This window comes from Engystomops pustulosus, chromosome 7 (genome assembly GCF_040894005.1).
Source record: "Engystomops pustulosus chromosome 7, aEngPut4.maternal, whole genome shotgun sequence".
NCBI classification, from domain to species: Eukaryota; Metazoa; Chordata; class Amphibia; order Anura; family Leptodactylidae; genus Engystomops; species Engystomops pustulosus.
Window position 1 is genome coordinate 149,672,424 of NC_092417.1, and position 72,089 is coordinate 149,744,512.

At 43.2% G+C, this 72,089-nt stretch overlaps 1 protein-coding gene across 3 annotated transcripts; it reads right to left on the minus strand.

The window, feature by feature from the left end:
* Positions 1–13,863: 13,863 nt before the first annotated feature.
* Positions 13,864–53,435, minus strand: LOC140071017 (3-galactosyl-N-acetylglucosaminide 4-alpha-L-fucosyltransferase FUT3-like). 3 transcript variants are annotated; one of them, XM_072118221.1, is made up of 2 exons: positions 53,332–53,435; positions 13,864–17,518 (listed from the first exon to the last, which is right to left on the minus strand). In XM_072118221.1, the coding sequence occupies exons 1-2, from the start codon at positions 53,430–53,432 to the stop codon at positions 16,444–16,446; spliced, it is 1,176 nt and encodes a 391-aa protein (XP_071974322.1). In that variant the 5' UTR covers positions 53,433–53,435; the 3' UTR covers positions 13,864–16,443. The 3 variants fall into 3 exon arrangements, with proteins under 3 accessions (XP_071974322.1, XP_071974324.1, XP_071974323.1); XM_072118223.1 differs by lacking the exon at positions 53,332–53,435 and adding an exon at positions 40,285–40,527 and having other exon boundaries at positions 13,865–17,518; XM_072118222.1 differs by lacking the exon at positions 53,332–53,435 and adding an exon at positions 25,964–26,123 and having other exon boundaries at positions 13,866–17,518.
* Positions 53,436–72,089: the final 18,654 nt, after the last annotated feature.

The window sequence follows — 72,089 nt, forward strand, 5'->3', positions numbered from 1 at the left end:
TGGTAGATGGGGGACATTAATCATGGCTACTGGTAGATGGGGGACATTAATTATGGCTACCGGTGAGGAGGTGTTCAATGTTTTTATGCATACCAATGGTAATGTTGTTGTTGTATGCCTTATGTTTATGAGCGACAGTTTTCCTGCTATATAGCTGCATGTCATAAGATTTTAAATTAAAAAAAGGACCATGTTAAATTCAAATCTGTTTTTTTTTTACATTTTTACCGCTGTTTGGTATGCGTTGGAAAAGGGGTAGTCTTATACGGCGAATATATCTTAAACTCTATATTTTAAACAGGAAAGTAGGGGGGTTGTCTTATACACCAGGTCGTCTTATAAGCCGGAATATACGGTATATAGTATTAGCAATCAGATCCTGCAGGGTTAACTTTTTTTTTTACTTTTTTTTAATTAAAAAAATTTTTTTTAAAAGTTTAAAATCACTCCCCTTTCCCTTAATCACATATGAAAGTAAACAAACAGTAAGAATTAAACATGTTTGGTATCACCGGGTCCCAAAATGTCTGATCTATCAAAATATAATAATAATTATCCCCAGAGTTTAACCCCGTAACAGAAAAATGTCACTTTTTGCCATTTTGAAAAATACAAATAATTCTATAAAAAGACATGAAAAGGTCATACAGTCTTCAAAATGGTAACATTAAAAATGTCATCAAAAGTCGCAAAAAAATGACACCACACACAGATTCGTACACTGATGTATGAAAAAGTTATTAGAGCCAGCACATGGCCAAATAAAGAATTTTTGTAAATATATGAAAACTTTATAAAACCTATAAAAATTTGATATCCTCGTGATCGTACCAACCCAAAGAATAAAGTAGACATGTCATTTGGGGTGCACAGTGAAAGCCGCAATATCCAAGCCCACAAAAAAAAGCGCAAGTGCAATTTTTCACCAATTTCCCTGCAATTGGATTTTTTTTCCTGCTTTCCAGTACATGGCATGGGATATTAAATACCATCACTCTAAAGTGCAATTTTGTTACACAAAAAACAAGGCCTCACACAGCTCTTTACATGGAAATCTAAAAAATGTGTAGATTTTTGTATGTGAGGAGTGAAAAATGAAAACACAAAAACCAAAAAGGGCTTGGTCGTGAAGGGGTTAATGATCTCCTCTGTGATTATTAACAATTCCATTCACTTCTGTGGGACTGACGATCCACTACGGCTATAAACCTTTCTCTGCTCAAGTCACTGGTTCTGGTCCAGGAATTAATTTCTGGACACAAGGGTCCTGGTGGCCGGACCCCAAGCCATCAGATACTTGTATCCAATCCTTGTCTTTCTTTGATACATCCTAGTCCATCTCCAAACAGAGAAATTATTAGAAGAGGTGGCCGGGGTTTCTAACCAGGAGAAAAGAATACATAGAGGAACATGAATTCAGCGACAGAATAATTCTCCAAGCACTGCTGAAAACCAGGCGAGTATGTCCTCCCCGTGCATCAATTGCGACTGGAAATCCAGGTGGATGGACATGGAATAGCCAGAGGTGGCATTATTCTGGATGCTATTTTCATTACATATACATTTGTCTATCATTGTCATAATTGCTATGGTAAGCAGTAGTGTATTATAATAAAGGTGGTTTGGGCGGTAGCCCGGGGCCCAAGCCTTCTAGGGGGCCCAATGGCCACCCAAACCACTTACCAAATTTTATACTGAGAAGGACCTTCACTAGAGATGAGCGAACATACTCGTCCGCCCGCTCGAGAAAATGGCAGCTCCCGCCGTTTTACTTTTGGCGGCCAGAAACAGAGCCAATCACAAGCCAGGAGACTCTGCACTCCACCCAGCATGACGTGGTACCCTTACACGTCGATAGCAGTGGTTGGCTGGCCAGATCAGGTGACCCTGGGATAGACTAGCCGCTGCCCGCGCTGCTCGGATCATTCTGTGTCTGGATGCCGCTAGGGAGAGAGCTGCTGCTGCTCAGGGAAAGCGTTAGGGTGTTCTATTAGCTTACTGTTAGGCAGGAGTGATTCTCCAAGAACCCAACAGCCCTTCTTAGGGCTACAATAACGTTATACTTTTTTTTTTTATTTGCTTGTGGCTGGGCTTGCTGGCACTAGTAGTGCAGCTAGTACCATATTGTGAGGAATTTGCAGGGGGACTTGCTACCGTTGTGTTTAGCTCTAAGTGACACACATATCCACCTCAAACACCAAAGTGGGAAAATTTATTAGGGGTTTGATTTCAATTAGGCACAGTCTGCCAGTTTCTTTTTATTTTACGTTTATTTTTTTAATAACTCAGTGTCATCTCATCTTGCATAGTAGTGTGCTTTAATACTTGGCTAGAAAATAGCCATAGGAGAATCCAAACGGCTTACTTACGCCTACAGTAGCGTTATATATATTTGATTTCTGGTTGATCTGCTGGTGGCTGTAGTTGCTGCAGTGCATCTACTAGCAAATTGTGAGCAATTTGGAGTGAGACTTGCGACCACTGTGTTTTGCGCTTAGTGACGCACATATCCATCGCAAAGACCGAAGTGGGAAAATTTATTAGGGCCTGGGGTTGGATTTCAATTAGGCACAGTCTGCCATTTCCTTTTTTATTTTACGTTTATTTTTTTCATAACTCAGTGTCATCTCATCTGGCATAGCAGTGTGCTTTCATACTTGGCTAGAAAATAGCCATAGCAATAGGATAGCATCGTTTGGTTTTAAAAACTAAAAAACACACCAAAAAAAAAAAAACACAAAAAAAAGTTAAAAAAAAAATTAAAGTTATAACTCTCATTTTCAAAATGTTTAACCCGAGGGCTAGGGGTAGAGGACGAGGGCGGGGACGTGGGCGTCCAACTACTGCAGGGGTCAGAGGCCGTGGTCCTGGGCGGGGTGAGACACCACCTGCTTATGAGGGAGCAGGGGAACGCCGCAGAGCTACACTCCCTAGGTTCATCATGTCTGAAGTTACTGGGACTCGTGGTAGAGCACTGTTGAGGCCAGAACAGTGCGAAGAGGTGATGTCGTGGATTGCGGACAATGCTTCTAGCCATTTGTCCACCAGTCAGTCTTCCACGCAGTCCACCCATGTCACCGAAATCAGCACTCCTCCGGCAACTCCACCTCAGCCTCCTTCCCCCCAGTCTGCCCCCTCCCAGCAAAATTTGGCATTTGAAGCGGCATACTCTGAGGAACTGTTTTCTGGACCCTTCCCACAGTCACAAACCACTTGTCCGGTTGCTGATGAGCAATTTTCCGATGCCCAGGTTTTCCACCAGTCGCAGTCTGTGGGTGATGATGACCTTGTTGACGTACTGGAAAAAGTGTGTAAAGAGGTGTCCGACGATGAGGAGACACGGTTGTCAGACAGTGGGGAAGTTGTTGTCAGGGCAGGAAGTCCGAGGGGGGAGCAGACTGAGGGATCGGAGGATGATGAGGTGACAGACCCAAGCTGGGTTGAGAGGCCGGGTGAACACAGTGCTTCTGAGACGGAGGAGAGTCCTCGACCAGAACAGGTTGGAAGAGGCAGTGGTGGGGCCAGACGGAGAGGCAGGGCCAGAGCTGGTGCATCAGCGCCAAATGTGTCAACTAGTGAAGCTCCCGTGGCGAGGGCTCCTGCGGCGAGGGCTAGATTTTCAGAAGTCTGGAGGTTCTTTAAGGAAACACCGGATGACCGACGGACTGTGGTGTGCCACATTTGCCAAACCAGGATCAGCAGGGGTTCCACCACTAATAGCTTAACTACCACCAGTATGCGCAGGCATATGAATGCTAAACACCCCACTCAGTGGCAACAAGCGCGTTCACCTCCGGCCGTGCACACCACTGCTCCTTCCCCTGTGTCAGCTGATAGTCAGCCCCCTGCCCAGGACCCTGCCACAAAAACCCCATCGTCGCCTCCACGATCCTCCACAGCATCCACCAGCGTTCAGCTCTCCATACCCCAGACGCTGGAGCGGAAACGCAAATATAGTGCAACCCACCCGCACGCCCAAGCCCTTAATGTGCACATCTCCAGATTGCTAAGCCTGGAGATGCTGCCCTATAGGCTAGTAGAGACCGAGGCCTTTCGCAGCCTCATGGCGGCGGCCGCCCCTCGGAATTCGGTCCCCAGCCGCCACTACTTTTCCCGATGTGCCGTCCCAGCCCTGCACCAGCACGTGTCAGACAACATAATCCGTGCCCTGACCAACGCCGTTTCTGACAAGGTCCACCTGACCACGGACACGTGGACGAGTGCTGCCGGGCAGGGCCACTATATATCGCTGACGGCACATTGGGTTAACTTGGTGGAGGCTGGGACCGAGTCTGACCCTGCGGCTGGTCATATACTGCCGACGCCGAGGATTGCGGGGCCTACCTCGGTCCAGGTGTTTCAGGCCTACTATGCCTCCTCCTCCTCCCACCCCTCCTCCACCTCCTCCTCCGAACGACCATCCGTGGGCATGGCGCCATCAGTCGGTAGCTCTAGGCACAGCAGCAGTGCCGTCGCTAAGCGACAGCAGGCGGTGCTCAAACTGCTGAGCCTAGGTGATAAAAGGCACACTGCCCAAGAACTATTACAGGGCATCACGGTGCAGACTGATCTGTGGCTGGCACCGCTGAACCTGAAGCCAGGCATGGTTGTGTGTGACAACGGCCGTAACCTGGTGGCGGCTCTGCAATTCGGCAGACTGACACATGTGCCATGCCTGGCCCATGTGTTAAATCTGATAGTTCAGCGTTTCCTCAAGACATACCCCAATCTGTCTGATTTGCTCACGAAGGTGCGCCGCATCTGTGCGCATTTCAGGAAGTCCAGCACAGATGCTGCCACTCTCAGGGCAGCGCAGCGCCGCCTCCAACTGCCCGCTCACCGACTGTTGTGCGACGTGCCCACGAGGTGGAATTCAACACTGACCATGTTATCCAGAGTTTACCAGCAGCGCCGAGCGATTGTAGACTGCCAGATGTCAACTTCCACCAGAACTGGTAGTCAGGTCAGTCAGCTTCCTCAAGTCTACAATGAGGAGTGGACGTGGATGTCTGATATCTGTCAGGTGCTGAGTAACTTTGAGGAGTCAACACAGATGGTCAGTGGCGATGCCGCCATCATCAGCCTCACCATCCCGCTGCTTGGCCTGTTGAAAAACTCTCTGGTCAGCATGAAGTCGGAAGCTTTGCGCTCCTCACAAGAGACGGGGGAAGAAGATTCCCTTGTTGATAGCCAAAGCACCCTTAGGTCTGTTTCTCAGCGCATATCGGAGGAGGTGGAGGAGGATGAGGAGGAAGAGGAGGAGAATGTTGGCGAGACACAAGAGGGGACCATTGTTGAGTCCTTCACTGTTGAGCGTGTATGGGCAGAAGAAGAGGAGTTGGAGGAGTTGGAGGAGGAGGAAATGGACAGTCAGGCCAGTGAGGGGAGTGAATTCTTACGCGTTGGTACTCTGGCGCATATGGCAGATTTCATGCTAGGCTGCCTATCCCGTGACCCTCGCGTTCAAAGAATTTATTCCAGCACCGATTACTGGGTGTTCACTCTCCTGGACCCACGGTACAAGCAAAATCTTTCCACTCTCATCCCTGGAGAGGAAAGGAGTGTGAGAATGCATGAATACCAGCAGGCCCTGGTGCACAAGCTGAAACAGTATTTCCCTTCTGACAGCGCTAGCGGCAGAGTGCGTAGTTCTGCGGGACAAGTAGCGAGGGAGAGTAGGCGAGCAGGCAGCTTGTCCAGCACTGGCAAGGGTACGCTTTACAAGGCTTTTGCCAGCTTTATGTCACCCCAGCAAGACACTGTCACCTGTCCCCAGTCTCGGCAGAGTAGGGCTGATCTTTACAGAAAGATGGTGAGGGAGTACGTAGCTGACCATACCATCGTCCTAAATGATCACACAGCTCCCTACAACTACTGGGTTTCAAAGCAGGACATGTGGCACGAACTGGCGCTGTACGCCTTGGAGGTTCTTGCCTGCCCTGCCGCTAGCGTCTTGTCCGAGCGGGTTTTCAGTGCAGCTGGTGGCATCATCACCGATAAGCGTACACGCCTGTCGACTGACAGCGCTGACAGGCTGACGCTTATCAAGATGAATAAAGCCTGGATTTCTCCTAATTTCCAATCTCCACCAGGTGAAGGAAGCTCAACCTGAATAATTTATCCACTCCTCCTCCTCCTCATTTTCCTCCTTCTCCTCCTCTTTGTACAGTAAAGCAGAGGAAACTGGCTATTTTTTGACAGGGCCCACTGGCTCTAGCTATAGTACTTTATGCATTTAATTTTTATGGAGGGCCACCGACCCGGTCCTCTGTTTTAAACAATTTTTGGGAGTGCCACATACAGGCACTCAATCTATTCAATTTTTCTGGAGGGCCACCTACCTGCTCCTCTGGTTTGAAAACTTTTTTGGACTGCCACATACAGGCACTCATTCTATTCCTTTTTTATGGAGGGCCACCTACCTGCTCCTCTGGTTTGAAAACTTTTTTGGACTGCCACATACAGGCACTCAATCTATTCCATTTTTCTGGAGGGCCACCTACCTGCTCCTCTGGTTTGAAAACTTTTTTGGACTGCCACATACAGGCACTCAATCTATTAAATTTTTCTGGAGGGCCACCTACCTGCTCCTCTGGTTTGAAAACTTTTTTGGACTGCCACATACAGGCACTCAATCTATTCCATTTTTCTGGAGGGCCACCTACCTGCTCCTCTGGTTTGAAAACTTTTTTGGACTGCCACATACAGGCACTCAATCTATTCCATTTTTCTGGAGGGCCACCTACCTGCTCCTCTGGTTTGAAAACTTTTTTGGACTGCCACATACAGGCACTCAATCTATTCCATTTTTATGGAGGGCCACCTACCTGCTCCTCTGGTTTGAAAACTTTTTTGGACTGCCACATACAGGCACTCAATCTATTCCATTTTTCTGGAGGGCCACCTACCTGCTCCTCTGGTTGGAAAACTTTTTTGGACTGCCACATACAGGCACTCAATCTATTCCATTTTTATGGAGGGCCACCTACCTGCTCCTCTGGTTTGAAAACTTTTTTGGACTGCCACATACAGGCACTATCCAAATTGAATTGTCTCCATAGCAGCCTCCACACGTTGTCTCCATTGCTACCTCCAAAAGTCGTCCATATAGCTGCCTCCATACATCGTCCCTTTATCAAACGAGGTGTGTCAGGCCGAAATTTGGGTTGTTTTCATGGATTCCACATCAAAGTTGTTAACTTTGTCGCCACCCTGCTGTGTTATCCACAAAATACACTGGCAAACTTTTACCATTTACGGATATTATTTCAGCGCTTCTTGCGCATCTGTTTACATTCCCCTCACCCGCCATATCCTAAACTTATAAGAACGCTACTACACTTGCTCTTATACAAAAGGTTCTTAGAAGTGCTATTTGGGGAGTAGCCTAGAGATAGGGGCTTGGATTGGCGAAAGCTCGCCTGGCAGCGGAGCGCCAGCTCCATGCCAAGAACCAACTAACATAGTTTTAACTGCAGCACCTTTAATCTACTACTAGTTCACTGCCTCCATACATGGCCGCCTTATCAAACGTGCTGTGTCAGGCAGAATTTTGGGTTGTTTTCATGGCTTCCACAACAAACTTGTTAACTTTGTCGCCACCCTGCTGTGTAATCCTCAAAATATACTGGCAAACTTTTACCATTTACGGATATTATTTCAGCGCTTCTTGCGCATCTGTTTACATTCCCCTCACCCGCCATATTCCAAACTTATAAGAACGCTACTACACTTAACTTGGTGCAGGCTGGGACCGAGTCTGACCCTGGGGCTGGTCATATACTGCCGACGCAGAGGATTGCGGGGCCTACCTCGGTCCAGGTGTTTCAGGCCTACTATGCCTCCTCCTCCTCCCACCCCTCCTCCACCTCCTCCTCCTCCGAATTACCATCCGTGGGCATGGCGCCATCAGTCGGTAGCTCTAGGCACAGCAGCAGTGCCGTCGCTAAGCGACAGCAGGCGGTGCTCAAACTGCTGAGCCTAGGTGATAAAAGGCACACCGCCCAAGAGCTATTACAGGGCATTCCACATCAAACTTGTTAACTTTGTCGCCACCGTGCTGTGTAAGCCACAAAATATACTGGAAAACTTTTTTCATTTACGGATATTATTTCAGCGCTTCTTGCGCAGATGTTTACATTCCCCTCACCCGCCATAGCCCAAACTTATAAGAACGCTACTACACTTGATCTTATACAAAAGGTTCTTAGAAGTGCTGTTTGGGGAGTAGCCTAGAGACAGGGGCTTGGATTGGCGAAAGCTCGCCTGGCAGCGGAGCGCCAGCTCCATGCCAAGATCCAACTAACATAGTTTTAACTGCAGCACCTTTAATCTACTACTAGTTCACTGCCTCCATACATGGTCCCCTTATCAAACGAGCTGTGTCAGGCAGAATTTTGGATTGTTTTCATGGCTTCCATGTTAACTTTGTCGCCACCCTGCTGTGTAATCCACAAAATATACTGGCAAACTTTTATCATGTACCGATATTATTTGAGCGCTTCTTGCTCACCTCCTTTGGTTCCTCTCTGCCACCCATTGGTTTGAAGCCTGAGTCCATTTAGGGTATGTCGCCATGCCACTCTCTAGCCTGCCGCTGCTGCCGCTGCCTCTGCATGCCGTCCCCTATAGTGTCAGGGTCAATTATTGCATGTTTTAGATGCTATCTAGCCTCATTCTGTCACTCTGTCATGGTCATGCTGTTGCCCATACTTTTGGCATAATGGTGCGATTAAGCAGCCTCAGAGGCATCCATGCATGCTGCCCCTGCTGTTTCCTGTCCATTTCCGTGGTGTTTCCATCCTTTTCTGAGGTTCCCAGGTGTTTGGCCAAGCTTCCCTGTGCAGAGCCTTGGTCCCCTTGAAAAATGCTCGAGTCTCCCATTGACTTCAATGGGGCTCGTTACTCGAAACGAGCACTCGAGCATCGGGAAAAGTTTGTCTCGAATAACGAGCATTTTAGTGCTCGCTCATCTCTAACCTTCACCCATGAAATCCTCATAAATCTGTTACTGCTCTCAATACATAAGAGCCATTTCATGACCTTTGAAGGTCCTCCAAAGGTCATGAAACAGCATATTGAAAGAAGGCACATCCTCCATTCTTCAAGAAGCTTGATCCTAGTACCATATGTAGGAAGTGATTCCAGACTTGTAGGGGCTATAATATTCATACAGCCCAGGGCCCATGGCAGTCTTAATCTGCCCCTTATGGTAAGTATTTTCATGTTTGGTTGATAGGTAACATAGATGAAAGGAAACAAAGACATGTCAAGAGATGGGACATGTTACATGCAGGTAAAGGATCCTGCCTTGTAATAGTATCTTCTTTGAGTGAATCTGTGTCTTATTTATACTTCTGTGTAAATGAGGAGCTTAGTGTACAGTGGAGCTTATTTACTAAAGGTCTGCGGAACGCACTTTCGCTGGATATTCCAACGTTTTCGGGTTTCGCACAGGTATTTTAAAGGGGATTGTGTTGCACGCAATCGGGTTTTCATGTAACAGAAATTGGGAGGTGTGCCGTTGGACAATAGGACAGATTCAGACTGAGCGCAGGATTTAACTTTAAAATTGTGTCGCAAGACATTCACTTACACGCACCAGGAAGAAGAAGGTGAACTCTGTCGGACCTGAGCGGGGAAGTGACACATGCAGGATATCGGCGCACAATCTTAATGAATCGCGGCAGAGTTCATTAGCGTCAGACATTCTAGATCGGGGATCGTGCTAGGGATGGGTAAGTAAATGTGCCCCAATGTGTGTGATCATAAGGTGAAGTGTTCATACAGTGCGCATGGAATACGTTTCTAAAAAACAATGCGAACACTCCGGAAAAATCCATACACAACGCATAATCATTTCTGCTAAGATAAACTGGTAAATAGGAAGAAGTTTTCTGACTTTTTGATAATTCTGATTATCTTTAAAAGGCAAAGCGCACTTTTCATTTACAATACACATGTCTCTCCCATTGTATTTGCACCTATTCTACCCTAAAGGTCGGACCCGAGAACTGGTCAATAATAATGCATGGTACACTAGCAGAAGAGGAAGTAAAAACATAAGTTGCTTTACTTCTTCATAGAAGTTTTAGGCACGGCTGGTATTGGATCTAGTCGTCTATGTGATGCCATACTGAGGCATCATTGAACTTAGTGCAGTGTACAAAGAAAGAGACATATACAGTTATAATTTAGATGGTGTCAGAGACAAAAAACAAAACATAAAAAATAATACTTTGTTTAAATTTGTTTTTACAGGTCCATGTAAAAACCTTAATGACTGTACAAACGTTAAGTCATAAAGTCACATTCACTTAGTCCTGTTGAATGATTTCAATAATACTTTTATCACATAACAAATAGTAAAACTTACACAAGCCAATATAAAGTTCCTAGACTTAAAATAATGAATCACTAGATAAACATTTACATTGCAGCTGGCATTAGTGCTGGTCCCCGTGAAGCGCTGGATACAGATTATGGTCAAGGAATATCACACAACAAAGGGATCCGGCTGAAGGAGCACAAAGCTTTAATTTAGATGAAGAGAAGACTATATTTAAGGCAATTGTCTCTTTAATTCCACAGGATTTAGAACAATTTTGTGTGATCCTTTGATGATTATACAAATCATTACAGGTATCATGTCTGTGTCCCCAGGGTTGTTGTAACTATAAGGTAAAGTATGCATGTACACCTGACACCACAAGAAGGGGTATCTTGTCAGTCCCAACTTCATCTCTTTCTGCAGACCTCCGGACAGCGATAGCAGTCTGTCTGTGTATGTGTTGTGTGTGTCTTCTTATTCTTATCCAGTGTAAAGAGTATGGGGACATCACGGTAATACTACTTTTTTCCTGCATATATGGCCACACCACAGTAATACTACTCTTGTCCTGTATATATGGCAACATCACAGTAATACTACTCTTATCCTGCATATATGGCCACATCACAGTAATACTACTCTTGTCCTGCATATATGGCCACATCACAGTAATACTACTCTTGTCCTGTATATATGGCAACATCACAGTAATACTACTCTTATCCTGCATATATGGCCACATCACAGTAATACTACTCTTGTCCTGCATATATGGCCACACCATAGTAATACTACTCTTATCCTGCATGTATAGACACATCACAGTACTCTTATCCTGCATGTATAGACACATCACAGTAATACTACTCTTATCCTGCATATATGGTGACATCACAGTAATACTACTCTCATCCTGCATATATGGCCACATCACAGTAATACAACTCTTGTCCTGCATATATGGCCACACCATAGTAATACTACTCTTATCCTGCATGTATAGACACATCACAGTAATACTACTCTTATCCTGCATATATGGTGACATCACAGTAATACTACTCTCATCCTGCATATATGGCCACATCACAATACTCTTATCCAGCATACATGGTCACATGACAGTAATACTACTCTTATCCTGCATATATGGTCACATCACAGTAATACTACTCTTATCCTGCATATATGGTGACATCACAGTAATACTACTCTCATCCTGCATATATGGCCACATCACAATACTCTTATCCAGCATACATGGTCACATCACAGTAATACTACTCTTATCCTGCATGTATAGACACATCACAGTAATACTACTCTTGTCCTGCATATATGGCCACACCACAGTAATACTACTCTTATCCTGCATGTATAGACACATCACAGTACTCTTATCCTGCATATATGGTCACATCACAGTAATACTACTCTTATCCTGCATATATGGTCACATCACAGTAATACTACTCTTATCCTGCACATATGTGTCAGGATTCAGGGGTAGTGGACCCACTGGACCACTGTGAGTGATGACGTAAGCCAACACCGGGGAGTGGAGTCTAAGTGGCACCGGGTTTTCACCAGAGCCCGCCGCAAAGCGTGTTGGACTTGCTGCGGCGTGGTATCACCAGGTCGCTCCACAGGTCTGACTTTGCTTGCGGTGGTGGCCAAGGTGAGGTGCAGAATTGTAAGGCAGAAACTGAGTTGTGGACAGGCAGGGGATCCAGACAGGCAGCACGGGATCAGAGTCAGGGACGTATACCACCCTGATACTCTCTCTTCTTTCCCTGGATCTTTTATAACTATTTCTGTCCATGATGAGGTAAGTGAATGGAGTCACCCTTTTTGTAGAAGTTTCCTCATATTTGTTAGGCAAAGAATGTAATACTCTTACCTCTTATCTTTAACCTGTAAATAGAGCTGACTGTGACCACTCAATGATAATCACAATCAGGGCCGGATTATAGGCGGGTCTCGAGCCTAGGGGCCCCCACCAGATAGCACCCCCGCGCCACCCCTTATGAGCCGCCCGCCGCCTCCAGGCACAGGTGAGCCCCTCCCCACCCATATCCATGCAAGACCGAGCCGCTTCCCAGCTCATCCACCCCCCTGCATGGACTCCCCTCCCACCCATCCTGCTGCATGGCGAGCCGCCCGCACTTCGGCACAGGTGACTCCGCCTCCGTGCCCGCCTTCGCCCCCTCCTGCATATATGTGTGTACATTTTTATATATATATATATATATATATATATATATATATATGTATATATATATATATATATATATATATATATATATATATATATGTATATATATATATATATATATATATATATATATGTATATGTGTGTGTGAATGATGTGGTTTTTGTATATGCTGTGTATATGGTATGTATGTATATGCTCTGTATACTAAATGTGTGTGTATTTCCCGTATGTGTGTGTATATGCTGTAGATACTGAATGTGTGTGTATTTGCTGTATGTGTGTATATACTCTGTGTATTAGTTTATAAATGTATATGAGTGCATAAATGTGTGTGTATAAGTGTATACTTGTGTGTATATATGGGTGCAAGTATACGAGTGTAGAACTTTATGTGTGTGTATATAAATGTGTGTAATTATATAAACATGTCTGTATAAGGGTACATTCACAAGAACGTATGGAGGATGTATATCTGGCCGCAAATTTGCTACCAGATATACTTCCCTCAAAGGCGTCTGTGCTCGATACTGTGAGCACCACGAGTACTCACTGTTTTGTGCTGTATGTAGCTGTGTTACTGGGTGTGAGGCGGCTGTATGTAGCTGTGTTACTGGGTGTGAGGCGGCTGTATGTAGCTGTGTTACTGGGGGCCAGGCGGCTGTATGTAGCTGTGTTACTGGGGGCCAGGCGGCTGTATGTAGCTGTGTTACTAGGGGCGAGGTGGCTGTATGTAGCTGTGTTACTGGGGGCCAGGCGGCTGTATGTAGCTGTGTTACTGGGGGCCAGGCGGCTGTATGTAGCTGTGTTACTGGGTGTGAGGCGGCTGTATGTAGCTGTGTTACTGTGGGTGAGGCGGCTGTATGTAGCTGTGTTACTGGGGGCCAGGCGGCTGTATGTAGCTGTGTTACTAGGGGCGAGGTGGCTGTATGTAGCTGTGTTACTGGGGGCCAGGCGGCTGTATGTAGCTGTGTTACTGGGGGCCAGGCGGCTGTATGTAGCTGTGTTACTGGGGGCCAGGCGGCTGTATGTAGCTGTGTTACTGGGGGCCAGGCGGCTGTATGTAGCTGTGTTACTGGGGGCCAGGCGGCTGTATGTAGCTGTGTTACTGGGGGCCAGGCGGCTGTATGTAGCTGTGTTACTGGGGGCCAGGCGGCTGTATGTAGCTGTGTTACTGGGGGCCAGGCGGCTGTATGTAGCTGTGTTACTGGGGGCCAGGCGGCTGTATGTAGCTGTGTTACTGGGGGCCAGGCGGCTGTATGTAGCTGTGTTACTGGGGGCCAGGCGGCTGTATGTAGCTGTGTTACTGGGGGCCAGGCGGCTGTATGTAGCTGTGTTACTGGGGGCCAGGCGGCTGTATGTAGCTGTGTTACTGGGGGCCAGGCGGCTGTATGTAGCTGTGTTACTGGGGGCCAGGCGGCTGTATGTAGCTGTGTTACTGCTGGGATAGTGGAAAGGAAGCAGGAGGACGTGTGTACGCTACACTTAGTAGGGGCCTCCACCAGATTTTGCGCCCAGGGGCCCCCACCAACCTTAATCCGGCCCTGATCACAATGGTCGCAGAGTTCTCTAATAGTCAAGAAGATTTTCATACCCTTTACTGTACCATCTACTGTACATGTTCCATCCCTTTTTGCATTCCCTTCTTACGTATTTTGGTATTTATTACAAAAATACAGAGTAAAAACATAAAAAAAATATATACATTTTATTTATTTACAAGGAATAGCATTTACATATACATATACAGGGTGTAACAAAAAGGCCAGGGCTGTGGAACATCTAGCGAAATACACATTGGGGCACATTTACTAAGGGTCCGAATCGTGCATTTTCGTCAGGTTTTCCGATTTGCGCCGAATTGCCCCAGGATTTTGGCGCACGCGATCGTATTGTGGCGCATCGGCGCCGGCTTTCACGCAACAGAAATGGGGGGGGGGGGCGTGGCCGCTGGAAAACCCAACGGATTCTGCAAAAAACACGGAATTTAAAAAAGAATTTGTGTTGCAAGAATAGCACTCACATACACCAAGACGGAGGAGGTGAACTCCGGTGGACTTCAGCACAGCAGCGGCACCTAGTGGATATCGGGTGCATGACCTTAGTGAATACCGGTAGAACCCGAATCAGCGTTGGAAAACACGCCGCTGGATCGCGACTGGACCGGGTAAGTAAATCTGCCCCATTGGATAAAAAAATGAAATATTTATGTATATAAATATATATCATCTCACTGATTATACCAAACTTGCCCCCCTACCCCCTGGGGAGGGCACTTAAAAATCTTAATGGGCACCTTCATTTTTCATTGCAGATTAGGATTCACCAGAAAAAAATTACTTGATTTGACCTTGGTCTTTTTTCAATTTTGGCAACAGATGGCGCTGTAATTGCCAAAAATCAAAATGTGTGAAAAAACATTTAAAAAAGGGGATATTTTGATAAATACACAAAATCTGAAAATAGATGTATGCAATATTTTTTTAAAAGCTGTTGCGAGACAGTGACTGGTAAAGTGTGAGGAGATCGCTATGTTTTTCCAAGGTTTCTTGCATCTGCCTTTTAAAGAACAGGAAGCGTACATCTGACCCAGGGAAAGCTGAGTGAGATGTCAAAAAAGTTGAGGAGAGCTGGGTGACATACCTTGCTAAGGGATTTTGGATTTTTGGAATGACTGGCAGGTTGGTAGTGGGGCTGATCATTCCCTTCCTTCCCAACACCTTGTAGCTCACAGGAAACACAGGTCTTGGAGTCAGGGTCGGCGCCAGCACTGGGCAAGTGCCCAGGACTGCTGGAGGGGCTTACATAAGGCTGTACATAAGGAATCCATGGGGGTTAGGGCAACTGTATATAAATAACCGTGAAGGGTTGTTTGGGATGATAAACAATGGAATATTTTAAGGAACAAATTCGGGGGGCGTGGCCGAACGAAAACCCGACGGATTCGGAAAAACCGCCGCATTTAAAAAACAAAATGCGTCGCGGAGCTTGCACTTACCTTCACTAGGAATAGGCCGGTGAACTTGAGTGCGTTCCGATGCTCTTCAGTGCAGCAGCGCCACCTGGTGGACGTCGGAGGAACTACCTTAATGAATTCCGGCCGGCCCCGAATCCACTACAGAGAACGCGCCGCTGGATAGCGAATGGACCAGGTAAGTAAACCTGCCCCAATAAATTGGATTCTAGAATCTCATATTATGTGAAATCTCACCCATTTACTAATGTCCTATTAGGATTTGCCTGGGATGAGTCACTTTAAGAGGCTGCGGGAACAGTGTTATGTGAGACCTTCCTATGTTCTGTTCAGCAGTGCCTAGAATAAAGTTTTGTTCCCGCATCAGGCTTGTGGTTCTGTGATCTATACAACTGGACATACAGATAGTTGAAGGCTTATTGGAAATTAAACACATTGGAAATGTGGACTGCAAATAAGGATCCAAACATGGCAATAAGGGTAAGAATGAAAGGAAGGCAACCAAGGTCACCTTAAGTCCTGTCCCCCTATTATTTACCTGCCTGTATCTCTGGCTCTGTAGCTAATAGAACCACAGGGCTGATGCAATTTGAAAGATGAGATTCTTATCTGTAATATGATAGACTATGGTTCCAGAAGTGACTTTCTGCATGCAGTATGTAAAAGTGACTCGTCTCAGGCAAATATGACTTATCTATGCTGATTTTTACATGACTTTGGAGACCTTTTTTATAGGTAAATCAGTATTTCCCATGGAACTTCAGAGAGAACTGTACAAAGGACATGTTATCCCCTACCTGAGGGGCTAATAATTTAATGGGGTACAGTCTAGTCATATCACTTTTATCACATTTCTCTCTTTTGCAGCTATTTTGAACATTCACAAAAACCCATTTCAGGTTGATTCAGATTAGACTGATTTACTATTATGATCCCTTGAACCATACATCCAGGTTAGGCACAGTTCTATATGACGGACCATCCATTATGGCTTTGCAGACTTTGCAGTAGTATGTGTCCCACCCCTGAGGTCGCGTAGGCTGAAACAGTTCTCGCCACTTGAAGTACGCTCGATACTTTTCATCATCTTTATCCAGTTGGAGAATGTAAGATGCTAGTTCCCGGGGACTGGAAAAATCATCAACGTGAATAAATGAATTTGGGGGCATAAATAGTTCATAGTTTTTTCGGGACGGCCCTAATACTATTGGCACTGTTCCAAAAAGGAAGGCATTTTTCCAGAGTTTTTCTGTAATATAATCCGTAGCTCTAGAACTTTCGAAAGCGAGATAAAACTTGTATGTGGACAGTACTTGTGCTTGGTTATCCACTGATAGAGGTCTATGAAGTTTTCCATACAAGTCAATGTCTAAATGTCGTCTTAGATCTTCAAAATACTTTGACCTGTCATAATCTGGGTTCCAGTTGCTGACTACCCAGGCCACCAATTTGTCTTTTGCAGGAATGGTGACGGTCTCGGACTTTTGATTCGCCTCCATCCAACCATAAGGAGCAAAAATATCTGAATCTAACCGATAAGACATGGTGAGGTTAAAGAGGTTATTCATCAGCTCTAAATTTGGGCTGTTCATTGGTGACTCCAGGTTAAACCAAACCCAGTACTGTCCCCTAGGTCTTGGATTTTTAGGTAATAAGTCTAAGGAGGCGCTGACTTCCCTGTGATGGATCACCACAGCCTTCGCCACATTATACAAACTCCTTTCATCTGTAAATATACATTGGTTGCCACCAGATTCTTCTGGGCATTGGTTGAGTGGGAATTGGTCCCCAAAAGGCCAGGTCCACAGAAGGATGATGGGCTTCTCTTGCTTCTCAGTTTTGGGGTTAGATGTGTTCTTGGTGGGAAGTGATTCATCTCTATATTTGTTGTTAAAGTTCAACAGAGTAGAAAGGATAAAAAATAACAAACCCTGCAGAGCGATTATACACAAGAATTGTAGGGTGCAGAGTCTACTCATCGTCAAACATTGGGTGATGAATCTGTAAGAGAAGAAAATACATTGTGTTTAAGATAACATTACATAGACACCTTATATGCTCCTTATATATTAAAGTAAATTTGGAAAAACACAACCTCGCTACTGGTTACAATACACTGGATTGTATCATGTGACTAGTAATAATGTGAGCTTTATCGTTATCGAGTATTATAGCTCTGAATCACCCCATTTGTCTGCAAATTCATTACCTCCTCTCATTTTAACTGAAATTTGGACATTTGTGGAATTTGAATATTTCCCCTAGGTGACCTTAGCACTTCTTACTTTATTTTACATCAGGGGTTAACTTCCATTAATCTATAGTGTTTTGTTATAGACATTCTTTTTATCATAACTGTATCTGTATTGACTAGCAAGAAAGGGTTAATGAACATTGAGAGAGATAACTGACTGTGTATCTCTATCTCTCAGAGAGGTCAATCATTTTCCACATCTATAGTAGAAGTTGTTTTGCAAAAGAAAAACAGCCTTGTTTACCAGACAAGCAGACAGCTTGACCTTTAGAATGACAGGTGCTGTCTGGAAAGTTGTTTACACTTTAAAATCGTGCTGCCATAGAACATTATGGGGATTCAATGTAAGTCTAAGAGAGAATGCTTTGTCATTGTTTTAGTGCTGAAATGTAACAACTTCTCCCCTGGTAGAAAGTATATAGGAGAATAAACAGTCTTTAGTGTCTTGCAGTTAGAGAACAGAGCTTGGAGGAGAAGACAGACAATCTACCTGAACAACCAGAAAAAGAAGCTGAGATGGGGATATTCTGCCATAGACCCTGGGCTCCAGCATTCTGAGAAAGAGAAGGACAGCTAGCCCAGCCCTTTCCTCAGCATAGAACCTTCTTCTGCCATGGGAGGAGATTGGAAAAGTCAGCCCTTTGATTTGCTTGTATTGCTTTGCCACTAAATTTCTTCAATTAAGAAGGAAACTGCAGACCCAGACTCTCTGGACTTATTTTCATTTGTGGTGCACCAGGCCTTACCATCCATTCCAGAGTGCAATACACGTGGTGACAAATCAATGATGCCTGGTGGTCCCAGTATAGCATTGGGGCCACCCCTACCCAGGCACTGCACATGGGCTTTGGGTTTTCTCCTTATTACTGTTGTGTATAATGACTGTTGTGTTTTTGTTTAATAAAATAAATGATAAAAATGTAATCACAGATAAATATATATACACTGGGAAAAACTGAACCCAAAGTTTGTAGAAGTCAGTGAAAGGTGTTGGAGGAAGTGTCATGGTTTGGGGAATGTTTTCTGCACCAGGGGTTAAATCTCTCATACAGCTAAATAGAAAAGTAAATTAAAGTGTGTATCAGAAGCTTCTTCAACAACACGTGGTTCGTTTATTGCATTCTCCACTCAATTATCAACAATTTTCATGCAGGACAATGTCCCCCGTCATACAGCAAAATGGGTAAGGCAGTTCCTTGAAACACAAAACATTGAAGCAATTAATTGGCAATCACAGAGTCCTGATCCAGACCCAATAGAAAACCTCTGGAAAATACTCGGTGGCAAAGTTTTAACCAAGAAACCCAAAATTGTCACAGAACTGTGGAAGATACTGGTAGACCGCAGTGCACCAGAGCAGTGTGAGAGACTGGTGATGTCCTGTGGCCGGTGCTGAAGTCATTCAAGGCAAAGGCTTGTGTACTCCCTACTGACTGGCGACTGTTATAACGCTCAGAAAATTTAGTTATAATCTTTCATTGTGCTACAGTCATTGTTGTTCTCTAATTATGATCATCAAATTTTTTGAAAAATAAAGGTTTGTTATACTTTGGTGATTTTGTAAAACACTGTTCTAGTGGCATGGTGTACCCATTACATAAATTACTTGATTTTTTTAACAAATAATGTAATCATACAATGTTCTCGAATTTTGATCTCCAGTGTATTTCTCAGAATTTCATCAATAAAAAATAAAGTCCCATAGAAAATACGTCCTCAGCCAACAATATTGATGATAACGTTTTAAAAAAGGTCTGAACTCTCAGGACATGGTGACACACAAAGCAACAATGATTATTTTGAAAGAAATGTTTATGCTGTGCATACAAAAGTTATAGAAAAGAAGGCTAAATCAAACAAATGTGAAACTACACAGCAGAAGATAGAGCCATTTGGAGCATGTAATAGATACAGCACTTTGAATAAACTACCATAAATTCATAAAGTTTTACCCATCTTTACTTAAACACTTAGGCTAAATTCACGCTACCTTTCCATCCCTCTGTTAAAAAAGTGAAGAATGGAGGTTTAACGGAGGTTGAACATATCAGTTAAAAGTCCCATATACATCAATTTGATCCGTTATCCATTATTTTTTTAAACGGAGGAAAAGTACTGCAGCCTCTGGAAAACAGATCCCTGCCTGAACATAATGGATGACATAACATTTACCTTAAAATCAACAGTATTTTTAGGCGATACATTAAAACTCCATTATTTATTCTTCACTTTTTCAACGGAGGGAAAGGAACGGATATAAGGAACAGTAGTGTGAAATGAGCCTTATAAAAGTTTTTCAGCCTAAATAGATGAAATAACAGCATGCAATGTCAATCAGCTGCCTCTTAAGCAAGATCTTGAAAGTGATCAAAAGGTCGCACAGTCCTAAAAATGATAACATTGTAAACGTCATCAAAATCTGCAAAAAACGACACCACCCACAGCTCCACTAGCCCCGATCCCTTGATGACACTGGTTATCCGGCGAAACATGTCGGGGGGGGGGGGGGGGCTATTGTTTGGCTTTTAATTTGACTTGTCTGAGGCTGTTTCATCAATGGGTCACTGCAGAGATCCGCTTATGTACTTACAGGCCGAGTGAATACAGGCAGTCCCCGGGTTACATACAAGATAGGGTCTGGAGGTTTGTTCTTAAGTTGAATTTGTATGTAAGTCGAAACTGTATATTTTATAATGGAAGTTCTAGACAATTTTTTTTCTTTTGCCCCAGTGACAATTGGAGTTTCAAAATTTTTGGTGTAATTGGACCAAGAATTATCAATAAAGCTTCATTACAGACATCTTACAGCTGATCATTGCAGTCTGGGACTATAGTAAAGCATCCAGAGAGCTTCACCAGAGGTCACAGTGGGCAGAGGGGTCCGTCTGTAACTATGGGTTGTCTGTAAGTCGGGTGTCCTTAAGTAGGGGACCGCCTGTACTCAGTATTACAAATGAAACTAGGATAGCTAGCAGCCTCATACCTGCAGATTTTAAAATAATAGTTGTGATAAATAATTCATTCTAATTTTTATGGATACAATAAAAGTAATGTTTTAGGCCTGACCGATAAGGCTCTATCCTGTCTTAAGACAGTTGTGTAAATAAATTAGCATTTCGCCTTGGCAGTCCCAAAAGGGCTCTCTCTTGTGATTTAAAAATCACCCACAGCTCCATACACCAAATTATAAAAAAGTTATTAGCCCCAGAAGATGGCAAAATACCCCCCAAAAATTGTTGTACAAGAGGTTTTAATTTTTGTAAATGTATTAAAACATTATAAAACCTATATAAATTTGTTATCCCCGTAATCGTACCAACCCAAAGAATAAAGCAGACATGTCATTTTGGGTGCACAGTGAAATCCGTAAAATCCAAGCCCACAAGAATACGGCACAAATGCGTTTTTTTTTTACCAATTTCACTGCATTTGGAATTTTTTTCCAGCTTCCCAGTACACGGCATGGAATATTAAATACCACCATTTTGAAGTGTAAATTATTACGCAGAAAATAATCCGTAACACAGCTCTGTACATGGAAAAATAAAAAAGTTACAGATTTTTGAATGTGGGGAGGGAAAAATGAAAAGCAAAAATTAAAAATGGCTGCGGCGGGAAAGGGTTAAAGAATTGTATTCCCTTACATCCCTTCCCTTTCCTTTAATGGTTGAACTTGATGGACACAAGTCGCTTTTCAACCGTAATAACTATCTAACTATCAACAGAATAGATCCTCTTTATCTAGTAGATACAGGCGGTCCCCTACTTAAGCACAACCGACTTACAGACAACCCCTAGTTAAAGACGGACCCCTCTGTCCAATGTGACCTCTGGTGAAGTCTCTGGATGTTACTATAGTCCCAGACTGCAATGATCAGCTGTAAGGTGTCTGTAATGAAGCTTTATTGATAATCCTTGGTCTAATTACAGCAAAAAATTTTGAAACTAAAATTGTCGCTGGACCAAAAATTTTTTTTGCCTGGATCTATTATTTAAAAATATACAATTTCGACTTACATACAAATTCAACTTAAGAACAAACCTATGGAACCTATCTTGTAAGTAACCCGGGGACTGCCTGTATATAGTAAAAAACCCAGAACCCCCTCCCCTCCCAAAGATCAGCTGTTCTCAGCTCCCGATAAATAAATAATAAAACAGGGAGCAGACAGCTCCATTTTCCATGTAGTGGTTAGTCCAGGTTATTGCACAGCTCATTTATTTCAATTACAGCAAAGCTGCAGTGACTTTCTTCAGCCATTATACAGAGAATGGAGCTGTCTGCTTCCCGCTCATTGGGGGTCATTTACTAAGGGCCCGATTTGCGTTTTCCCGACGTGTTACCCGAATATCTCCGATTTGCGCCGATTTCCCCTGAATTGCCCCGGGATTTTGGCGCACGCGATCGGATTGTGGCGCATCGGCGCTGGCATGCACGCGACGGAAATCGGGGGGCGTGGCCAAAAGAAAACCCGACGGGTTCGGAAAAACCGCCGCATTTAAAACAAAAAATGTGTTGCGGAGCTTGCACTTACCTTCACTCGGCCCGGCTCGGTGTATTCCAGTGCGTTCCAGGGAACTTCCGCGCAGCAGCGCCACCTGGTGGACATTGGAGGAACTGCCTTAATAAATCCCAGCTGGACCCAAATCCAGTGCAGAGAACGCGCCGCTGGATCGCGAATGGACCGGGTAAGTAAATCTGCCCCATTGACTTTTGTAAAATCAGGCAAACACGTTAGCGATTGTTGTGTATGTAGCCGCATTGTGTATGATGTGGTGTATAAGACCACTGACATCAAGGACCCCCTTATGAGCAACACTGGAAAAGTGCAATATTTTTTTCTATAGTTAAGTTGTGCACAGTAACTACAGGCGGACTCCGACCTAAGGAAACTCAACCTACAGATGGACCTCTCTGCCCACTGTGACGTCTGGTGAAGCTCTCTGAATGTTACTTTAATCCCAGGCTGCAATGATCAGCTGTAAGGTGTCTGTAATGAAGCTTTATGGATAATTCTTGTTGAAATTGCAAAATTGTCACAGGGTCACAATAATTAATTTCATCTGGAGCTACCATTATAAAATATATCTGTTCCAACGTAAATACAAATTCAACTTAAGAACAAATCTTGTATGTAACCCAGGGACTGCCTGTAGTATGTTCCTCTGCTATCAGTTACCATTGCGGACAATTGTAGGATTTCGATCTGATTCTCCAGAAAACATATTTGGATGCAGAGTGTAAATGATGTCTATTATTTCTTCTGACATAGTATTTTATAAAGACGCACACATACAAACACATTGCCTCTACCCCTATTGTCTACCTGTCTACAGTCTCTGTCATACTCAAGCCAACTTCCTATTCTACATAAAGATCTTAAACCTTAAGCAAATATTAGCAGATTTTCGAAATTAACACCCACATTCCGCCTCAGACCAGTTTCACAAAGGTGAATTTTAAACTAGACATCAAATCCAAAGATACCTGGGGGGGGGGGGGGTAAAGATTTGCGATAGGGGTAGCAGTTTCAGGTTACGCCATCAGATCCAAAGATAAAAGGGAATCCATCACAACAATTTACCTGAATTATTTGCTGTATTGTCTGGGGCTATGCCCACATATGTCATACATACTTTTTTTTAGTGTTAAGCTCCTCTTTCCATGCCAAAACCTAAAATTTAGAAATATGGACCCATGATTGGCAAAGCTGAAGGAGGAAACATGTGAGAAGGTGTTGGGCAGTGGAAGTGTAGCAGGGGATGTTGTTATTGCTGTAGAGCCAGAGCCCTGAGATGCTCTGCTAACGCCCCCCAAAGCACTTCAGCCTCATTTGCATAATTGTAAAGTTTACTTTCAGCATGGAAAGAGTAGCTTCTACATAAAAACAGAGGTTTAGGTGGCATGTGAGGGCATAGCTCTTCCTAACACAGCAAGGAGCTAAATCAAGGTGATAGATTCCCTTTAACCCCTTCCCGAACCTTGACGTAACCTAACATCATAAGGTGCGGCTAGTTACTGCATTATGACATAGTTACGTCATAGCGGTCACCCAGGCTAGGTAGCCGAGCCTGTGCGATCGCTGTGGGAGCTCGGCTATGAGTAAAAGCCAGGCACCCACAACGGCTTTTTAACCCTGTAGATGTCGCAGTTATGGTGACCACAATACACTAATACATTAAGATTGCAGTATTTTACACTAAACAAGTGATCAAATGATGACTTGTTCATGTCCACATTAGGACAACATTTAAAAAGTTAAAAAAAAAGTGAAATTTAAAAAATTATTAAAAAAAGAATAAAAGCTCCTAATCAAAAACGACATACAATATAAAAAAGTGAAAATCACCACAAAACACTACACATTGGATATCATCATGTCTGTAACAACCCATACACTAAAATAAAATTGTTTCTCAACCCTCACAGTGAACACCATGAAAAAAGGGAGAAAAGGGGAAATAAATGCAAACATTATGATATTTTTACTACCAACTTTATAAAAAACAGGATAGAAAGTAATCAAAAAGTAAGCTCTAAAAAAAAAAGCTCAAAAAATAAGCAAAAAAACAAAAAATTCTCTGACGCTCATTTCACCTTTTATAAAATGTAAGGGACTTAGATAGAGGGCATTGGTAGAGTGATCCCACAAAGTATTGGAATTTATGCCAGGCACAGATATACATTTGGACAAATCTTCCCCAACTCATGAAGAGATTAGACTTTATGGCGTATAAGCTCCTTAAAGGACCTAAAATCATGGATTGTAAACCCAGCACACTGACATACTGGTGTGTGCTCCCTCCGACAGGATACAATCTTCTTTTAACTTCTTATTCCCTGGTTGTTACAGAAAAACTATATAGTTTTATAGTTTCAAACTATATGTAAAATTATGCAAATGAGTCTGAGAGACACCAGAGGTTTTAAAGAAAGCCTTGAGCCCTTTAGGCTGATTTGCATAATTTTTATTCTCAAAAAAGGACATAGGAATCTTATAAAAAAAGCAGCTCCTGCCAGAGGGGTCACACCCCAGTATGCCAGTGTGCTTGGTTTACAATCCTTCATCCTAATGGCAGATGTCCTTTAAGGATCATGAAGGTGCAATAATTTATTATTATCCATTGACTATTGACTTTCTTCCGTAATTCAGCCACATATTAAAAAGGTGATTATTAAATAACACTGCCGAGGTCAGAACACTAAAATCCTGACCACACTGACCCTCATTGATGACAAGAATTGATTCCCCAATTCTCTGTGGTTAAGGAAACATAGTTAATTTACTTCTATGGGACTGTCGAATTTGTCAACTACAGTCAGCTCCATAGAAGGTTTCGGAGAAGCGTCATACAGGTGCAGTATTGCTCCATTCTTAAGCCAGTTTTTTATATCACTTGGGGGTCCCAGTAGTTGGACCCTTATCAATCATACACTTATCTCCTATATCCTGTGGACAGTGCAATAAACCCTTTTCGGTTTGGGGACACACACAGGGTAGAGTCACTGTGGATAAGCTGCTACTAAATTGAACCAAATCCTATTCACTTCCAAAGTAAAACTTGCACTGCAATATTTCTTGTGGTGATACAGACACAGAGCCAGCCGCCCAGGAATCACGGCTCAGAGACCAGCAGTGTGAGCACATCCTAATATCCTAAGACGACCATTTAACTGCATCCTGATTCTTCATGGTAACATTCAGTCACATTAAATATTCTCCAAATTTATAAAATATTATTAACAGCTGCTCTCATGGATCACAACAGGATGGGGATAGATAGTCATATACAGACAGTCCCTTACTTAAGAACACCCGACTTACAGACAACCCCTATTTACAAATGGACCTGTGGATGTTGGTAATTTACTGTACTTTAGTCCCAGGCTACAATAATCAGCTATAACAGTTATCACAGGTGTCTGCAATGAAGATTTATTGTTAATCCTGGTTCTCATGACAATCCAACATGTTTAAAATCGAATTGTCACAGAGAACAAAAACAATTTTGCTGGGGTTACAATTATAAAATATACAGTTCCGACTTACATACAAATTCAACTTAAGAACAAACCTACAGAACCTATCCTGTACGTAACCCGGGGACTGCCTGTAATATAAAATAGTAAATGCTCAATGTTCTGATGGATCTGAAAGGCACAGACAGAAATGGAAAGGAATATCACTCACCCCAGTGAAGGTTCTTAATTATTCCTTAGGGTTACACTCATTTTCCACATGAGAAGGATTAATGATGGATACAAGCAAATATACGGGGAGCGATCCGGATGGCTTTTGTAGTATTAGAGAAGAGGTGTGACTAGTAATCTCTATTTGCTTTCCCCACTCCCTTTACCTTCCTCATCAGTGCAGGTACAAGCACAAGTCCTGGTCTTTTGTTAAAAACTCCCTCCTATTTCAGTTATTTTTGCTTATCTCACCTATGTATTATAATATTAACCCTTAGAAGACACACAGCGATAGTTTTTTCCCCCATCTTTTACACCCTTTCAAAACCGTTTCTTTTCTTAAAGGAAACCTACCATGAGGAGTTTACCATAAGAAGTAGACCTGATGGTGGATTACTCCTGCCTGTCTCTGCCCTAATCTGTAATTTAATAATCCTGAAACCTAACCTAACTTGTTAAAAAAAATATTTTAGTAATATGTAAATTAACTGTCTACTGGGGCGTGGGGAAGCATTAGCTCCCAGGGTCTGGCCAAGCTAGTACACGCCCCAGTAGCCTCTGCAGTTAATTTACATATTACTAAAAGAAAGTTAGGTTTCAGGATTATTAGATCACAGATTAGGGCATAGACAGGCAGAAGTAATCTACCATGAGATCTACTTCTGGTAGTAGATTTCTCATGGTAGGTTTCCTTTAAGGCTACCATCGATTGTTTCATATCATTTATTGGGAAACTGCAAAAAAAAAAGTTTTATGATGTTTACTATGGGGGTCATTTATCTTTAGTCTGGAAATTTGCACCAATATTATTTTGGTGTGGGAGGGGCAGTTGGGGCTTGTTTCATTTATCATAGGCTCCATACAAACCTGCATGGGGCAGAATTGAGATACAAATAGGGTGAAATTTGTGGCCGTTTCGGACAGTTGAAGATGGTGGGAGGGGGGGTTGAGCGCTCCTCACTTCTCCCATCTCCAAATACATGATGTGCTCTCCGCATGATGACCATGTACAATAGAACTCAATGGCGGCTGTGCGTTAGATCGCGTTTTTTGCGGCGAGCTCACAGCCGTCATTTACGGTCTTCTGCATGAGGTCTCCAAGGGTGATAAATCTGGTATCTGAGTCTGTTGTCTGTTTTTTGTGACTGCTATTTTAAAAAACTAGCACAAATTTTATTAAGACACCATCTACTAATTTTGTCCCTACACCGGCAGGAGAGTATAGTTTTTTTCTGCAAAAAAATTGCAACTTTTTGCAATCGCTGTACAAAAATGAGCAACTTTTTAAAATGTTAACATCTGGGTTCCAAATATAAATCAGGACCAACACCGGAAAAATCAGCAAACTTTGAAGGCATGAGTGAAAATGTTGCAATTTTTCAACAATTTCTTTTAATCTTTTCCCTATACTAGCAGGGGAATAAAATTTCTGTGCAAATATTTGCACTTTTTTTGCAGCCGTTGTGCAAAAAAATTGCAGCTTTTTAAAATGGGAACATCTGGATTCCAAAGATAAATCAGGTGCTCGTAAGGATGGAACAACAGTAATCCTTCGAGGCCCCAAGGACTTATCGGATTTCTGCAAATCGCTGGACATTCCAATCCCAGGATTTATACAGCCGGAACCTATCTTGTCACTCCCCCCCTATCACCAACTTGGCAATGGGACAAAACCTTACCCACGCTGAAGAAAAGGAAGCCGGAGTTTACTCATGCTTACTATATGTCACCTGTTCTCCTTCTCCCTCTTCCTCCCCCCCCCCTCCTGTTCATTGACTAAATGATATATATTTTTCTCTTTTAGAGGTAGGCGATAATGTTGTACATCATTAGGGACCACTGGGAGACCGGATGGCACGTGCGCCCATTACTCCCTGGGATGGCCATGACCCCCCAAGGCAAGCGTCCCGCCTAGGCTGGATGTTTCCCATGCATCGCGCTGGAGCCATGCGTGCACTTGTCAGCTGGATCCCGCAGGTGGGGCAATTCGGATTGCTTCTCCTTGAGGTCTAAGCTATAAAGATGTTTTTTTTCTTTGTATTTGCTGTTGCATTATGGTATTCTTAAGTTTTAATTATTTAATTCTGTTTCTTATGTTTAGTTCCTGCCTCATTGCAACGCAGATGGTGGACACCGGAGGAGCAGCTTGGCACTGCTACACAGGGATTTTTCCGGGACGAATCCTTGTGCACAAACAGTATTACGCGGATAAGCATTTCCTTAGACAATCCTGGATATGGTGAGGTTGCTATCTTTAAATGTTAAAGGCCTTAATTCAAACAGTAAGCGTCACCTACTTCTACAGGACTTGAAGAGACAGTCCCCAGACATTGCATTCCTACAGGAGACTCACCTCTCCAGCTCGGGCTCCTGTAGATTTGCGAGACGTCACTACCCTCAGGCATTCATGGCTTGCTCCCAAACTAAAAAAGCAGGTGTCGCAATCCTAATTTCACGTACATGCCCTCTTACAGTGACTAGCTCCTTCTCAGACCCAGAAGGTCGATACATCATTCTACAAGGATCCATAGCGGGCCTCCCCATAGTATTGTGTAACATCTACGCCCCAAATTAAGGGCAACTCACGTTCCTTTCCCAAATCCTGACACGACTGGCACAATACAGGGGAACCCCGACTCTAGTTGGGGGCGACTTTAATGTCCCTTTCTCAGAGAATAGAGACAGACTTTCTATCTCGGGTCATCCACCACCGCGACAGACCCGACGGCTGGCCACAGACTTCCGGAGGTTGATTCACCAATATGACCTATATGATTTATGGAGAGTGGACAACCCGACAGCTAGAAAGTACTCCTTCTACTCCCCCCACACAACACGTACACCCGCATAGACTACTTTTTTGGTGACATTTCTATTCTTAGAACTCTGCGTGAGTCATCCATTGAATCAATCACGTGGTCAGATCATGCCTTAGGTACACTTGATCTTAGCTTTACCTCCCCTCCGCACCATCCACTGCACTGGAGACTCAACGAAACGCTACTCACTAACCTAGCAATGCGAACAGAACTTCATCAATGCCTCTTGCGATACTTTGCAGTGAATACACCCTCTGCCCCTTCCCATAGCATTCTATGGGAAGCACACAAAGCAGTCATCCGGGGCAATTGTATCTCGGTCGCCTCTAGGAAAAAAAACTTAAACCAGGCAGTCAGGGTGCAGTGTGAGAAAGAACTATGTTCCATAGAAGCCAAATTGCTGTGTAACCCATCCCTTAGATTATTAAGACAAGTAGTTGACGCTAGAGCTAAATTGCGCGAATACCTACTCATGAGCTGTGAAAAACTTCTCCGTTATTCCCGTAGACGTTTCTATGAATATGGCAATAAAGCCCATACCCTCCTAGCCAGTCAATTAAGAGCCCAAACGGGAGATAGCAACCCTTATGGTATTAAGGACTCCTCTGGGGTAACTCAATATGACCCATCCAAGGTAGCACAAATATTCAAAGACTTCTATAGCCATCTGTATGCCCTCCCGCCCAGGATCCCCGGAGACAGCACAATAATGACAGACCAATTGTGCAATTACCTAGCGGACTGTAACCTACCGACCCTTCCTTCGGAGGCATTGAGCGACCTGAACCAAGAAATTACAATGGAGGAATTGGCAGAGGTGGTTAAAGCGCTGCCCAATGGCAAAGCTCCTGGGCCAGACGGCTTTACATATCTGTACTATAAAAACATACGGGGAAGTGTTGATGCCTCACATGGTTCGGTTATACAATGCCTTTTTGGAAGGGAGCCCTATACCTGACACTATGCTAAACTCATATATTACAGTGATTCCAAAACCAGGTAAAGACCCATTGACTTGCGCTAGCTACAGACCAATAGCCCTCCTTAATTCAGACTTAAAAATCTTTACAAAATTATTAGCTGACAGGTTAAATAACTGGCTTCCCCAACTGGTCCACAAGGACCAGGTGGGATTTGTCAGGTTTCGCCAGGCGGGGGATAACACGCAAAGAGCAGCCGACCTCCTGGAAGTTGTTAGACACCAGGGGGAGCAAGCACTCTTCCTTAGTCTCGATGCTGAAAAAGCATTTGACCGCTTAGACTGGACTTTTATGTTTGCCACCCTCCAACGCTTTGGGTTTAGGGGTCCTTTTTTACAAGCCTTACGGGCACTATACTCCACCCCACACGCGGTGGTGCGTTTGCCACATGCTCACTCCTCTCCCTTCCCTATACGTAATGGCACACGCCAGGGTTGTCCAATCTCCCCGTTGCTATACGTTTTGAGCATCGAACCCCTAGCGGCCTACATTAGAGCAAACCCTGATGTCAGGAGTTAAGGTCCGCAATACGCAATTTAAAATCTCCCTATTTGCGGACGATGTCTTGCTCACCTTAACCAATCCGGTGGTGAGCTTACCAAACTTGCACGAAACCCTAAAACTGTATAGCAGTCTGTCGGGATATAAAATTAACCGCACAAAGACAGAGGCCCTGCCGATTAATATTCCCCAGGGGGAGCTGGAAGCATTGCAGTCGGCATTCCCGTATGCATGGAAAAGTTCCTCCTTAAAATATCTGGGTATTAACCTAACGCCTGCCTACGGTGCACTTTTTGGGGCCAACTTTATACCCTTATTTCAGGATATTCAGTCCCTCTTAAGCAAGTGGAAGCCTTTACATACTTCGCTACTTGGACGCATTGCAGCAATAAAAATGTCAGTTCTTCCTAAGATACTCTATTTATTCGAAACGCTCCCAGTCAGGATGCCGATGTCCTGGCTGAACAGGATGCAGTCTAGGTGCTTGGATTATGTCTGGAATGGGCGCAGACACTGTATCCCCAAGACAGTCATGACAGCCGGGGTCTCCAATGGAGGTCTGGCGTTTCCTGACTTGAAACTGTATTATCTGGCGACCCACCTCAGACATATAGCCTCCTGGTCAGTCTTGCCGGCATTCAATAGGTGGACTGAAATAGAAAAATTATGGCTAGCTCCATATCACCCGGCTACTTTAATATGGGGCCCTGTATCAGACATGATACCTTCCTCCCTTCTCGGTCCCATACAATTTACTAGGTACATCTGGCACAAAAGTAGGGTTCGCTTCCAGTTGGCCACCCTGCACTCACCAATGACTCCAGTACTATTTACTCCGCACCTCCCAGATAGTGTGTCGTCGGCAGGGTACAGACCCTGGTCTCAGGCCCGGAAATTCCAGATAAAGGACTTTATAGATGCCCACACGCGACAAATCCTCCCGTTTTCTACGTTAGTGGATAGACACCTTGAACTGACGGGAGGGCTATTCTGCTACCAGCAGATTAAATCCTTCATAGTAGCTACCATGGGCCCAGATATAGTCCCGAGACCTACCCCTTTCGAGTGGCTTTGCGCCAGTGGCCCGTCCAGTAAAGGTCTGATTTCTTCTATTTATAGTATCCTTAATTCCCCGCTGTCACCAGGGTTCGTGAATCACAAATATATGGATAAATGGGAGGCTTGGATAGGCACACAATTTTCAAAAGAACAATGGCAAGTTATTTGGGCTAGAGCCAAAAAATCTTCAATAAACACTCTTTACAAGGAAAACCAAATAAAGATCGTCATGCAATGGTATCACACCCCAGAATTGCTACACAAAATTAACCCTGACATATCTGACCTGTGTTGGCGCTGTAACGGGGCAAAGGGATCTTTGTTGCACCTATTTTGGGATTGCCCGCTTATACGACCCTATTGGAGCTCAGTTCAACAACTAGTTGTGGAATTACTAGGTAGGGATGTACCCCTGGATCCTGCTGTGTACCTTCTTAACCTCCTGCCTGGGGACATACGAGGCTCAAGTGCCAAGCTGCTCCTTCATGTACTCACCGCTGCCAAATGTCTGCTCCCTCTTCTGGAAGAAACCTTCTTCACCATCTACTATTGATTTATACGCTCGAATCAAAGATGTAAGGTCAATGGAGCACTTAACCGCTCAATTAAATAACCAGATGGATGGATTCGATGCTGTATGGGCCACCTGGGACGCTTTTGCTATAACGTTTGAACCGAGTTATTGGGCCAAGTGCCCACGGTGCCCTTTCACTTTCTTGAGGCGAAACTTCTGTTTTCATGTTTTGAAATTGTTCGTTTATTACGGTAAACTTTAAATATCCACATTTTGTTGTGCTGTTCACAGGCCTTCCTACTGGGTGAACCCCTCCTGCTGTGTCAGGAGGGTACACCATGAATATTTCCTTTATTTTGCCCTTGCCAGGGCCGATGCATCTGTGATTGTTATACTTAAAATTACAAATAAAGAGTTGAAAAAAAAAAAGATAAATCAGGTGCAACAATGGAAAATTCAATGAACCTTCTTGGGTGGGTAAAAGGTTGTAAATTTTTGCATCTACTAATTCAAAAAAACAGATAAAAAAATAATGACAAGTGACCCCCATTACATTATGATGATCTTATCTCACATACTTTTTGTAGTGCTTTACTACTGAAAAATGTGAAAACTTCTTTTTGATGGGGAGGGGTGTCGTTTTTTTATTGTTACTGTGTTTGGATGTATGTGACTAATATTTTCGTTTTTTACTAAGTTTTTTTAAACAATTTATGAAACCAAAATTTCAAAAAGTTTCAATTATTGATGTTTCAAAAATTTTTGGTCATTTTCACTGCATGTCAATATATACTCGTATATACTTGAGTATAAGCCGACCCAAGTATAAGCCGAGGCCCCTAATTTTACCACAAAAACCTGGTAAAACCTATATTTTTTTTACTCTAGTATAAGCCGAGTTTGGGTTTTCAGCACATTTTTTTGTGCTGAAAAACTAGGCTTATACTCGAGTATATATGGTATATATTATATATTTTAATATTTGGGAGTTTTTGTATGCAGTGATAACCAGGATGTTTATGGTTTCTATAATGGGGGGAAGGGGGGTTTTTAATTACCGTAATAATTTCAAACATTTTTTTTTACATTTTCTTTCAACTTATTTTTATTCTTCCTTTGCGGTAACGAAAAAACAATCATTAAGTGGCACAGAAAATGTCCTTCAGTTCTACAGTAGTGAAGCATCCTATTGCTTTCTTTTAATTTCAGACATTAGATGGATTGCGCTGCCTTCGGACAAGCTCCTCAGATGATGAGGCTTCTGGCGTCTGAGAGGTTATGGCGTCTAAGAGGTTAACCATCCGTTATTATAGATCACCTTTCAGCCCAGTGTTTGCTTTGGGGCCGGATTAAGGTTGGTGGGGCCCCCTGGGCGCAAAACATGGTGGGTATCTACAGCTCCCCCAGCAATCACTGTATACAGCCCCCCAGCAATCACTATATACAGCTCCCCCAGCAATCACTGTATACAGCCCCCCAGCAATCACTATATACAGCTCCCCAGCAATCACTGTATACAGCTCCCCCAGCAATCACTATATACAGCTCCCCCAGCAATCACTGTATACAGCTCCCGCAGCAATCACTGTATACAGCTCCCGCAGCAATCACTATATACAGCTCCCCCAGCAATCACTATATACAGCTCCCCCAGCAACCACTATATACAGCTCCCCCAGTAATCACTATATACAGCTCCTCCAGTAATCACTATATACAGCTCTCCCCAGCAACCACTGTATACAGCTCCCCTAGCAATCGCTATATACAGCTCTCCCAGCAACCATTATATACAGCTCCCCCAGCAATCACTATATACAGCTCCCCCAGCAACCATTATATACAGCTCCCCCAGCAAGCACTATATACAGCTCCCCCAGCAATTACTATATACAGCTCCCCCAGCTATCACTGTATACAGCCCCAAGCAATCACTATATACAGACCCCCCAGCAATCACTATATACAGCTCCCCCAGCAATCACTATATCCAGCTCCCCCAGCAATCACTATATACAGCTCCCCCAGCAATCACTATATACAGACTCCCCCAGCAATCACTATATGCAGCTCCCCCAGCAATCACTATATACAGCTTCCCCCAGCAATCACTATATACATCTCCCCCCAGCAATCACTATATGCAGCTCCCCCAGCAATCACTATATACAGCTCACATTACCTGTGATGTAAATAAGCTGAAACAAAATATGAATGTGATGAGTAAAAAATTCAATAAGAGTAGCCCCCAAAAAAGATTGATCATAACAGAACTAAAGCTGAGTCAAGAATTAGTACTGATCCGCTAACCCCCAAAGTGGAAAAATGTTCCAAGACATACATACCATTGGCTGCTACCCCCAGTAACCAAAGTGACTCAATAGCCAGGGTCATCCAAAACATTGGTCTAAGTAAAATGCTAGTATTCCACCAATACTTGAATAATCCTCATCTCTTTGCTTACCCCAAGGCACAATGCTCACAAGATGGACTTGTTGGATCTGATGCAGGTCCTTTGAAGATCCCTTACGGCTGCATTGGGAAAGGCTGTTGTACTGTTCTTATATGATATAGTTTTCAAATTTCACTCATGTTGGAAAAACTAAAAACTTCCCAAACTAGACATTATCTGACATGTAATAGCAGTTACGTTACTTATTTACTCAGCTGCCCTTGTAACCTGCTATATATAGTATTATGTCTCAGAAGAAGGACCTTCTTTCCTCTTTGGACCTTTCTCTTTTTCCTTTCCTGTCCAATGAGAGGTATATATGATGACAAAATTCTGTCATTTCTTCACTTTATTTATTTTTCTGTAACTTTTTTTTTTCTCCTTTGGGGTCAGTTCACACTGTTGTCTGCTCGTCATCTTGTGTTTTGTGCTTCACCTGTTTTAACGTTGTGTGCACTCTATGGGAGTTGTCAAGTACAAGGTACGAGCAGGTTATTCAGCCCAGGTGGAGCATATAAAAGGGAGTGGGTGACCGGGGGACCATCTGCCAAAGAAAATGGTGGTGATCGGCACCCCCGGATGTGTCACACAGAGCAGAGTGTCGAGCAGTGTTCTCACTCCACTGTTGTTTGATTTGATTTTTCTTGATTTAGAGACGACAAGGACAATATCCTATACCTAAATAGGTTAGGATTTTATCACACCTTTGCTCAATGTTGCTTATCACAACTTTATCAACATAGGGACGGTCCCCTACTTAAGAACACACACCTTACAGACGACCCCTAGTTACAAACGGACCTCTGGATGTTGGTAATTCACTGTACTTTAGCCTTGCCTCAAATTTGTATAGGTTTTATAATGTTTTCATACATTTACAAAAATTAAAACCTCCTGTACAAAATTTTTTTTTGGATTTTGCCATCTTCTGGTGCCAATAACTTTTTCATACTTTGGTGTATGGAGCTGTGGGTGGTGTCATTTTTTGCAAAATTTAATATTTTCAATGATATAATTTTTAGGACTGTACGACCTTTTGATCACTTTTTATAGATTTTTTTTTTTATTTTTCTAAATGGCAAAAAAGTGCCATTTTCGACTTTGGGCGCTATTTTCTGTTACGGGGGTTAAATGCAGTGAAAAAACGTTATTATATTTTGATAGATCGGGCATTTTCGGACGCGGCAATACCTAATGTGTTTATGTTTTTTACTGTTTATTAATATTTATATCACATCTAGGGAAAGAGGGGTGATTAGATTTTTTAGGGTTTTTTAATTATTATTTTTTTTTTACTTTTATTTACTTTTACTTTTACTATTTTTCAGAATACCTAGGGTACTTTAACCCTAGGTGGTCTGATCGATCCTATCCTATACTGCCATACTACAGCATGGCAGTATGTGAGGATTTGCCTCCTCATTCATTACAGTGTGCAATCAGCACATCGTAATGAATGGGTTAAAACGAGACAGCCTCGGGTCTTCGGAAGACCCGAGGCTGTCATGGCGACGGATTGCCGCTCCCCGATGACGTCACGGGGAGCGACGTTCAGCGGGAAGACGGCGGCGCGATGACTGAAAACACCCGCAATCGGTGCTAGCAATGTGCAGCAAAGACTTACCGGCTATGGAGAGGGCTCGGCGAGTCAGGGAGGGGTTAAAATATCTCCTCCCTAAATATAGATGTGTCTAGACATAAAATGTTTGGGTCTGGCAGGTAACAACAAGTTACATTAACATTAGGGAGGAGTTATTCAGGATGCACCTTATATGTTCTTCAGGGTGCAGTCTCACGTGGGGTTTGTGATGCATTTTAACACGTTACCATGTGTTTTCCTATTTTGTAAGCCTTTTTCTTCATTGCCGGAAGTGTAAGCAGCTGTGTTAATATTTTCACAGCTGCTTACACTTCCAGCAATGAAAAAAAATTACTTTCAAACCAGCCAAACGATAACATGTAAACACACATATGACCACACCCACAAAACGCAACATAAAACAGGACCTCTTATTAAAAGCAATTAGCGACTCCTTATATCGTGGCTCCTAATATTCCCCTCATGTGGTGCCCCCTCAACCCCACCCCTCATATTGTGGCTCCTCATTTCCCGCTGATATTGTGCCCCCTAAAATTGTGTCGACCTTATCTATTCTTCATATTGCGCCTCATCTCCTCCTCATATTGTGGCCCCTTTCATCTCCCCCTCGTATTGTGGCCCCTCAATCTCCTCATATTGTGAACCCTCATCTCCCCCTCATATTGTGGCCCCAATCATCTCACACTCTTAATGTGGTCCCTCTCATCTACCCTTTTTTTTTCCCATCTTATTGTGGTCTCTCATCTCTTATTATGGGCCCTCTGGTATCTCCCCCTCTTTAAGTGGACCCCTCTATGTTGTTGGCCCCGACACCTCTACCATCTTACCGTGGGCCCCCTAGTATCTTCCCCTCTTATTGTGGGCCCCCCTCATATTCCTCCACTTATTGTGGGTCCCCTAGTGCATTCCTCTCTAACTGTGACTCCATATCTTGTTGTCCTCCTCATCCGTCTCCTCATTTATGGCTCCCTCATAGTGTGGGACCACTGATATCTCCCCCCCATACTGTGACCCCCAATTTAATTGACCACCCTCATCTTCCCACTCTAATTATGGGCCCCCTGGTATCTCACCCTCTTTATGTGACCCCCTATCTTGTTTGCCCCCCACTTCTTCGCCCTCTTATTGTGGGCCCCCTGGTATCTCCCCCTCTTACTGTGACCCTAATCTTGTTGGCCCCCTCAACTTCTCCCTCATTTGTGGCCCCCTCATGACCCCTCTTTTGGTGTGGAACCCCTGGTATCACTCTCTCACCATGACCTCCTATCTTGTTGCCCCCCTCTTAGTGTGGGCCCCCTGATATCTCCTCCTCCTGCTTTCACCCCTTATTTTGTAGGTCCCCTTCATGTCCTCCCTCTAAGTGTGGGCCCCCTTATATCTCCTTATGCTGTCACAGATTAAGTGGGGGCCGAGTCAGCGGCCACCAGGGCTGAGCCACCAGGTGTCGGGGCCCACCTGTGGTTTCACCGACACACTGGTGGCCAGGTCCGACCCTGCATACCATTACACACACAGTTCTGCTACATCCATTCATTCACACACACACTACTGCTACATGGATAGTTTTATACACACAGCTCTACTACATCAATACATTTGCACATGCAACATTCCCCACTGGGGCCTAACCTTTTTGGCCTTGGGGGCAGCTGGATTCTCTTTGGTACCTGAGTGACCGGCTGAGCACGGCCTAACACTCTGTGGGGTCACAGTCGCTGGGTACCAGAGAAACAGGCCTGGTCCACACCTGATTGCAAAAAAAGAGAGGAAAAAGTGCTGCAGATGAAAAGTAGTTCTCCCTGGGGCATTCCCGATGGGTGTGAGAGGATCCCTGGCTAGATGGTATATAGGAGGCCCTTTTTGTTGGCAGCTTTGGGCAGGGATCACACAGAGACATAAACTCACAGTTCCTTTATTTCCAGAACATGAACTTCAACTTAGGCAATAGGCCAAGGCAGCAATTCCACTTATACACAAATAAAGTTACAGAGAGTCAGCTCACCTGGACATCGGGCTTTGTTTCAAGTCTCATCAGCAGTTTGCACGGAGAACCCAGGTCCGGCACCAGATAAAAATACTTATCTTCCAGCTTTATTCTTTCAGTTTAAAAAAGCATACACACGGTAGGCCGAAGCACAGGACATGATGATTAAGATTTTATCGAAAGGCGTAAGCTAGCAGGGTCTTGCGCTATTGTTCCCTTGTTTTCTCTGTCCTTTGTTTCGGCCTACCGTGTGTATGCTTTTTTAAACTGAAAGAATAAAGCTGGAAGATTGGTATTTTTATCTGGTGTGGGAGCTAGAGTTTCCTTCTTTAAAGGGAACCTACCACCACAAATCTACCTATAAAGGTAGATCGGGTGGTAGGTGGATCAATGGGACGTGAGGATAGCCCTTTTAAGGGCTAATCCTCACGTCCCCACACTTTTTTGTTAACTTTTATTAGACGTATGTAAATTTACTTATGCGGCTACTGGGGCGTGGAGTAGCCGCATCTGAGGTTACACGAGGCGGCTACTCCACGCCCCGGTAGCCTCTTTTCCCCTCCTACTCACCCATCTTCGGCACACAGTTCCGCGTAGCTGCGCGCCCTCGTCCGGTGATCCTGCCGTCTGCGCATGCGCAGAAGAGCAGGCCCGCGCCTGTTTCGGAGCAGTTACCGCGCAGGCGTGGGCCTGCTCTTCTGCGCATGCGCAGACGGCAGGATCGCTGAACGAGGGCGCGCAGCTACGCGGAGCTGCGCATCGAAGATGGGTGAGTAGGAGGGGTAAAGAGGTTACCGGGGCGTGGAGTAGCCGCCTCGTGTAACCTCAGATGCGGCTACTCCACGCCCCAGTAGCTGCATAAGTAAATTTGCATAAAAGTCTAATAAAAGTTAACAAAAAAGTGTGGGGACGTGAGGATTAGCCCTTAAAAGGGCTATCCTCACGTCCCATTGATCCACCTACCACCCAATCTACCTTTATAGGTAGATTTGTGGTGGTAGGTTCCCTTTAACAAGTCCACTTGTCCAGGTCACTGGCTGGATCTATCTGGCAAACGATGCTCACAGCCTGGGTTAGGTAGCTTCAGGCTGGAGAGAATGTAGACTGCTTTGGGCAGCAGCTTTAGGAAGGTCCTGTTAGGAGTCAGGGCTGCTGCAGGAGACCTGGTATATCTACAGGCCATGTGTCTGAGGCAGCATCTCTCAGACACATCCTCTTATCAGGAATCAATCTCAGCAAAGTAGTGATGCGTCGTTCACGAACGAGCCAATGGCTCACTTAACCAAACCTCTAACCGGCTCACCATGTCCCCTTTAAGCATCCATACACCATCCATATATTGGATATATAATTGTGTTTCTAGGTGCAAGGGTTCAGGAGATATAGGCCTGTCAGCTGAAGGCAGAATCTAGAAGAAGCTGCAGGAGACTTTCACTGTGCAGAAGTACATGCACCCTCTGCATCTGCAGCTGAACCTGGGAAAGGGTGATGGAATAATGCTGTACATATTTATAACATAGTTTGGTAAAAGTTACTAGTTATTAAAAAACTTTAATTGAAAAAAATTACAAAAAAAGGGGTTTATTGATGTCCTACTAAACAAATTTTTTTCCCACCATATCGTGTGGGAGTTCTGGGACATTTTCTCTTTACATTTAGGAGGTGTGAATTATTAATCTTGCTAAATTGTTATGCATTTTTTAAATAAAACTATACACAATGTGACAGTATATTAAAAAAATCTATAGTTTTATAGGGTTTATGATGACATTAAACTGTAATGCAGCTTCCGATATACCGTATTTTTTCGTATCAGAAATCAAAGGTGCGCTTATAGTCATGTGCGCTTTATACATTTACCGTTCTTACAGACAACAGCTACCTTGAACTGTGCACAGGTCTGCCACCTGCTGGTCATTCATCCTTATAATCCGGTGCGCCTTATATATGAACCTAGACGTTTTTGCAGGCATTTATTGATGGTGCGCCTTATAATCCGGTGCTCCTTATAGTCAGAAAAATACGGTATATGGAGGCTCCGGCCGGGCAATTAGAATTGCACTATAACCTGGCGCAGACGGGTTGCAGGAATGCCAAACACCAGCCTACTCTTCTAAAAGACCAACCCCCTTCATACCCCTCTCCGCCCACTTGACTGAGAGGCGGCATAAGGGGGCAAATAGTCACAACTCCTGTCTGTTCACCAGGACTTCTGACTATTTCAAGGCATGGACTCTCTGATAAATCCCCTCTTTGTATGCTGTGCATAATGTGACCAGTAGGGAGAGCTGTTTAGCTGCAAAGACTTTTGGGGGATGGGGCTCCATCAGCATGAGCACCTAAGACATCTACATCACAGAGGGAATTCAACTTGTAGGAATCACAATCAACACATTGGGGCCCATTTACTTACCCGCCCAGTGGAGTTCACTGAAAGTGCATTGTCCGTGTAAAATGCACTGTGCTGCGATTCTTGTGCGCCTGATATCCTGCATGTATCACTTCCCCACTCAGGTCCGCTGGGGTTCACCTTCTTCTTCCCGATGCATGTAAGTGCTTGGGCTTGAGACACAATTTGAAAGTTAAATCCCACGCTCAGTCCGAAAGGCACACAGTCCGACGAAAGTGCAGCGTGTGACCCTTAGTAAATGAGTCAAAAACCTCCTGAACTATGAAAAAATAAAAAATATTTATCCCGTAGTAGTGAAACACTTGCCATTTTTAAATAAAAATTCTATACAAAGTTATTTAACCAATAATTTCTGAAAATGTGGGGATCTGAATTCCAAAACTTAGACATTTATACAATTTTTGCAACTTTGAGGAAACTTTAGTATTAAAAAGAGGAAGCCACCGTGAGTGGCGATACGCGTGGGGCTCTCCCAGCCCCTTACCCTTTTGTCTGGCCTGCCTGGTAATTATACTTATTACTTTTGCCTTGTACATTCACGCTGCTACCTCATAGATATTTCTTGGTCACTTTTTTGTCTTCTAATATTTTGGTTATTTGACAGGCTTAGGGTTTGGGTCAGGGTAGGGAGGTGTTGCTTTTCGGTGGGCCTTATCATGTGCCCTACCCCCTCCCCTGGGTTTTGTACGGAGGACTTTATATCCTTTTTAAATGTTTTTATGGGTTTTTGGTTTGGTGTACAATATTTATGTGATGTTCATACTTAATAAAGATTGTGTACTTTGGCATAGCACATGGTCGTTTTGTATCTTTGTTCAAAAAATAAATCTGTCAGCGTTAACGGCAAAAAGAGTGACATCTACAATAACGGGAAAGCTGTAACCATATGACGATGGGCTACCCAATTTTTTTTTACATAATTTTTAACAGGGAATTTTTATACGCCGGTAATCCCGACTGCCCGCTGTGTATTCACGGTCGGGTCGCGCTGCATGGAGAGGGCTGACGGGCTGAGCCCACTCCATAGCCGGTAAGCAGCAAAGGCATACCGGTAACACCGGTGATCGGTGCTAGCACCGATCGCTTTGCCGGCAGCCTCAAAGCTTTGCCGGCAGCCTCAAAAAGATAGCGGCGCATGGGCGCCGCCATCTTACCTGTGATCGCCGCTCCCCGTGACGTCATCGGGGGCGGCGATCCGTCTCCATGGTAGCCTTGGGTCTTCCGAAGACCCGAGGCTATTTTGTTTTAACCCCTTCATTACAATGTGCTGATAGCACATTGTAATGAATGAGGAGGAAAATCCCCATATACTGCCATACTGTAGAATGGCAGTATATGGTAGGATTGATCAGACAACCTAGGGTTAAAGTACCCTAGGGAGTCTGAAAAATAGTATAAATAAAAATAAAAAAAAAGTTAAAAAAAAAAAATTATAATAAAAAAACCTAAAATTTCAAATCACCCCCCTTTCCCTAGAACTGACATAAATATAAATAAACAGTAAAAATCATAAACACATCAGGTATCGACGCGTCTGAAAATGCCCGATCTATCAAAATATGATAACGGTTTTTCAATGCGTTTAACCCCGTAACGGAAAATAGCGCCCAAAGTCGAAAATGGCACTTTTTTGCCATTTTGAAAAATATTAAAAAATCTATAAAAAGTGATCAAAAGGTCGTACAGTACTAAAAATGATATCATTGAAAATAATATCAAATTTCGCAAAAAATGACACCACCCACAGCTTCGTACACCAAAGTATAAAAAAGTTATTAGCGCCAGAATTTGGCAAAATCAAAAAAATAATTTTTGTACAGGAGGTTTTCATTTTTGTAAATGTATGAAAACATTATAAAACCTATACAAATTTGGTATCCACGTAATCGTACCGACCCAAAGAATAAAGTAGACATGTCATTTGGGGCGCTCAGTGAAAGACGTAATATCCAAGCCCACAAGAAAATGGCGCAAATGCGTTTTTTCACCATTTTCATTGCATTTGGAATTTTTTTCCCGCTTCTGAGTACATGGCATGGAATATTTAATAAAATAAAAATTTAAGGTACAGTATGGTAACACTTACAGTAAAGTGGATGATGGTAATGTTGTTGTTGTATGCCTTATGTTTATGAGCGACAGTTTTCCTGCTATATACCTGCATGTCATAAGAATTTAAATTAAAAAAAGGACCATGTTAAATTCAAATCTGTTTTTTTTTAAAATTTTACCGCTGTTTTGTATGCGTTGGAAAAGGGGTAGTCTTATACGGCGAATATATATTAAACTCTATATTTTAACAGGAAAGTAGGGGGGTCGTCTTATACACCAGGTTGTCTTATACGCCGGAATATACGGTATCTATCTCATATCTGTCTGTCTATATTTTTATTTTTAGAGATTATTGGGGTTAGTATGGATCAGCTACTTACAATAGAGATAGGAGATCCTTTTCTTGTTTGCTCTTGTGTTTGAGTACCGCCAGTAGAGATGAGTCTATTATCATAGTTTCCATAGAAGCCTCTTGTAAAGCTTTACTCATATTACACTGTATGTCATATTTACAGCCTACGCTGCTCCAGGCACCACCACCCAATGAAGACCCATTTACACTTCACAATTGATAATGACAATGATAGTTGGTTAACAAAAAAGATTTAAAAAATTCAGAAATTCCTGACATACTGTAAATTATATAACCCGGATAAAGTACCCACAGTGCTTTGTGGTATACACCTCTGTAGCGCACTTCTACAGGCTATAACCACATGGTTTCCAGTAACATATACTTGTGGGGAGTGTAATGTTTTTGCTAGACTCTTACTAGTACGTCACCGAGCCATTAAGGATGTTTGCGGAGGTCTCACGGGCTGAGCCCTCTTCAAAGATGAAGCAGCAAACACTTAAGTAACACACGCATTCGGTGCTGGCACCTATCACTGGTATTAACCTGTTAAATGCTGGTGGCACTTAAATCCGGGTGACGTATGGGCATGTCCATCTTGGCGGGGATCGTCGCCCCCCGGTGAAGTCATTGGGGAGCAGCGATTGTAAGGTCTGTACAAGACTCAGGACCTGTCACTTCTGAAGATCTGTTACATGCGGAAGTATGAGGGAATGAGTAGTAGCAGTTAGTTTAAGGAGGTAAATTGTGGTGATGGATTCCCTTTACCATTTTGGACCCGAACATGTAATGCACTTTAATTGCATTTTGAAACCTATTACAACAGCTGAGGAGAGGTGATTTGCCTAATTACATTACTGTTAACATTTGTGTTTACGAAAACGCAATATAAACACAATGTTAATGCATGTTAAATGTGCACTACTGAGCCCTGCCCGGCTCCCTTAATTTAGCGATCATTTCCAAAGGAAGACTGTCAGACATGCAGTAACTGCCGGCCATTTCATATGCAAAAAAAAATTGTTTCTTTGTGCAATCACCCCAGCAGCCGTGGTCGTATCCAAGGACAACAATCTAAAGACAGTATACACCTATATTCAGAATATGTGTCTCCATATAAATCTGTATAAAAACGTTGGCATGAAACATAATAGGTTATAAGGACACTTGGGCAAAGCTATGAATTCTTCTATTATATTTTGTGTTTGCATACATGTCATGGCAGTCAAATAGCAGCTGCACCCTTTAGATATGATACTGTTGTTTAAATATTTATGCCACATTCTTGTGGTTTCATTAAGGGGTTGGTCCACGTACTCTCCCTTCCCCATATCTGATGATCGGGAGTCGAAATGCTGGGACATGTCTAGGGATAGGGGATGACAATGTGAGTTGTGAGATGTGACACTTTTCACCAAAGTAAAGAGATCAGGGATCTTGTTTTTCCCAATTGATGTAGCAGCTGGTTCCCTATGAGGATGGTGGTGTTATATACATTCTTTCACATGAAGGTATAAATAATCTATAATACACAGTACAGAGATAATTAACCCTTGCGGATTCAGACAAACCCTATAGTCAGGGGTGGACTGGACATATGATCCACCGTGGGAAATCCCGGTGGGCGAGTGGTCTGGGGCTGGTGTGGGGTGGTCTAAAAATAATAAATCATGTACTCACCTTTCCGATGCTCCCCCGAAGCTTCGCTACTTGATGCATTTCGGCCGTCAGAGACAGGTGTTGGGTGTTGGCGGTGCACAGACTATGACATTGGCAAGTGTCATATTCTGTGCAGTAACGGTGGGCACATGCCTGTCACTGCAGGGGAGGACCAGAAAGGTACATGGTTTATTATTTTTATGTGCTGGGCAAGGTACTGGCTGGCTGTATACTGAGAGGCCAGCTGGCTGTATACTGGGGGGACTGGCTGACTGTATACTGAGGGGGCTGGCTGGCTATTTACTGGGGAAGCTGGCTGTATACTGGGGGGACTGGTTGGCAATATACCAGGGGGCTGGCTGGCTATATACTGTGGGGACAGACTGGCTAAATACTGGGGGGGGGCTGGCTGTATACTGGGGAAAGTGGCTAGCTGTACACTGGAGGGACTGGTTGGCTGTATACTGGGGGGATTGGCCGGCTATATACTGGGGGACTGACTGGCTATATATGGTGGGCTGGCTATATACTGGGGGATGGCTGGCTATATACTGGGGGGGCTGGCTGTATACTGGGGGGACTGGCTGGCTAAATACTGGGGGAATGGTTGGTTGTATACTGGGAGGACTGGCTGGCTATGTACTGGGGAGGGGGGCTGGCTGTACACTGGAGGGACTGGCTGGCTACATACTGGGGGCTGGCTGGCTATATACAGGGAGGGGCTAGCTCTATACAGGGGGGTGGCTGTATACTGGAGGGACTGGTTGGCTATATACTGGGGCTGGCTGTATACTGGGGGACTGGTTAGCTGTATACTGGGGGGACTGGCTGGCTATACAGTGGTGGGGCTGGCTGTATACGGGGAGACTTGCTTCTCAATTGTTGATCCAGCAAACAGGACAATAACATCCAAAAAGCTTTAGTGAATAAAATTTCTCCATGCTTTATTTCAGGACCATACATAAAATTCACAATAATCCACGTATCAGCTTACAAATCCATGTACAGCCATGAGGAAGGACGCATTGTGCGTTTGAAACGCGTTGCTGTGATGCAAAGAACTTTGTAAGCTGGTACATGGATTATTGTGAATTTTATGTATGGTCCTGAAATAAAGCAGGAACAGGAGGCGGGGCAGGATGAGTCATAAGTTTGCTGCTGCTGCTGCTCCGCCTATTCATCAGTTCTCTCTCATGTAAACAAATAATGACATTGGGTTTGCAACATTGTGAATGTAAGTATAAGGACTGCTGAATCACTCGATAAACATTCAGGGATTATAATTAATGCAGCAAAAGCACATTGGCAACCTTTGAAAAAAGAGTGGCCAAACCCTTTAAAGGGAACCTGTCATCAGAAATTGGCTAAATAAACCGCTACTAGTATTGTCAGGTAGTGTAACATCTTCTAGCTTCTTTCATTGTCCATTGTGGTGACATCTTCCAGAAAAACAACTTTGAAGTGCGATGTAAATTGGTTGTAAAGAGTCAAGGAGGAGGAGAGTTTAACAGTGAAGTCAAGATGGGGAGCTCTGAACACCTCCTCCTCTGTTATTGGCATTATGCATCAGGAGATCTGGTTAGTGATGTCTTGGGATACAGAACCGTCAATTACAGTGAACAGGGCTTTCTGAGGAAGAGAGAGCTTGACTTCAGTGTTAAAATCTCTACCTCCTTGACTTTATACAACCAATTTACATCTCCCTTCAAAATTGATTTTCTGGATGATGCCTCCACACTGGTTGATGTATGAAACATGGTCTACAATGTGTTCATCTGCTTGGCAACATACTGGTAGTGGTTTATTAGGTCAATTTCTGCTGACAGGTTCCCTTAAGCTCTTTACATCACTAGAAGAAACCCTAAATACCAACAGTCAACAGTCACTTTCATCATTCATCAGGAAGCAAGCTATAAACTGGTGTACAAGAAATACTGTATCCATTCTACTCCATTACCTTAGTGATATCCATGAAGTCTGTTGATGAAGTCTACAACAGAAAGAAACTTTCACGCACATCTGGTGGGAATATGACGTGATCTGCTCATATTTGAAAGACATTGAGAGTCCACATCTCTCCTGGAGTCCAATCTCTGACACCGAAACTGTTCCTGCCAAACCTATATACCCTTAGTGCTGTCTGCCAAAGAGATGGTACTCAAGACAATCACCTTCTATAACCCAATGGTGACCCAATGGTCATATAGAGGTTCTAAACTATACAGGCCAGAATAACTCTATAACTTTGGAGCTTTTCCACTATTTCTGCCCCCTCTAACAGGCCCCATTATCCCCTTGATTGTGATCATAACCCATGTTCTATGTCTTTTACATTATGATTATGTATTGATTACAAGATTTACATTATGTTCTTTTATTATTATTATAAAAAACAATAATCAGAAACCCAAAATACCATGATTTGGTATGTGATGTTTAGGTGTCCACGGTCTTTACACTCTAAATCTGGAGAACACATGGGGAGTTATTATATCATAAATACTATATAAACACAGATCAAAGGAACCAAAAAATAAGGGAATAGCCGACTAAAGTCCATGTTTAATGTATCGGGTTGAATGGAGAGATCCGAAAATAGAAAATGGTGGGAAGTTAAGAGACTGGAATATACTGGAGATACCGGAAATTGAGAAGGGAAAAGAAAAGAATAGAATTAAAAATAAAGTATAAGGAGGAAAATAGTCTTTTTTCGAAATACTGCCAATCAGGTAGGAAATGCGTCACATGCTATTGGGATACATCGCTATTTGGATCTGGTGAGTTTGTTGACCCCGGTCCAAATCCAAACACCCGTGATTGGTGTTAACTCTTTATATAGGTCCGCACACCCACCGGTAACACCTGTGATCAGTGCTGATACCGATCTGGGATGTAATCACTGGAAGCAACAAGATTGCTGCCAAAATGGTGTAGAATTACATGCCGTGAGATGCAAGGATAACACCCGATCCGGCACCATTTGTGGGTGTTACCATCTGTGGGTTGTGTCTTAGGTGATCTCACCATCATCATTTTGATTAAGAGCGGTGTTGATTTTCCACCCAACCCATTAGAAGTCTGACCTGCTGATCAACTCAATGGGGCTCATTTACTAAGGGTCCGCGGACCGCATTTTCGTCGGGTTTCCTGACGATTTCTGCGTTGCGCCGCATTTAACAGGGGTTTTTTGGTGCACACAATCGGATTTTCATGTGACGCAAATCGGGGCGTGGCCGTCAGACAACCCAAAGGGTTCGGACTATGCGCGGGATTTAAAATTCAAATTGTGTCGCAAGACGTGCACTCACATACACCGGGAAGAAGAAGGTGAACTCCGGCGGACTTCAGCAGGGAAGCGACAGATGCAGGAAATCGGGCGCAAGAACTACGTGAATCGCGCCAGACTGAATCTTCGTCAGCCCGTCCGGATCAGGGATCGCGACAGGACCGGGTGAGTAAATTTGCCCCAATGTCTGATCAACTCAATGAAAGGAAATAAACCCTTTAAATGGAACCTGCCACCAGATTTGACCCCATTAAACTACTAGACTCCTCGGGTGCTTTAGATTTGGGTCTATACTCATGGAGTTATTTTTGTGTCAAATTAAAGTTAAGAATCTCACATTTTCAGAACTGGAGATACAGGCAGTTAAAAAACGTAGTTGGAATTGAGAGCTGCAGATCAAGTTTCTGCCTTTTTTAACTGCCTGTATCTCCCGTTCTTTATCTCACAGAACCTCAGGCCTGATGCAATCTGAAAGCTGAAAGATGACATATTTATATTTAAATTGACAAGAAAATGTTTCTAGAGACCTCGGAACCAAAAATAGCTGTGTCTGAAATGACACTCCCCCTGCAGCCTGTAAACTTGATTCATCTCACCCAAATATGACTCATCTCTGCTCATTTTCACATGACTTTGGAGAAGATTTTTGTTTTTATAGAAAATGGGTGATATTTTACATAAAGAGAGTTATATAAAGGGCATTTCATAATGGGGTAAAATCAAAAGCCATGCTCCGACAGTAACACCCGGGATCATAAGTATTGGGTGTTCAACCCTATAAAAGCTGTGGTCATGGTGACCACGGTGTCTGTAGGGCATTATTGGGACCCATTCTTTCTGACTTTGCCCTAGAAAAAACGTACAAACTGCTTGCACATGTATTTATAAACATGTTATATATTTACATGTATTATTACCTATTGAATCACCTTAAAGAGAACCCGTCATGCAAAATAACACCCCTAAACTAAATATATTTTCATAAACTGCCATTAGAGAGCATTGCCCCTATCCCTTCATTGTCCCTCTACATGCCTGTAAACCTAAGCAATGAGGTCCTAAAGCTGTATGCAAATGACCTGTGAAATGTCCAATGTGTCATTAGCATATTCAAGCTGTCCAGCTTATTCATGAGTGGGAGGCACAGCCACACCCCCAGTGCTTGACTGACAGCTGCTCCATGTAATGGCTGCTCCATGTGCTTGCTGGTGGCCACGCCTCCTGCAGCCTGTGTGTGCATGTGTGTGTGTATAGGAGAGATACAACAGCTCCAGACAGCCATGTTACAGCAGCACATGTCAGGTACATACAAAAAATAAACATTTTATAGCCTGTATATCGTGACAGTGCAAATATTTTCATATATTGAGGGATGTAGTTTCTATAATGGGGTAATTTACAGTGTTTTTCTGTAGGCACCTTAGTCACTTAAAGCTAAGCAGGTGCCTCTAAATGAGGTTTTGGTGATTATCATGAAAATGAGAAAAATTGCACCCAAAATTCTGAACCTCCTTACAACCTAGAAAAAAACAGGCATAAGTAGCCACAGCGATATGAAGCAGACATTTGGGAAACGTTAGTTATAACGTTGTTTGGGTGCTAGGACTATCTCCCTGAAAAGCAGAAAATTTTGAACTTTGAAAATTTTTGACAAATTTCATTTTTGTTTCTAAACTGAACACAAAAGATTTCAATCCAAATTTTCAACTAATTTGAAGCGCAATGTGTGACGAGAAAACAATCTCAAAATCACCTGGATATGTTAATGCGTTTCAAAGTTATAACCTCTGACATAGGGTCAATTAAAAAAAATCAGGCTTGGTCGTAGAGACTTAAAATGACCCTGAAGAGGTTAATTGGAACTCGTCAGCAAAAATTTACATAATAAATCACTACCAGTATGTTGTGAAGGAGATTAACATCTTCCAGATCCTGTTTCTTTCATGGTCCAGTGTTCTCGCATCATCCAGAAAATCAGCTTACTGTACAAGCGAGATGTAAACTGGTTGTATAAAGTCATGGAGGTGGAGAGTTCATCACTAAAATCATGTAGGGTATGAAATGTCCCATCCGCTCTGATTGACATCATTCACCGGACCTCAGGAGAAGTGATTACTTATATCACTTGATGCAGGTCAAAAGTGGTGTTGTTCAGGGGTGGAGAGCTTGACTTAGGTTCTAAACTCTCTCGGGTGCTAAGTGCCAGGAAATGTGCCTATTCTAGAGCTTGTTCTCCTGATTTCGGGCATATGGCATGACTTGCCACGACACTGGACCATATAAGAAACATTTGAAAAGTAATAATCTGATTTATAAGGTCAATTTTTGCTGACAGTTTCCCTTTAAAATGGATATAAATATACAGAAACTGACATTTCAACTTTGCTCGTGGAAATTCTGGCACAAAGAATTATAGAAACAATGGGGCCCATTTACTTACTTAGTCACTCGAGTTCAATAAAAGTGCATTGCCCGTCTATAATGCTGCTTGTGGCGATTCACTAAGATCGTGCACCAGAAATCATGAATGTGTCGCTTCCCTTCACTGGTCTGACAGAGTTCACCATCTTTTTTGTGGTGCTCCTTTAACACAGGGCGTGCGACATAATTTGAAAGTCAAATCCCGCGCTCAGTGCGAATCAGCGTGACTTTCCAATGGCACGCCCCCTAATTTGTGTCGCATGGAGGCCAGCGCAGCTGCACCACAAAAGGGTTGGGTGAGCCACAATCCCAGGGCACACACTTATTAAATGCCTGTGCAAGCCATTTTAGCCATAAAGAATGTGTACAGTCCAACAAAAGTGCAGCGCACAACCCTTAGTAATTGTGCCCCTATATATCATTATTCTGCTGGCTGCCAGATATCCAGATTGTGAAACTCCCATTACCGAGCAGGGTAGCGTGTCACATGCCTATGCTTTCGGATTCCTAGTCAACAAAATCATCTGCCGGCTGAAGTGCCAGGTCATGTGGCGCTGCTGCAGTCATGTGGTACAAGCTGGTCTGTAACATGGCTTCAATCACATGACGCCAACTGGTTGTGGAGGAAGGGTGTTGTGATGAAAGGTGCTGTCCCAGTAATACCACAATCACATGACGCCAACTGGTTGTGGAGGAAGGGTGTTGTGATGAAAAGTGCTGTCCCAGTAATACCACAATCACATGACGCCAACTGTTTGTGGAGGAAGGGTGTTGTGATGAAAGGTGCTGTCCCAGTAATACCACAATCACATGACGCCAACTGTTTGTGGAGGAAGGGTGTTGTGATGAAAGGTGCTGTCCCAGTAATACCACAATCACATGATGCAAGTAGGGGCCAGTATTTAAAAACATTTATCACTACTAAGAGAGGAAACCACTTTGGAGTAAATCCTTACACAGGACTGCAGTATAGAATCACGTAGAAGAGAAACTTTAGATAACATCGTATCCCCCTCCCTGCACACTGAAAAGAACACAATGGGCAACATTTACTAAAAACAGTGCAGTCTGTCCTATGTGTAGTTTGCCTGTGTAGTGTGCAGAGGGCGCTAGATTCATGATCATGTGGCGCACCTTTATCATGAATCTGGCGCACTCTGCACAGCTCTGACAGCTTTTTTTTGGTGCACTTTTAACATAGGGTGTGCGACACAATCCTGTCAGACTCTGCATGATAAATGTGTCATACGGTCTGACTGGACACCGGAGCGCCCCCTTCAGTGCAGAAATCTGTGTCGCCTCAGGAATAGTACAGCCACACAAATGTGGAGCAGGCACTTCTTAAATGGATGTGCAAACAGTTTGCACATAAAAGAATGTGCAAAGTCCGAAACTGGCGCAGGGGCTTTAGTAAATGTGACCCACTAGTAAAATTTGTTTGTCTTCTAGTGGGTTTTACCAATGTGGAACATTGTTATATACAACTTGTTCCTTTTTATCTAAAACAATAACTTTTAAAGACAGAAAAGGGCAGGAGGTTAGGCTGAGCCGTAGCCGTATGCCCGCCTTGACCTGAGGGAAATTGGGCCGGGTTTAAGGCTAGGGAGGGGTTAGGGGTTGGGGAGTGAGTTAGGAAGTGAGGTCAGGATGGGGGAGGGGAGTGTAGGATAAAAACGGGGCCTTACCGGTGCGACTTCCTCTTGGACCCCCGGCGCTGGATCAAGATGCCCGCCCGCCCTCCCTTTTTTTTGTTTTTGTATTGTTTAGTTTTTTTACCCCCCTTTTTTTCTTGTTCCTTATTTGAAATAATATAGAGATATAAGTTGTTTTCTTGTCATGCAGCCGCGGGATAAGGCCTTTGGGGGGTGTCTCGGGGGAAAAAATAATGCGCACAAAGATGTTGCTGTGCGCTTAACACAGAGTGGAAATGGAGAATGATGGGTATGGTAGCTGGCCCACCCGGAGGTGGGTACAGTGGGAATGGTTACCTGTGACATATTTGTCAGCTCTCGAGCCGGCGCGGTGCGGCGGGAGTAAGCAGGTAACGCTTAGAAATCACCCCTCTCAGGCCTTGTCACTTCAGGTTGTTAGAATTGCACTTTATTTGTACATGTTAATAAAAGTTAATATATATACTGTTTATATGTTATTTGTTATTTTAAATAAACAGGCTGCTGTGGCCTTAGTTATCCATCGTCACGCAGTTGTAAGTGTCAAATCTTTCCGGGTACTTGGGAAGGGTCTAGGACAGTGATGGCTAACCTATGGCACTGGTGCCAGAGGTGGCACTCAGAGCCCTTTCTGTGGGCACTCAGGCCATCACCAGAGATGACTCCAGGTATCTTCCTGCAGTCCCAGACAGCCCAGGACTTGCTGTGCACAGAGCTATTTTAAAGTGACAGCTGTACCTGAGACTATTTTCTGCTTTATTGGTGTCCTCAGGTGCTGGTATCAATGAAAACTGTGACAGAGAAGGGAGTATACATCACAAATTAAATTTGTGTTGGCACTTTGCGATAAATAAGCGGGTCTTTGTTGTAGTTTGGGCACTCGGTCTCTAAAAGGTTTGCCATCACTGGTCTAGGATATCCAGGTAGGAGGCTTCAAAGGAGGCCTATATTTGTCCTATAGGTCAGTAAAGAACTGCAATACAATCAATGTCATCTATGTTATCATGTACACTCTATGTAATCCTATCTACAGGGGCGGAATCATATCTTAAGGTGGCCCTGAAAAAAAGCCCCTAAAAGTGTCCCCATTTTGTAGGTGGGTCCAGTTTGTCAGAGGGTGAGGCCAACACAAGTGGACAGCATCAACAAAGAGCTAACTATGGCCACATTGGGGGCTGTATACAAATACAGTAGTGGGAAATTTCTTTTACAAATGACAGATGTATAATTCTGCTTAATCTGAGGTGTATGCAATCATAATTTACAGCAGCTGCTGTGTAAGCTATGATGTTCTGCAGCAGCTGAGGTGTGTAGTATGATATTCTGTAGCACAGTAGATAGATATGAAATAGATGGAAATATAGGAAATAAAGTAGATGGAAATATAGGAAATAAAGTAGATAGATATCAGATAGATAGATAGATAGATATGGGATAGATGAGATAGATAGATAGATAGATAGATAAATAGATAGATATGAGATAGAAAGATAAATAGATAGGTGTGAGGTAATATAGATAGAGACTGAGAGGAAGAAGAGGAAGAGACAAAGTGAGAGACAGATAGAGAGATATAGACATAGATAGTTATAGAGATAAATAATATGTACCTCTTGTAAGCATCAGGTCCCCTCGTCTGATATAGGCAGTAGTGTAGAGTCGACTTTTCTAGTGGAGGGTGAAGTAGAGGATGCAATAGTGTTGCACTCATACAGGAAGCTTTCATCACTGGTGCTCTGCTTTCTGCCTGCTGCAACTTCCCCTCACTGACCTGTGTCCTCCAACAGCCAAAAAATGAGGAATTTGATGTTGCTCTGACATTGCTTCAGACAAATCATGCAAGAAAGTAATGTATGAGGTAATCTGAGCATAGACCCCCAGATTCTTGGATATGGGGGCACTGAGCACAGGTGTCTCATGATTTGTGTAAGTACAGTCTACTACAGTTATGTGTGCTTAGTGAAGGGGAGAAAGTCGACAACGATTCATCCAGGAGTCTTACACAATGCAGGAGGCTGTGAGCAGAAGCATAACACCGCCTCCCCAATTGGGTTTAGGTCCGGGCTTTGGCTGGGCCAGTCAGGAATGGCCACAGAGATGTTCTGAAGCCTCTGCTTTGTTATTCTAGCTGTGTGCTTGGGGTCAATGGGGCAGATTTACTTACCCGGCCCATTCGCGATCCAGCGATCGCGGTGGATTCTGGTCTTCAGGCGATTCACTAAGGTAGTTCCTCCGCCGTCCACCAGATGTCGCTGCTGCGCTGAAGTTCCCCGAGGCCCGCTAGAATGCCCTGAAATTCACCAGCCTATACCTGGTGAAGGTAAGTGCAATTTTTGCAACACATTTTTTTAAAAAAAATGCGGCGGTTTTTCCGAATTCGTCAAGTTTTCGTTCGGCCACGCCCCACGGTTTTCGTTGCGTGCATGCCACCGCCGATGCGCCAAAATCCGATCGCATGCGCCAAAATCCCGGGGTAATACAGGGAAAATCGGCGCAAATCAGAAATATTCGGGTAACACGTCGGGAAAACGCGAATCGGGTCCTTAGTAAATGACCCCCATTGTCTTGTTGGAAGGTGAACCTCTGGCCCCGTCTGAGGTCCAGAGCACTCTGGAAGAGGTTTTCATCCAGGATATCTCTGTACTTGGCCGCATTCATCTTTCCTTCAATTAGAACCAGTCGTCCTGTCCCTTCCCCATAGCCTGATGCTGCCACCACCATGTGTCACTGTTGGGATTGTATATGGCAGGTGATGAGCAGCGCCTGGTTGTCACCACAAATATCGCTTAGAATTAACATCAACGTGTTTTATATTTTTGTCTCAGCAGACCAGAGAATCTTATTTCTCATTGTCTGAGAATCTTTCTTGTATTTTTTTTGCACACTGTATGCGGCTTTCATATGTCTTGCACTGAGGAGAGGCTTCCATCAGCAGACTCTGCCATAAACCCAGACTGGTGGAGGCTGCAGTGATAGGAGACTTTCTGGAAGTTTCTCCCATCTCCCTCCTGCATCTCTGGAGTGCAGCCATAGTGATCTTGGGATTCTTTTTCACCTGGACGGCCAAGTTGAGGAAGAGTTGTGGTCGTTTGTGATGTTTTTATATGTGTAAAGTTGTCTCTGAGCCTGCAGTCCAGTGATCCAGTTTGGGTTCCTTTTACATCATACGGTTTCCTACCACGACATTACAACTGGCGACGAGGATTAACTATTATCAAGTAAAGGTATTTCAGTAACACAGAAGTGCCACCTAGACTGTGATATTAGCATCCACCATGGTGTGAAGTATTGTTATATGTTTAATGAAAATGTTTTTATTTTTATATGTTTGCTAAATGCTGCAACTAAGAGGACGCTCAACTGTGAAGATTGATAACAGCGTGATAACACAATCCTGTGCAGCGACAGAATGTAAGGCTCCCTGGGCTGATTTACGATACTACCAATTCCAGGGATTAAGACGTATATTGTTTCTGGGATGCCCATATGATAATTTACTAACCAATGAACTATGGACATTACATTTTTATCTTTAACTAATCAAGCCCAGGTCCTGCCCCACTGAAAGTTTCTGTATAATCCTTTGTGACGCAAATAAAGCATCTCACATCTGCCCAGCCTTGCATGGCATCACTTCTCCATTGAGATACTATACCATACTTTGTCTTGGCGTGATTTCTTTGAGCTCACTCTAAATTTTATTAATAATTAGAGATTAGAGGTTGTGTGAACAGGGGCAGAACTTGACAATGGCCTCTCTATCTGCATTTCCTCCATTTGACATGCACCAATCCTAGGCAAACTTAAGAGTATGCTGGAATAAGTGTCTAAAGCGCTTTGAGATATTTTTGCAAGCTATGAACATCGGTGACAATGCAAGAAGCTATGCTGCTGCATTATGCTGGAGAGCAGGTCTATGACATGTACACAACTCAGCCTAACACAGGAGATAACTCTGACTATGAGCCATGTGAAGCAGCAACAAGCAAGCACTTCTCTCCACACACAAATCCTGCTTTTGAGGTTTTCAAGTTTAGACAGTGCAAACAGTATCAGAAAGCATTGCTGAATATCATGTCAGGCTCAGACATCTTGCCACTTACTGTGAGTCAATGCAGACATTGACAATGAAATTCAAATGCAAATCATACAGGGATCCATCCAGGGCCGATTCTAGCATATTTGCTGCCTGAGGCGAATATTAAAATGCTGCCCCCCCCCACTCCCTGTTAAGTAAATCCTTAAACTTTACTAACAATTAACAATCCTACAGACAGCTCCCTGACACTGTGTGACTGACTACAGGATCTGAGAGGCATTAGTGGCATCTAGTACCTTATAGATGACAATCTCTTCCATCAGGAGGACTTTATTCCGGGTTCTCCAATCCATGACGTATCGCGGCTGAATTCACGGGCAGATATCTTCAGCTCCGTGCAGCATCTCCACCCGGCGTCCCTAAAAATACCACAGTCACCTACAGTATAAAGTCTCCTGGATAACAACACTGCGCTCCTAAATAATATATACCCCTCACAACACAACTGACCACACTCTCCACACATATAACACATCCCTTCATTATATAGGGATAAAATCTATATACATATAATATACTGTATCCCATATACAGCCCCTGCAGCTAAGTAATATACTGTACCCGATATACAGCCCCCCCCAGCTTAGTAATATACTGTATCCCATATACAGCCCCCCCCAGCTTAGTAATATACTGTATCCCATATACATCCCCCCAGCTTAGTAATATACTGTATCCCATATACAGCCCCCCAGCTTAGTAATATACTGTATCCTATATACATCCCCCCAGCTTAGTAATATACTGTATCCTATATACATCCCCCCAGCTTAGTAATATACTGTATCCCATATACAGCCCCCCAGCTTAGTAATATACTGTATCCCATATACAGCCCCCCAGCTTAGTAATATACTGTATCCTATATACATCCCCCCAGCTTAGTAATATACTGTATCCTATATACATCCCCCAGCTTAGTAATATACAGTACACCATATACAACCCCCAGCTTAGTAATATACTGTATCCCATATACAGCCCCTGCAGCTTAGTAATATACTGTATCCTATATACAGCCCCCCAGCTTAGTAATATACTGTATCCCATATACAGCCCCCCAGCTTAGTAATATACTGTATCCTATATACAGCCCCCCAGCTTAGTAATATACTGTATCCCATATACAGCCCCCCAGCTTAGTAATATACTGTACCCCATATACAGCCCCCCCCCAAGCTTAGTAATATACTGTATCCCATATACATCCCCCCAACTTAGTGATATACTGTATCCCATATACATCATCCCAGCTTAGTAATATACTGTATCCCATATACAGCCCCCCAGCTTAGTAATATACTGTATCCCATATACATCCCCCCAACTTAGTGATATAGTGATATATAATATATAAAGCACCCCCCAGTATAAAATGATTCTGGCCCCATATAATATATACTGAATCCCCCCCAGTATAAAATAATTATAGCCCCAAATAATATCTATAGCATCCCCCCCCCCAGTATAAAATAATTATAGCCCCAAATAATATCTATAGCATCCCCCCAGTATAAAATAATTATAGCCCCAAATAATATATATAGCGCCCCCCCCCCCAGTATAAAATAATTATAGCCCCAAATCCCCAAATAAAATATACAGAACCCCCCCCCCCGCCCCTAGTATAAAATAATTCTGGCCCCATATAATATCTATAGCATCCCCCTAGTATTAAACAATCATAGCCCCAAATAATATATATATAGCATTCCCCCCAGTATAAAATAATTACGGTATAGCCCCAAATAATATAAATATATATTGCATCCCCCCCCAGTAATAAAGAAATAATTATAGCCCCAAATAAAATAGCATTCCATGATCCCCCCCCCCCAGTTTAAAATAATTCTGGCCCCATATGATATATATAGCCCCCCCCCCCCCCGCAGTATTAATTATTAGCCACAATTAATTAAATACATGAAAAATAATAAAAATCATACTCACCTGCAGGCAGCTGCTCCCTCGGCGCGGCTCCGGTGTTCACGCAGCTCTCCTGTGAGCCGCGGCTCCGCACAGTGACACAGGCGGCGTGAGGTCGTGCCGCCTGTGTCACTGCTTAGAACGGAGCGACGCAGCTGCCGGAAAGGCGCTGCGTCGCTCCGCATATAAATCGCGCCTGTGTCGAATACTTACAGATAAAGAATGTGTTAAGGGGTACGATAGAGACACATAAGAAAAAGGGATACAGCGAATTAGATATTTTTAACATGCAAAACCGGAAGGGGAAAATTCTATCACTTTCATACCAGTATTTGCAGGGCGAGACAAAGGGGGAAAAAACAGGATATATGGAAAAATGGGAGCGAGAACTAAGAACAGAGATAACCCTAGCACAATGGTATCAATCAAGCATGGAGGTGATAGGAGCTTCAGCATGCATTAACCATCTAGAACAATTGAAAAAAGTGCAGACAAGATGGTACTTATGTCCAGACAGACTAGCACATAATGAAGCAGGACTTTCCCATCTCTGCTGGAAAGGCTGTCAGGAGAAGGGTACAGCCATGCATGTATGGTGGGGATGCCCGAAGCTCCAAAGGTTTTGCTTCGAGGTTTTTGGATTAATCTCCACCATAACAGGTGAAGCGGCCGAGCCATCTCCCCTACAAGCAGTTTTACATATAGGAGTTAACAAATTTCCTAAACAATACAGAGGAGTAATAACGCATATTCTAATAGCAGCGAGACTGTGTATAGCCAGAAAATGGAAATCCACAGATACTCCAAACATTACAGAAGTTATAGAAAGAATTAATACACAAATGCACCACGAGATAGCCCTAACAGAGGGGTTAAAACAATGGAAGGTTAGGAAAAAGCTCTGGCATCCATGGGAGATAAGGCTAGATGCCATCCAAATTATCGATTAAAGGAAGGGGAGGAAGTGACAAAATGAGTTAAGTATGTAAAAGAGATGTCCGGGATTGAATAAGACACGCTACCGACTCCACACCAGGAGAGAATGAACTTGTTGTATTTGTCATGTTGTAAATGTTTTATGTGACCTGTCTTACTGTATATTTGAATTATATGTGAGAGAAAAAATAAAAGAAAAAAAAAAAAAAAAAAAAAAAAATCGCGCCTGTGTCTTAAAGAGACAGGCGCGATTTATTTAGCTGGTGGGCGATTCGGGCGTTAATGGACGCCCGAATCGCCCACTTTAGAGCGGCGAATTTCGCCGCCCTTTACAGGGACCCGCATTCTGCCGCCTGAAGCGAGATTTTCATCTCGCCTCATGGCAGATGCGGCCCTGGATCCATCTCTTCTAAGCGACAGATCCCACTATGACTCTTGCAAAGTTGAAGGAGACTGCACATATAAATGATGCTGCAGAGAATCAGGCTAAACTCAGGCTAAGGCTAAATTGTGGTGGTTCCTATCCTCACCAGAAAACCTTCCCAGAAAAGGGAGCAGCTTGTCACAACTGTGGGAAACAGAATCACTTTGCTAAAATCTGTAGATCCTCAGCTAAACCACAAGGTTCTCTCCCTTATAAACAGTCCATGTAGTGCAGCCAGTGCTACCCGCTGGTGAATCCAGCAGTACTTACCTATTCTCACAGAAGAGGGCTCTCACACTGTGCACGGAGTTACTAATCCCAAATAGGTCATCTTCATAAATGGCAGTCCTGTGGAAATGCTTATGGATACAAGAGCATCTATTAATGTCATTAGTCAAGCTGTCAATGATTGTCTTGAGAACAAACCTGCTCTGCAAGTGCCAACCTCAAAATATTTCCTTATGGTTCAGCTTCTGCCTTACCCCTGTGTGGTAAATTGATGAGAAGTCCATAAGAGACACGTTCTATGTAGTGGACTGCACCGCAGACATGCTTCTCAGCTCCAGTAGCGCAGTAGGTCTAGGTTTGGTAAAGCTGGTCAACAATGTCAACAAGTCACCTTCCAAAAGTGGCTAATAAATATCCCCATGGCAAGCTAAAAGACTTTCAAGTAAATTTATACATTGATCAGTCAGTACAACCAACAGTGCAACCCATTTCAGGTCCGCAAGCTGGTGGAGCAAGAAATTCAAGACTTAGAGGCTGAAGATGTTATTGAAAGAGTGGAAGACCCAACAACCCGGATGTGACACCAATTGTTGTTGCATCTAAACCAAAACAGCCTGGTAAAATTGGATTATATGTTGATATGTGACATGCCAATCGGGCTATTCAGAGAGAGAGGCACACCACACCTACCATTGATGAAATTCTAACAGATATCAACGGCGCAAAAGTATTTTCTAAAATGGATCTCAAATCAGGTTACCATCTTGAATTACATCCAGACTTAAGATATATCAGCACGTTTAGCACTCATGTGGGGCTGTGAAGGTTCAAGAAGAGGCTAAACTTTGGAATTTCATCATCTGCTTATAAGACTCCAGGGATAGTGGACCCACTGGACCACTGCGGACGATGACGTAAGCCAACACCAGGGACCGGAGTCTAAGTGGCACCCGGTTTTCACCAGAGCCCACCGCAAAGCAGGTTGGACTTGCTGCAGCATGGTACCAACAGGTCGTTCCACAAGTGCGACTTTGTCCGCAGTAGCAGCCAAGGCAAGGTAGACAGACCTCAGGCAGGATCGTAGTCGGGGACAGGTAGGAGGTCAGGACGGGCAGCTCAGGATCAGAGTCCGGGACGTAGCAACAGGTCAGGGCAGGCAGCGAAGGAGCGTAGTCAGGAACGGAAGCGGGGTCACAATGTGAAATCACAATAAACGCAAAGGACATGGGAACAAAGCTTTCTAAGGCAGTGAGGCACAAAGAAGGCTCGCAGGGAGCCGCGGGAGACGCCGCTGGATCCCAGCTAGGAAAGTCGTGCAGCGAGTGCAGCGGGCCACATGAAGGTACATTGATGCGCCTGCGACCAAAGACAAGGGCTGCAGGGGCACCCTTGATACTGCTGAAATATTCTAAAACATTATTAGCTCTTTCAAGAATACCCGGAGTCCTCAAGTCCACAAACTCTGAAAGTTCGCAGTTTTCTTGGACTGGTCACATACTGTGGACATTTCATACCTGACCTGGCCACTATTTCTCAGCCTCTGCGACAACTAACAAAGAAAGATATTCCTTGGTCATGGACTAATGCACATCAGACTTAGGCTACATTCATACGTAGCACGGCGGGCACACGGCAAGTTATGGCAAGTTAATAGCAAGTTATGGCGCACGGCTCCGTAATACGGGAAAAGATAGGACATGCCCTTACTTTTCCCGGGCTACGGAGCAGTACAGTGCCGCACGTGTGCTGCACCGTACCGCTCCCGTACAGGGCCGTGAGCCCATAGAAGTGTATGGGGGACGTATATCGGCCGTATATACGTCGGCCGTATATACGTCCCCCATACATGTGTGTGAATGTAGCCTTAAGAATAAGGTGGAGTCCCTCATCAAAGCATGCAATCCTTGTAGAGCAGCACCAGGGGTCCGTAAACAAGCTCCACTACAAATGACACCCCTGCCTGAAAGTCCATGGACCCCAGTTAGTGTTAATTTCTGTTCATTGCCTGATCATCCTTATCTTCTAGTGGTAATGGATGATTTTTCTAGATTTCCTGTTGTTTAGCCTGTGTCCACAACCTCTGCAAGGGCGGTTATACCTAAATTGGACAAGATCTTTTCTGCATATGGCTTACCAGAAACAGTAAAAACTGATAATGGGCCATCCTTCAATAGTGCAGATTTCAAATCTTTTGCTACTTATCTTGGGTTCACACACAGGAAAATAACTCCATACTGGCCTCTATCTATCAACAAAATTCTCAGGATTGCCACCATGGGAAACAGGGATCTGCAAAAAGAATTGTAAAAATTCCTTAGACAGTACAGAGCCACACCACACTCCTCTACGGGCACACCGCCAGCAACTGCACTTTTTAACAGGACTTTGCGCATCAAACTCCCAAATGGGCCTTCAACTTCCATTGAAAGGATGAAGAGATATGCTGATAGAGGCAAGGAAGGTAGCAATAAGTGTCAGAGATTGGGTCCTAGTAAAAAAGTTGAGACCTAGTGACAAACTGTCCTCTCCATATTATTCTGAATCCTTTCAAGTGACTCAGGTCAAAGGTACCATGATCACCGTGCAACACTGTGGTCATCAGGTCACTAGAAACATGTCCTATTTCAAAAAGCTTGATTCAGGAGTAGCTATTCCAGAGCTAAGCGAAGATGATTTTATTCTAGACCCGAGTGTGGTCCATAGTCCATCACCGGAGCTGAGATCGTTTCCTGCTTCAACAACTCCACCAACATCCGACTCTCAAAGTCGCCCTTACAGTGGCATGGCTCAACGCTATCATAGACAGGAAAATTGCCAGCCACCAGATCATCTTACTTTCTACATTGTTCAGTGAACCTTCTAACCACAAAGAACTCTAAACATTCTTGCGGAATTGAATTGTTGGATCTATGGTCAATATAAGCATCATGTTTATGTTTTTTTTTTTTTTTTTTTGTAAGGAGGGGAGGGATGTGATGTTGTTATATTTGTCCTGCTAATATGTTTATTGTCAATTTGTTTTGCATGTTCTGCCCAGCAAAAGGATGTACTGAGGAGGAGCAGTCTGGTCTAGGGCAGTTGTTACAGACAGAGCAAGGAGTGTGGGTTCCTTCTACATCAAACGAGTTCCTACCATGACATTACAGTTGTTCCAAACGTCTTCAATTTAAGGATTCTTAGGAACTTTGACTATTGTAGAATTTTTTTGTGACCTTGGTCAGATTTGTGCCTTGCCACAATTCTGTCTCTAACCTCCTTTGGCAGTTCCTTAGACCTCATTATTAGGAAAGGCACACACACATCTATATAAAACCTCACAGCTCACATTGCATGACAGAACACATGAGGATCAAGTCCAATCGGTTTAATTAAAAGCAGTTAGACTCCAATAAAGGAGTAGGACCATCTTACGGAATATTAGAAGGAAATGGACAGAATGTGAGTTACATATGAGTGTCACAACAAAGGGTTTGAATACTAATACAGGCAGTCCCAGGTTATGTACAATATAGGTACTGTAGGTTTGTTCCTAAGTTGAATTTGTATGTAAGTCGGAACTGTATATCTTGTAATTGTAACCAGAGCCAGAATTTTTTTGATCTCTGTGACAATTAGATTTTAAAACTTTTGGGTTGTCATAAGAACTAGAATTAATCTTCCTGACAGACTGCTTTGATAACTCTTACCGCTGATCATTGTACCCTCCGGCTAAAGTACAGTAAATTACAGAGAACCGTTTGTAACTAGGGATGACCTGTAAGTCGGGTGTTCTTGAGTCGGGGATCGCCTGTAACCATATGATATATTAGTTTTTTTTTGTTTAATAAATTAGCAAAAATAGCAATAATAGCAATAATATGTTAAGAGATATTTTAACCCCTTAATGACAGCCATATCAGCTTTTTACGGCGGTCATTAAGGGTACTTCTTCTGACTTCGGCGCGTCAGAAGAAGATTTTGAGACATCGGGCCAGTATAGGTCCGGGTCTGGACTGTGATATCACAGACCCGGCACTAACACCCGGGATCGGAAAAACTCAGATACCGGGTGTTTTACCCCTTACACGCCGCGGTCAAGCATGACCGTGGCGTGTAAGTTTCCCCACCGTGGATCCGACCACCCCGGTGTGCTTACCGGGGGATCCGATCCCTCCTCCCACAGCCCCAGGTTCCGACGAGTGACCCGAGGCTGCCGGCTTCTTTCCCCGCCGGGTTCCGCCTCCTGGCTGGACCCGGCTGTAAGTAACTGAGCATGCTCAGTTACTTACACTATACACTGCAATACAAGTGTATTGCAGTGTAAAGGCTTGAACAAGCGATCTGATGAACGCTTGTTCAAGCCAGAAGGTGGAAAATGTAGAAAAGTAAAAAAAATGATTAAGTCATTTTATAATATAATTAAATAAATAAATAAATAAATAAAATAAAAGTCCCATAATCTCCCCAGTTACACATTAAATGCAAATAAAGTATTTAAAACACAAAAACACCTACATATTTGGTATCACCGTGTCCGTATCAATCTGTACAATAAATCTAAATCAATATTGAACCCGCTCGGTGAACTACGTAAAAAAAAAACTCGGAAAACTTCCCGTAATATACAATTTTTCATCAAACACCATCACTAAAAATGTTCTAAAAAGTGATCAAAAAAACTCTTTACGCAAAAAATAAGTCTTCAACCAGATCTGATAACAGAAAAATACAGAAGTTATGGCCCTAAAAAGTTGTCAATAGAAAAAACAATGCGATTTTCTCCAATATTGGTTTTGCTCAGGAAAATTTAGCAAAGATGAGAAAAACTATATAAATAATTACCGTAATCGTAATCGTAGTGAACCAGAGAATAAAGATAAAATATTATTTGTACATTACGGTGAGCGGGGGAAAAAAAATGCTAAAAATCCAAAATAAAAATTGATGATTTTGTTTGTGTCCCCCTTTAAATAGTTAATAAAATCTCATGAATAAGCTTAATACCCCCAAAAAATAATTATCTATACATTGTATCTCATCCTGTAAATAATAAGCCCTCATATGTTTGCATTACCAAAAAAAAAAAAAATTTATAGGTCGTACAATGTGACAATACAAATCTGCAGTGAATGGCGCCTCCATTCATTCTATACTCGGCCGTGCGCCCATACAGCAGTTACCACCACATATGGGGTATCAGTACACTCAGGCATTAAACGTTGCAGTGCGTTTCATCATTTAATTTATTCTGAAACTGTCAGTTTGGCCTAAATGAATGTATTTTCCCAAAAAATTCTAAAGTTTCTAAATTGCAGGTCCATATTGTGTTAACCCATGTGAAACACTTAAAGGGTTAATGGACTTAATAGAAGTTGTTTTACATACATTGAGGGGTAAAGTTTCTATAGTGGGGTAATTTATGGGGTTTTACTATTATTTAGGCCTTTCAAAGTCACTCAAAATGGGAGTTTTGGCAATTTTCATGAAAATGAGAAAAATGGCACCTAAAGTTCTGCACCTCATAACATCCTAGAAAAATGGCAGGACGCATAAAATATCATCTCACCATAAAGCAGACATTTCATAAATGTTAATTATCAAGCTTTTTGGGTAGTTTTACTTCCTGTCTAGAAAGCAGAACATTTCAAACTTGGAAAATGAAGAATTTTTACAAACTTTTGCCAAATTTTCACTTTTTTCAGAACAAAACACAAAACTTATCACTTAAATTTTATAACTAACATGAAGTACAATGTGTCACGAGACAACAGTCTCAAAATCACCGGGATATGTTAAAGCGTTCCGAAGTTATAACCAATTATCGTGAGACATGTCAGATTTGAAAAATCGAGTCTGGTCATTGAGCTGAAAACTAGTGTCGGTGATAAGGGGTTAAGTAGACTGAAACCAAGAACTCTTGTACCTTAATTATGTCTGTTCATTATAGGGGTTTTCCCATTAAAGAAAGTTCTCAAATTTTAATCCCTTAGTGATGTTTACACAATGAAGATAATTTTTAACCTCTTACTTTACAATTTTAGTTATTTTTATTGCTGACCCCTCTGCTTCATGCGTCATGATCCCTCTGTGCTATGAGAGGCTGTGAGATGACAATGTGCTTAGATTAGCAGGATTCAGATTCAGGTTTATTTACACTTTTATTTAGCTCCTGAACATTCTACTAATATCTGACACGTACCAAAATCCAAACGGTGCTTCAAAATTCATAAAACATAACTTTTAGTAATGAGTTCCTAAAATAAGTCATCAAACCAGCATGAAAGAGAAACTGTCTGACCAGTGGTACAATGAACCAGATGCTGCATCAGCTACTCACCAGTAAGAACACTTACCTGGTGGGCTATGTCCAACGATGCCCATGAAGGGTGAGGAGGCCAGGAGTGCAGGTGTATTAAGGTGTGAACGAGGTATGCAGAACGAGGTCAGATGAAGAGAGGGTAGGAGAGACAGGACGGAGGGGTACATAACATGTAAGCTCCGGGGTGCATAGGGACAGATAATGTTGGGGGGAAACCTGAATAGACCCTAAAGTAGTGGCTGGGGCCTGGGTCGCCTTAAAAGTCCTAACCTCAGAGCCACAGCCCTACAACTGCCACCCTGACCGCAACCTGTCCCTCGGGCAAACTATCCCTAGGCTATACCACCAAGAGAAACTGAGATAATAGTGTGTCCATATATGGGTCAGAGATGCTAAAATTCGGGGTCAGATATGCCCAGAAGTGTTAGCACGAGGTATATATGTACCCTACATACCATGTTTTGCCTACAAAGCCTCATTAGGGGTATGATAAATTACCACTAAATCTCATAGCAATAATGAGAGTATAATGTAACGGATCGCGACTGTGTCCATGCAATACGAACATGGGGTGCTTAGAGCATCACAGATTCAGCCCTGATCATCAGCCCTACTGATGAAGATGAAGTAGTATGTCTGCTGTACTGATGAAGATGACTGGTGAAGTAGTATCTGACATAGAAAGAGAGAGATGAGACGGATCATGATTAGAGATGATGACATCCATGAGATGCATATGATACACAATAACACACTAAGTTCTGCTAACTCACCTAATCAATAAAGTACACATTCACCTCTGCTTATCGTATCTATAGCTTGTAAATCTCTGCATGCTGCTTGCTGGCAGGAAGTGCCTGTGACTGAGCTGGTCTAGTAATTCAAGGGGGAGGGGTAGGAAGCAGAGAGCACTGCAGAGTGCAGACAGAAGAAGCTATTCATGAGAAGAACCCGCCCAAAGTTAGAAGATTTATGGTCTTATTTGGGGATAAACAAACTTGTAAATGCAATGACTGATAGAGATAGGTTGGAATTATATTTGTGTAATGCTGTATTTTTGTTAATAACAGTGTATTAGAAAATGTGTTTTTTTGTTATCCTGAGTATATTTAAGAATCTTGTCTTCCTGGAAATACCCCTTCAAGTAATTTCCAAGATATTTCCAGTTTAATCCATATGCTAATAAGGCTAAATCTAAATGACTCCCCACTTCTTCCAGTTTTACAATAATTCTCACTGAACAAATCTCCTGTTTATCTGTCTGAGAGGATAGTGGACCAAAAGGCAATATCAGTGCTCCAAGTTCTGAAGACATGGCCTTGGAGCACACACTGCCTCATTAGCATATGGATTACATGAGAATTTATCAGACACTGCATAATAGAGAAAAAACAATAAAGGTATGCTGAAAATTGACACTTCATCAATCAGTTAACATAAAAACCTTGGTTGAAAAATAGGTAATTTTAGATAAAAATGAATAAAATTAAAAATACAATTGACTGTTATATATATTTATATTTTATGGTGTATTCAGGTTTTTATTACATATGTGTGTGTTTAATTTGTGTGGCTCACTACAAACAATAATTTGCCGACATTGAGATGAAGTTTTACTTATATTATTGTTTATAATGTAATATATAGATGTTATTTATTCATTTTTTGACCAACTTTATTCATTGATGTTTTTGTTTTCTATCCCCATGGATTCTTTCTTTAAATGCTGTTTTTTTGAAGGGCATACGTGGTCAACTATATTTTCAATCACTATCTATAGCTGTAGCGCTGCTGTGATACTGGGACGCCCCCTACTGTTTCATTAGAAAAATTCATCTACAGTATACAAAGAACATCTACATAGACTGCTATAGCCTGGGTCTACCACACTCCAGCTGGGATACGAACACATGACTTCACAGATAGAAGTGTGTGTGTCCTAAAGGGAAAGATTTTTTAATGTCTCTGTAGGTGCAGTACTAAATGGAGGACTGTCCGTCACTGATAAATCACAAATCCGCTGCCTGCAGATGTGACACTATGTACAATTAGCTTAATTCCTCCTGCTCTATAACATGCTGCCTGCAGATAGGACACTATGTACAATCCGCTCAGCTCCTCCTGCTTTATAACATGCTGCCTGCAGATAGGATACTATGTACAATTTGCTCCTCCTACTCTATAACATGCTGCCTGCAGATAGGACACTATGTAGAATCAGCTCAGCTCCTCCTGGTCTATAGCATGCTGCCTGCAGATTGGACACTTTGTACAATCAGATCAGCTTCTCCTGCTCTATAACATGCTGCCTGCAGATAGGACACTATGTACAATCTGCTGCTCCTGCTCTATAACATGCTGCCTTCAGTATGTACAATCAGATCAGCTTCTCCTGCTCTATAACATGCTGCCTGCAGATAGGACACTATGCGCAATCTGCTCCTCCTCTTCTATAACATGCTGCCTGCAGATAGGACACTATGTACAATCAGCTCAGCTCCTCCTGCTCTATAGCATGCTTCCTGCAGATAAAACACTATGTACAATCAGCTCAGCTCCTCCTGCTCTATAACATGCAGCCTGCAGATAGGACACTATGTACAATTGGCTCAGCTCCTCCTGCTTTATAACATATTTCCAATTTATGGTATACATAGAGACGTTAGCAGAAGCAATACGTTCTTATAGGGGGAGGATTAGACTCACAGCACTACGTCATAGGACAATGTGCAAATGAGATTATTTTAACTTGCAAAGATCCATTAGTCTTCCTAACCAAACTTAAAGAGGACCTGTCACCCCCGAATAATACCCCCACCAAATTAGTTCCCCCTAATCCTGTCCCCAGCCCCTTTATATTTATTTAATTTATTTATTTATTATTATATTTATTGAATGGGTATTTTTTTGTCAGATCTCTTTTTGAGACATTTGTTACAAAATGTCACAAATTTTAGACAATTTGAAATGATAAATGTCATTTGCGACATTTATCACATCTGGAATAGAAGATAAATGTGTCTTACTGACAACAAACAAATGTCCGGCAGACATTTCAAAATGTCTCCGCCAAAAATGTACGCCAAAAAATAGAATAGAAAATTATTTAGTAAAAGCAGTTACTACAACACACCAAACAAACTCTACTCGCTACTACCAAAGAATTACCATATACTGTACCTGGAATAATTATGTAAAAGATAAACTATTACCGTATTTTTTGGACTATCAGGCGCACAAAAAATCCTTTGATTTTCTCAGAAATCAAAGGTGCGCCTTATAGTCCAGTGCACCTTATATATGAACCTTACTTAAAGACAACAGCTGCCTTGAATTGTGCACAGGTCTGCCACCTGCTGGTCATTCATCCTTATAATATGGTGCACCTTATAATCTGGTGCGCTTTATATATGAACCTAGACGTTAAAACAGCCATTTATTAATGGTGCGCCTTATAGTCTGAAAAAAAACGGTAATAAAAATTAACTATACAGTAGAATCAGATACCTGCAAGTGATTGGACAGAATTTAAATGCTGTAAAGTTGAACAACGAATAAAATAAACAATATACTTTATACATTATGTACTATATATCTGCTTGGTAATTTCTTTTTACAGCATGTAGGGACCAAGGAATAGACACTTAAAAAGAAAATAATTAAAAAGGTTGAAACCTGTCTTCAAGATCTGATAGTTTCCTAAATTCGACAGACAAATTTAAAGTAGGGATAATGTTACCAAACAATGGGGGGATTTATAAACACAATTATGGTGGTTTTGCCCCAAAAACACTGTCTACAATGGCTTGCACCACAGTTAACAAGGCTTTTAGACCTTTTTGGCACTTTTCCGACTTGTCCGATTAAGGGGGCATGGCCTTTGGAAAAATAGGCGTGACCTCGCGAGAAAGGGGCGTGAATTGCAGGAAATCGTCCGTGCGCCCAAAATTCTGGCACAGAGTTTAGACCAACTAAGAGTCATAGGGGCAGATTTACTTACCCGGTCCATTCGCGATCCAGCGGCACGTTCTCTGTGGTGGATTCGGGTCCGGCCGGGATTCACTAAGGCAGTTCCTCCAACGTCCACCAGGTGTCGCTGCTGCGCTGAAGAGCATCGGAACGCACTGGAGTTCACCGAGCCATCCTGGATGAATGTAAACGCGTGTCCCGCGACACTTTTTTTAAAAAAATGCGGCGGTTTTTCCGAATCCAGTGGGTAATTGTTCGGCCATGCCCCCCGATTTTCGTCACATGCATGATGGCGCCGATGCGCCACAATTCGATTGCGGGGCAATACAGGGAAAAAGGGCGCAAATTGGAAATATTCGGGTAACATGTCGGGAAAAACGTGAATCGGGCCCTTAGTGAATGACCCCCATAGAGTTGGTGACCAATTTAGTGTATTTGAGTTTTGATAAAATCGACCGACTCCATAAACAAATAATTCATAAAATATAAAAATTGTGAAATTTCCTATTAACAATTGTCCGATTCCTCATCTAAAGATTTCTGTCGGGTGAACAACAAGGGCCATATTGTCATACTGCTCAACTTTATGGGGCCACAGCAGAGGGCCCAGGAGCAGTACAATACAGCTGATTTACAAGAAGAATCTGCCCTGCCCGACCATAAAAATCAGGAGCTTTACGGTCGGATCCCGGGGCAACTGGAATTGTATACACCAGGACTGATAGAGAGAGGTTGGAAAATATCTGTGAAATGCTGCATTTTTGTCAATAACAGTAAATTACACAATGGGGGTCATTTACTAAGGGCCCAAATCGCGTTTTTACATCGGGATACACAAATTTTACCGTTTTACGCCGATTTCCCCCCGAGATTTTGGCGCACGCGTTCGGATTGTGGGGCATCGGCACCGGCATGCACATGACGGAAATCGGGGGTATGGCCGTCGGAAAACCAGTCGGATTCGGAGAAACTGCCTTATTTAAAAAAAAAAAAAATGTGACGCTTGACACGCACTTACCTGCATCCGGCCTGGCTTGGTGAACTTCAGTGCACTCCAACGAAATTTAGCGCAGCAGCGACACTTGGTGGATGTCGGGGGAACTACCTTAGTGAATCGCCAGAAGACCCAAATCCTCCGCAGAGAAGACGCCGCTGGATCCCGAAAGGATCGGGTAAGTAAATCTGCCCCAATGGGTCTCATTTATTAAGGGTCGCAAATCACACTTTCGTCAGACTTTGCACCTTTTTCGGGGATTGCACGGCTTGGACAGGTATTTAACAGGTGACTGTGCTGGGGGGGGGGGTTCTGTTGGACTATCCGACTGATTCGGACTGAGCGCTGGATTTAACATTCAAATTGTGTCGCACAATGCACTTACATACACCGGGAAGAAGAAGGTGAACACCTCGGACCTAAGCGGGGAAGTGACACATGCAGGATATCGGGCGCACGATCTTAGTGAATCGCGGCTCAGTGCATTATCGCCGGACAATGCACTTTCTGTGAACTCCGTCGGTAAGTAAATGTGCCCCAATGTGTTATTTTGTTATCCTGCTGCTGCTGTTGCAGTTACGAGCCAATCAGCTTCTATTTTGTCACAGGTTTTTAATATGAGCTCTGAGCTGTGATTGGTTACTACAGTATAGGCAGTAAGTATAAGACGCTTATGTGTGCGGTCAGGTGGATAGAGATTGAGAGAGAGAGAGAAAGAGAGAGAAAAGGAGAAACACATAGACAGAGAAAGAGAAACAGAGACAGAAACAGAAAAATAGAGAGACAAAGACATTGATAGAGAGAGATATAGACATAGAGATAGATATACATACATAGATAAATAATAATAATCTTTATTTATATAGCGCCATCATTTTCCATAGCTTTACAAATCATACGGGGACATGTAGAAATATAATAATACATTACAGTCATATGGAACAATAGGAGTGAGGGCCCTGCTCACAAGAGCTTACAGTCTATGAGGATGAGGGGGTGACACAAGAGCTTACAGTCTATGAGGATGAGAGGGTGACACAAGAGCTTACAGTCTATGAGGATGAGGGGGTGACACAAGAGCTTACAGTCTATGAGGATAAGGGGGTGACACAAGAGCTTACAGTCTATGAGGATGAGGTGGTGACACAAGAGCTTACAGTCTATGAGGATGAGTGGGTGACACAAGAGCTTACAGTCTATGAGGATGAGGGGGTGACACAAGAGTTTACAGACTATGAGGATGAGGGGGTGACACAAGAGCTTACAGTCTATGAGGATGAGGGGGTGACACAAGAGCTTACAGACTATGAGGATGAGGGGGTGACACAAGAGCTTACAGTCTATGAGGATGAGTGGGTGACACAAGAGCTTACAGTCTATGAGGATGAGGGGGTGACACAAGAGTTTACAGACTATGAGGATGAGGGGGTGACACAAGAGCTTACAGTCTATGAGGATGAGGGGGTGACACAAGAGCTTACAGTCTATGAGGAT

Excerpts from the sequence above, each read along its gene's own strand:
- LOC140071017 (XM_072118221.1), bottom strand. The coding sequence starts at position 53,432 with ATGAGTGCAACACTATTGCATCCTCTACTTCACCCTCCACTAGAAAAG. Across the intron at positions 17,519-53,331 it reads GGACCTGATGCTTACAAGAG|ATTCATCACCCAATGTTTGA; the intron begins GTACATATTATT and ends CTTCTCTTACAG.